Raw genomic sequence first — 72,089 nt, 5'->3', positions numbered from 1 at the left:
CCTCACGAACTTGTGGAGCCACTGCATTAATCTCCGCCGTTATCTCCTCCCAGATCTTCCATCTCCTTGTGTGTGTCAACTTTACCGCTGGGCACTCTATCAAATCACGTGCCCGGGTCACCAGGATGTCAAGCTCCTGCGGTTCATATGCCATGTTTCTTGTGGTTGGTTCCTCTGTTGCCCGACTGCGACCACGGGCACGGCCACTGGCACGGCCACTGCCACTGGCACTGCCACGGCCACGGCCGGGGCCACCGGTTGCTGTACTTGAAGTGCTGGGCTGGCTACTCTGTTGGGAAGCCACCTGCTGTGTTCCCAATGATTCTGCTGATGCTGAGGATGGGCCAGCTGCTGATTGGCCTGATGTTGATGGCCCATCTGGCTGCTCTGGGTTGAGGGGGACATAGGTGGTGTTGGCCTTCATGCGGGACAAGAGATTCTGCACCACCCGTTCTTCCTCTGACTCTGAGCCAGCCATGTTTGCAACAACTGTTTGCCTTTCTAGGACCACTTTAAATACTATTTCTGTAATTGGCGTTAATCAGCTGCAACCTGCGTTCCGTACGGCCGCGTTCCGTACGCCAGCGTCAACCGTGCGGCGCATACGGGTCGCCCCTTGGTGTGGAAAAATATTTCTCAAAAACCTGGCAAACTGAGTAAGTCTGATTTAGTAGCTAAATGCAGATTCCAACACCAATGACAAAATAAAACTGAGGTCACACATGAAATGTATATTTGAATGTACATCTGTACTGTGCACTTGTTTGGTATGTAGTACAACTGACACTACCCATTCCATATGTAAATCCAGTCCACCACTTAGCCACAAGTAATCAGTGCTAGCATCCAAATCACATGTGAAAGCACTCGAAATTCAGGCTGGATGCTAGCTACTTTTCATTCCACCTCTGTAGTATGGGCCAGTAGAAGGTAAGTGTACACATGGCAGCATGGCCTAATTTTGGGAAAAGGTCTGCCACTATTTGCTATGTTTCTGCTGCATACCTTTCATTATAAAATAGCTGTTTAGTACCTTGTGGAGTTAGGTGTAAGTGTCTAGTGATGCAGACTATTTCACCTGTTGCTTATACCCATGTTTGGTGAATGTTATAGATTATATATAATGTGTTTCCATCTTATTTTACACTGTCTGTTTAGGATGGGTGTGCGATGCAATGGGTTAGCCGTGTGTTCGGGCGCATAGACGCTGTTAGTGTAAAAATGAACAATAAAGTTAATACCAAATATCACTCTGATCAACCAATGACAGCACATGATTGTTTGATTTGTGCTATTGCTAAGATGGCGGCCTATGGGAGAGCAGCCCCATTCTCATCAGCGGAGCTGAGAACACTGGTCTCCGTTATGGAGACCAGGCTGGGGCGGGCGGGCCCATTTATCACGAATAGGCAAAAGCGCAATGCCTATGCGGTGGCCCGCCGCCGTATATTCGCACGCACCCAGGTGCGGCGGACCGTCGCTCAGCTGGAGCGGTGGTGGTCCGACCTGAGGCGCAGGGAGCCAGACAAGCTTCAACAAATAAGGGCCAGCATTGCTAGATGTGAGTATTTCGACAGTAAATGGGGATTTGGACATGATTGCTTACCTGACATTATTTAATCCACTAAGGTCACCAGCCTGATCATGAGTTAAACATGGCATACAATATATGAGTGCTACTTCCTGTTTGACACCCTGTAATGGTCATAAAATATGTTATTGGGGAGGATTAATGCTTGTGATGCTTACAATGGGCCAAATGTCACAGCATACCTGCCATGTTACAGGCTGTGTTTTGTAAAGGCCACTAAGGAGCTGTTTGCCTGTACAATTATCTGTACTTATAACCTTTGCATTTATAGCTTGATAAGGCTTAATAGTAATTACCACTAATTGCCACTTTTTTTATTTTTCCCATACACAGCACGTGATCGAGCAAGACAGGCCCGGGAGGAGGCAGAGTTGGCCCAGGAGGAGCTTCCGCAGGAAGGGAGGCCGGAGGAGGGGGCCCAAGAAGTGGAGGATGAGGAGTGATGGGCTGTGGAGGCGCTGCCACCCGAGGAGGAGGTCATCCAAGGCGAGGACGAGGTGGCACCATTGGAGGCCCCTGAGGAGGAGGTGGAGGCCTGTGAGGTCATCCAGGCGGCCAGAATTGGTATGTATACATAAGGATTAATTTATCCGTTTGGCATTTACTATTTGCTATGTAGCACTGGTGATTCAATTGATTTTTACAATACTATAAAGTGACCAAACAAACGGGATAGCAACAGACACACTTTGGGGTTAGATAGGGTGGCCAAACCATCCCTTTCATCCAGGACACATATTAATGACACAGGTTGTGAGGATGTCTTTCATATCGATTTTAAGTGCCACTGAACCTGTGTAGTTAATCTGTATCCTGGAAGAAAGGGATGAATTGCTAATGTAAGTGTTTCATGTCCCTGCTGCAAGCATACAATCTGTAGCCTCATATAGGTGAGTAGAGTTTACTGGTGAATGATCTTTGTAAACTAGATTCAGTATGGCATAAATGGAGTATGGACAGGCGTGGCTTAGACTGGAGTAACAAGTGGTCAGTGCCCCTGGGCCCTCCTCTAGCTAACCACCCCCTGCGGTCTGCATGTATGTTTTGCACCATAATTGTGTGTTGATTTGGTCTTAGTAATGCTTTTGAGCATGGGAGTGAGTTAGTGCTGCAGCTTCCCCTAACTGGCATTCTGACAATGATTTCTGGAGCAGACCATCAGCAGGCAAGCCATGCTTGATTGCACAAATGTACTGAGCATTCCTGAGAGTTGTGTAACTCCCCTGCCAGGCTCCATCATATAACAGACACTGAACTTTGTTTGCCGAATTGTGATTGGTGCAGCGCTTGACATGCTTCTCACAGCTTAGTCATGGGTGGGTTTGGATTGAGAAGGAGCAGTATGACTGTGAGGTGTTCGACAGAGTAAAGGGTAGAGGGCCAAAATCAGGCTTTCCATGTAGTATGTATGCATGTATGTATAGGTGTATGTCTCATATATATATTTATATATGTGTGTGTATGTGGATAGAAAGAGAGGGGATTCAGCGCCAAGATATGCAAGAACAGTGCGCAAAAGTGACTAATAGGTTGTCCCAAATAACAAAAACCCCTAAATTAACGGGGTGTCAGCTCAGTTACTGAGAGGATAACGGTGGTGGGCCGTCTAAGAACAATAGAATATGGAAAAGGTATTCTCAGAGATCGGCGACTATTGTTATAAATTAGGACTAATGATAAAATTATATTAAATACAAGAATTTATTCAATGAGGGAGTTTTGACATAAAAAAATGGATAACACGTATACAAAAGCATGTATCAAGGCTGGGGGTATATAAAAGGTTAAAAAAGTGGAAATGAAAAAAACAGGCAAAAAATAACTAAGGTGGATCTTAAATTTTTAAAAACAAAGCATATATTAAATAAAAACGTCATTTGATGAAACACAAGGTATAAGGATAAAGTGCTTAGCTCATATGCAGAAGGTGAGGTAGGTTAGAAGCTTCCCAACATGTTTCGTCTGTATGACTTCCTCAGGGGGTAGGGACAAACTGGCAAAGGATCCTATTTAACAGGAAGGCAGGCATACCTCACTTCCTGCTAGCTCATTAATTAATTAATAAATTGCGTATTTTATTCTACTGTGTTAATATGATCTGCGGTGTTTTAGACTATATAGTGTGATACTAGGGACCATATAATAAACTTAAGGTAGTTGTTGCATTGTTCATCAGCATAGTGTGTGTATATATATATATATATATATATATATATAAATATATATATATATATATATATATATATATATATATATATATACACACACCTGTCAGGGTGCATGTTTAAAATGTAGGTTTGACTATGTTAAATGTATGCATGAATATCATTAGTCATTTTTCAATTTGAATTTCCTCCACAGATGAGCCTGCCCAAGCAGAGGAGGGTCGCCGTGGGGCCCTCCTTAGACTGCGAGCCCAGATGCGCCAGATGTTGACGGAAATGGACCGCATCATTGATGCCGATAATTAATTTCGTTTTTGTGGACAGTTGTTTTCTAATAAATAGTTATTTAAAGTTCAAAGTTGTCAGTGTTTTTTTCTAACATGCTAAAGTATATGTGTAACTTGTTTAAAATCTTTAAAATAAGCAAAATGTACATAGTGTATATAGATGTATGTTAGGGTCACATGCTGTAAGGGTTAATGTGTGTCATGCAGGGGCGGATTGGGGGACTAAAAGTGGCCCTGGAAAATATCTGGAAGTGGCCTCGTGTGGGCAGCAGCAAATCATTAATGGGCGGAGCCAGCATAACAATAGGCGGAGCCACATCCAGCAGACCTGGGCCTTATATTTACTGCAGTGTATGGGGAGAAGGAGGTGGGGCCGTATTCAGCAGCAGGGCCCTGTGCTGCCGCCACTGATACATTGCCCATTACGGGTGGTTCAAGAACAAAATTATAGGGGGGCACCATAACAGGGAAGGGAGGGGGGTTATTTGTGCATGTTCCCAAAACAGTTGGCGTTGCCTCAAAACAAGGGCATGGCCTCAAAGGGAATGACAAGGAGAGACAGTGGGTAACAGTGAACAGATGATTGAGAGAGGCAGAGGGTGATGTCTTGGAAAGGCAGGGTGACAGGAGAGAGAGGAAAAGGGAGATAGTGCCACGGGCTGAGGTAGATGGTGATACAGTGGGTGATGGGGTGAGAGAGACAAAGGTGGCTACAGGGAGAGACATAGGGAGCTAGGGAAGGTGGACGGAGGGATGGGAGTGAGTGGGTGAGAGGTACGGGAGACGGGGACAGAGAGGGAAGAGGAGTGAGTCAGTGAGGCACAGAGAGCGAGGGGAGAGTGAGAGAAGGGAGAGAGAAGGTGAGTGGAAGAGAGAGAGGGAGGAGAGAAATGGGCAGGGAGAGAGGGGGCGGAGATGGAGTGAGTGAGAGACAAAGATAGGGGGTGAGAATAAGGGCCTTATTCTAGTTCACTCTTAGAGGCAAATTCCTTCTTAGCTGGATATAACCAAGTGCACTGCAGGTGGGGCAGATGTAACTTGTGCAGAGAGAATTAGATTTGGGTGGGGTTTTTCTTCAAAGTGAGATCTGTATTGCAGTGTAAAAATAAAGCAGTCATTATTTTCCCTGCACAGAAACAAAATAACTCACCCAAATCTAATTCTTTCTGCACATTTTACATCTGCTCCCCTGCAGTGCACATGGTTTTGTCCAGCTAAGAAGGAATTTGCCTCTAAGAGTGAACTAGAATGAGGCCCTAAGTGGGAGACATAAAAATAGGGGGGGGGAGGGAAGACAGAGAGAATGTAGATAACGAAGGGGGTGCATGAGAGGGGAGAGTAAGTGAGAGTGGGTGAGAGAGGTGGCAAGAGAAAGAGGGGTTAGGTGAGAGGAGGAGAAAGAGGGGGGAGAGAGGGATTGGGTGTGAGGAGAAAATGAGTGACAGGTATAATAGGGGGAGGGAAAGAGAGAGAGAGAGGGAGAGAGAGGGAGTGCATGAGAGGGGCAAGTAAGGGAGAGGGGGTAAGAGTGTGTAGGCAAAATAAAGAGAGGGGTGGGTGAGAGGAGGCAGAGAGAGGTTGGGTGAGTGAGTGATGGGAGGATAGTAGGAGGAGGGGAGAGTGAGAGATGGGCAGAATGAGAAAGAGAAGAAAAGAGAGGGAGAGTGTGTGAGGGGGAGAGAGAGGGAGAGGAGGGTGACAGAGCGAAAGAGAGTGGGTGGAAGGGAGAGTGGTGGGTGAGAGAGAAAGAGGGGAAGAGGGAGAGTAAAAGGAGATAAAGAGTGTGTGATGGGGAGTGAAAGAAAGATGGGAGGAGAGAGGGAGGGGCCGCAGGGCAGGTGCAAGGTATCTGCCTAATCCCCCCCCCCCCCCCCATATTCCCACATACACACAGGAGATGGGATTGTAGAGGAGGAGACAGGAGTTAGAGGAGGAGAGGGGGTTGTATAGGAGGAGGGGCGTAGAGAATTAGAGGGGGTGTAGGGGAGGAAACAGGGGTTAGAGGAGGAGGCGTGGGGTGGTAGAGAAGGAGAGGGGGTTTAGAAGAGGAGAGGACGGGGTTTAGAGGGGGTGGTAAAGGAGCAGACTAGGGTTGTTTAGGAGCAGAGGAGGTGGTAAAGGAGGAATGGGGATGGGCTGGTAGAGGAGGAATGGGGGTGGTAAAGGGGAGACAGGGGTGGTAGAGGAGAAGAGGGGGTGATAGAGGAGGAGACGGGGGTGGTAGATGGGGTAGATGAAGAGAAGGAGTGGTATAGAAGTAAAGTGGGGGTTTAGAGGAGGAGATGGGAGTGGTAGAGAAGGAGAGGGGTGGTAGAGGAGGAGAGGGAGGAGAAGGGTGGTGATAGAGGAGGAGATGGGGGGTGGTAGAGGAGGGGAAGGGGGGTGTTATAGAGGAAGAGGGGATGGTATAGGAGGAGATGGGGAGGTAGAGGAGAAGAAGAGTGGTATAGGGGGGAGGGGGTGGTAGAGGAGGAGAGAGGGGTGGTAGAAAAGGGAGAGCAGAAGCAGGCAGGTGTTTGAAAGTTACTCACCGGCGCACCGGACCTCTTTTCTGCGGTCCCCTGGTGTAGAGCCTCAATCTCCTATCTGCAGTGCCAGGGTTTTTCTCGTGATCCCCAGCACTGGGCCTCCTCCATCCAATCCATGGTGACAGGCTTCCTCCCCTCCATCCTCAGCAACGGGCCTCCTCCTGATCCGAAGCGTTGGCAGCAGAGGGCTGCATCTCCTTGGTAGAGCAGGAGACTGGGTTGTAGAGGATGAGAGGGGGTGGTAAAAGAGGAGAGGAGGAGAGGGGGTTGTATAAGAGGAGAGAGGCTAGAGAAGGAGAGGGGGTTGTAGGGGAGGAAATAGGGGTTAAAGGAGAAGAAGTGGGGCGGTAGTGGAGGAGAGGGGTGGTATAGGGGGAGAGAGAGGGTGGTAGAGAAGGGAGAGCAGGCAGGTGTTTGATTGTTACATAAATTACTTTGCGCCTTCTAATCCTTCCAAGTGAAAAGAGGAAGAGGGGTCGATTCAGACACATTTATTTATTTATTAACAGTTTCTTATATAGCGCATACATATTCCGCAGCGCTGTACAGAGAGTATTTTTTTGAACATTCACATCAGTCCCTGCCCCAATGGAGCTTACAATCTATATTCTCTACCACATGCACATGTGCACAGACATTCTAGGGTTCATTTTTGTCGGAAGCCAATTAGCCTACCAGTATATTTTTGGATTGTGGGAGGAAACCGGAGTACCCGGAGTAAACCCACGCAAGCACAGGGAGAATATACAAACTCCACACAGATAGGGCCATGGTGGGAATCGAACCCATGACCTCAACGCTGTGAGGCAGTAATGCTAACCATTACACCGTCCGTGCTGCCCAGACACACTATTGCACATTATTTTGGATCCAGATTCGTCCCTATCCACGATGGTCGGAGTCTGCACATGTGCGAGCATGCGCAGACCCTGGGAGCCAATGAGAGGGGGGGAGCTGCAACAGGCATGACTGGGTCTCTCCACACCCCCAGCAGAGGTATTCATGTGCTGAACCAAACCTCTCTACCTCCCCTCACAATGCACGCGGGGTACCCCTGTCACTAATGCTTTCGGCAGCTGGAGTACCTGTAATTAGCATCGACGGCAGTGGCTCTCATAATCAGTGCAGCAACGACAGCGGGTCCCTGTCATTAGCGCCAGCAGCAGCGAGGGTTCCTTAATAAGCAATGGCAGTAAGTACCTGTCACAGGTGCAGACGGCAGCGGGTCCCGTTATTAATGCAGGCGGCAGTGTGTCCTATCTTTACCACTGCAGCAGCAGGTACCAGCCATTAGCGGCAGTGGTGGTACCTGTCATCAGAGGCGTAACTAGCACTTTTTGGGACCCATAGCAAAAAAATGTAGGGCCCCCCCTTACACTTAATAGGCGTTCACATTCATTCGTACATGCACTGCCCCTATCATTCATACATACATGCACTGTCGCTCTCATACATACTTTGCTGCTCTCATTTATACACACATGCACTGCCTCTATCATTCATACTGTACATACATGCACTGCCTCCATCATTCATACATGCACTGTCGCTCTTATACATACATACACTGCTGCTCTCATTCATACATACATACACTGCTGCTCTCATTCATACATACATACACTGCCGCTCTCATTCATACATACATACATACACTGCCGCTCTCATTCATACATACATACACTGTCGCTCTTATACATACATACACTGCTGCTCTCATTCATACATACATACATACACTGTCGCTCTCATTCATACATACACTGCCGCTCTTATTCATACATACATACACTGCCGCTCTCATTCATACATACATACATACACTGCCGCTCTCATTCATACATACATACACTGCCACTCTCATTCGTACATACATACACTGCCGCTCTCATTCATACATACACTCCCGCTCTCATACATACATACATACACTGCTGCTCTCAATCATACATACACTGCCGCTCTCATTCATACATACATACACTGCCACTCTCATACATACATACATACACTGTCGCTCTCATTCATACATACACTACCGCTCTCATTCATACATACACTGCCGCTCTCATTCATACATACATACATACACTGCCGCTCTCATTCAATCATACATACATACACTGCCGCTCTCATTCAATCATACATACATACACTCCCGCTCTCATACATTCATACATACATACATACATACATACACTGCTGCTCTCATTCATAATACACTCCCGCTCTTATACATACATACATACATACTGTACATATACTGCCACTCTCATACATACTGTACATACATACACTGCTGCTCTCATTCATACATACATAAATAAAAACATACATACATGCACTGACAGTCTCATTCATACATACACTGCTGCCATACACCCCCCGCGCCATGGCACACAGACTACTACCTCCTTCCCCTGGGAAGTAACTCCAGGCAGCCACTACTGGGGGCACCAACTCCCACCAACAAGGTAATCTTACCGCTGGGTGGGTTGATGTGGCGCATGGAGACGCTGACTACCGCCGCTGCTGACATCCCCGGCCCATGGAGCCACGCCGCTGCTGCTTTCTCCCTGTCAGGAGCCGCTGTTTGGGTGCGCACAGGAGCTGGCTGGCAACTTTTAGCCTGGGGGGCAAGTACAGAGCACCGGCCCATTAGTAAATGCCGAAATGGAGCTTTTCCATTAAAATAAATAAATTTATATATATATATATATATATATATATTCAGACGAAGGTGCGGCACTCACGATCAATCAAACAATAAGCTGTACGCTGCCACAGAGGTTCGATCAACGTTTCAAAACTTTAATGTTTTGTCATCAGGAACAGATCCTGATGACAAAACATTAAAGTTTTGAAACGTTGATCGAACCTCTGTGGCAGCGTACAGCTTACTGTTTGATTGATCGTGAGTGCCGCACCTTCGTCTGAATATTACAGCAATTTCCTGCAGTGAAGGCACCGATCGCTGAGAGGCATTGTTACTGGGAGTGCCGGACCGTCTTCCCTATATATATATATATATATATATATATATATATATATATATATATATATATATATATATATATATATATATATAAAAAAATATATGTGATTGAAGTAGATATTTTTAAGTGGGGGTATGGCAAAGTGATGGTTCAGCGTGCACGCAGCAGCGAAAGAGGTTTAGCCACTCAAAAGGGAGCATGTCCTTGAGTGTAGTGTACCCCACCATATACCTCCTATGCAAATTATGCAACACAATAGTAGACCGCCTTATACTGTACTTGTCCCTTACACATTATACCATATGGATATAAGCCAAATTTCACAGAGATTGAGTAAAAATTCACATTATGTTACACAGAATAAACCATAATTCACACAGGAGTCAAAATTTTCGTTATGCCACCTGAATTGAGCCAAAATTCATAATATGTCACACGGAATAAGACAAAATTCACATAGACTGAGCCAAAATTCACATTATGCTACATGGAATGGTCCAAAATTCACATTCTGCCGCATAGTAGGAGCCAAAATTCACATTATGCCACATGGAATGGGCCATAATGCAGGGACATTGTCGGCGGGGATGCAGGGACAGTGATGGCAGAGAGAGACAGAGAGGGATAGAGAGACACAGGCCCTAGTGAGGGATAGAGAGACATAGGGCACTAGGGAGGGCAGAAAGATACAGGGCACTAGAGAGGTGTAGGGCGCTAGAGAGGGAAGAAAGATGCAGGTTGCAGTGGAAGCCAGGGAAAGCAGGAATTGGTACTGTATTAGGAGTGTTGTGTATTAGAGGAGAGCTAGGACAGAATAGGTGGGAGCTGGGGACCGCAGGAGTAGGTTGGCACAGGACAAGGACATAAGAAAGCTGGGTACTGCCCCACTCATTAAATTGAGCGAGGGGACTGCTGGGCCCAGGGCATGTGTGCTGTGATGCTGTCACATCCCTAGGGAAGGTAGATGGGGAGGAACGTACAATATAGAGGGGGCGGAGCCATATGTGTACCTGGAACACTGCAGGGTAGATGCTAAATTGTGGTGGGCTAAAGGACCTTCCACACCCAGGGGGAGGAGCAAGTCTGGGGGGCTTGCTCCTTCACTATCCACGCCACCACTGGTTGCCTTTAGTAACCAGGTGGCGAGCAAAGCGGAGCGAGCCACCGTGCCCGAAGCGTGGCAAGCAAAGCGAGCCCGCGAGGGTCCTTTTGGGGCCCTTCTTCCGACCTTGCTCCTCCTCCCCAAGGTCTTTTAGCCCACTACAATTTAGACCTAACTGTTCTTGCAGGAGCGGGGGTGGCTGTCATAGATGCAGCCAGAGCTCAGCCCAGTGAGCCCAGACCAGCACAGAGCTCAGCACAGCCCCAGCACAGCCCCAGACCAGCCCAGCCCAGACAAGCACAGAGCGCAGCACAGCCCCAGACCAGCACATAGCCCAGCACAGCACAGCCCAGCCCCAGAGCTCAGCACAGCCCAGAACCCAGAGCACAGCACAGCACAGCCCCAGACCAGCACAGAGCCCAACACATAGCCCAGCCCCAGAGCTCAGCACAGCCCCTGCCCAGAATCCAGTCAAAACCCCAGCCCGACTCACGCTGCCGCAGTGCACTGCCGCCGCTGCTGCTGCTGCTGCTGCTAGTCCCTCCAGCAGAGAGAACTATGGCTCCGGTTTGTGAGCCAATCAGAGCTCACGACCCGGCAGCCAATTACCGCGGCTGCTGGATCAAACAATTTCTCATTGGCTGGCGGCCAGTGCCGCACTTCAAAAAGACGCTGACTGGGGAAGCCTGCAGCGCTGCCTGCGCTCTCTAGTGAGCGCAAAAGGTAGGAGGGGAAGGAGGGATGTTGATTTCTATATAGACTAGAGGACTCGGAGGAGGTGGCCGGGAGGAGGCTGAGCCGCATTCAGCAGCGGGGCTGTTGCTGAATGATAGATTAGACGGGGAGCCTGGGGACTGATTTCGGCCTCACTATCATCGGCCTCCCGGGAAACTTCCCGGTAATTGTAATGGCCAATCCGCCCCTGGTGTCATGAATGTAGTAGGAATGTGGGTCAGTATAGATGAGCATTTAATTGATTGAAATTTATAAAAACAATCCCTTTTTCATGAGGTTGCCTAATTGCCTAAGTGGGTCATGTGATCACTGTGTGTACTCTGTAAAAAAGTGTGGGATTGAGCGTAAATACTCCGCATCTGGGCGTACGGACAGCTTCACGTACGTTCTGACGCGGTAAGACCGTGCTTGTGCGGGAAGACCGTGCAAGAATCTGTACGTTTACACCGCACACGCACGGTTTGTATGTCGTCCGTACACACGCCCTGTTCATAAAGAGTGAGTCCGTCCGAATGCGGAGGACCCGTGGGCGATTCTACGGACGTTAGCCGTACGCCACCGCACAGCGTGGCGTGCGGACCGCACCGAAAGAATTCGGGAAAGTACGCACCGATCAGAATAAGGGCCTGAATCATTAAATTAAAGCAGCAAAGAGAATAGATCCACATGTGCCCATTCTCTTAATTTTACGAATTAAAGGACAAACCGTTACAAAACAGTAGTTTTAATCAGTGAAAGGATATAAGAATACAGGTAGGCATGAATTACATCACATTTGCACTTAGGGCTGGTAGGTCATCCAACTGAATAACAAACTATGCAGTATTATCAAACATCAAACACTTGTAAATTCCTATTCCATCTGAATATAATTTATACAATGAACTCTATATGGACAGCATATGCCAAATATGCTCTTTTCGCTTTATTCTTTTAATTTAAAGATTAATGTAGATAAAAGAAAATAAACAAAGGGCGAAATGTAATAGGGTGTGATTTTTTAGACATGTGCGATTTTTGGTCAAAAACGGCCGAAATCGCACATTTTCCGAAAATCGCACATTTAATAGGTTGAAAATCGCGGTAAAAAATCGCACTTTTTACCGCGAAATCGCACTTTTAGAAGTGCGATTTTTAGTCACATTTCAATTCGCATCCAGATGTTTTCCCATTATAAAGTATACAACTCGCAAATGTAATAGGGTGCGATTTTTGGTCAATGTTACCAAAAATCGCAAAAAAAATAGACCAGGTTCTGACAGGCGAATTTGACAGAACCATGCACAGATCATTGAGATCTGTGCATGGTTCTGTTAATAAAAATGTGTAAAAGTGTTTTTATAAAAAAAAAAACGGCGTGGGGTCCCCCCTCCTAAGCATAACCAGCCCCGGGCTCATTGAGCCGGACCTGGTTCCAAAAATACGGGGGAACAAAAAGCATAGGGGTCCCCCGTATTTCTGAAACCAGCCCCGGACTCTTGGACCGGTCCTGGTTCCAAAAATACGGGGGACAAAAAATCTGGGGGTCCCCCGTATTTTGAAACCAGCACCGGGCTCCAACAGCCCGCGGTGTCATGCCACAGCCGGGGGACACTTTTTATACAAGGTCCCCCGGCCAAAACATGAGCACCGTGGCTGGTCAGCCTTGGACGGGGTACCTGGAGGAGTGGGGACCCCCCCAATAAAGGGGTCCCCCCCCCCCAGGCTTCACCCGTCCAGGGCTGAAGCCCGGGGCTGTCACCGGCGTCCGTGGCCAGTGGACGCCGGCCTGATAGGGTTAAATCCATCATACATATCATTACATTGCTTTTTACCGGCGAACTACAAGTGCCAGCAGACCTCCCCCGCATGCTGGGACTTGGAGAACCACAAGTCCCAGCATGCAGGGCATTAATGGGCCCGCTGGGACTTGTAGTCCACCTGTAAAAAGAATGTTTATAAAAAACACACACACAGAGAAGTACAAGTTTATTACACACACACACCTCACTTTTACACCAGCGTTACTTACCATTCCTGGATCCAGCGCTGGTCTGGCTGCTTTACAGCCGGCTCCCCCCGCACTGACAGGCAGCGGGGAGAACCGCTTTCTCCGTTGCCTGTCACCGGCTTTCTCCGTAGCTTCTGTAGCTCTGTCCCAGTGCTACAGAGGCTGAGAGCGTGATTGGCTGAGCTACAGTATGCGTCTCCATGGAGACGCATAGCTCAGTCCTGATTGGCTGAGCTATGCGTCTCCATGGAGACGCATACTGTAGCTCAGCCAATCACGCTCTCAGCCTCTGTAGCACTGGGACAGAGCTACAGAAGCTACGGAGAAAGCCGGTGACAGGCAACGGAGAAAGCGGTTCTCCCCGCTGCCTGTCAGTGCGGGGGGAGCCGGCTGTAAAGCAGCCAGACCAGCGCTGGATCCAGGAATGGTAAGTAACGCTGGTGTAAAAGTGAGGTGTGTGTGTGTAATAAACTTGTACTTCTCTGTGTGTGTGTTTTTTATAAACATTCTTTTTACAGGTGGACTACAAGTCCCAGCGGGCCCATTAATGCCCTGCATGCTGGGACTTGTGGTTCTCCAAGTCCCAGCATGCGGGGGAGGTCTGCTGGCACTTGTAGTTCGCCGGTAAAAAGCAATGTAATGATATGTATGATGGATTTAACCCTATCAGGCCGGCGTCCACTGGCCACGGACACCGGTGACAGCCCCGGGCTTCAGCCCTGGACGGGTGAAGCCTGGGGGGGGGGACCCCTTTATTGGGGGGGTCCCCACTCCTCCAGGTACCCCGTCCAAGGCTGACCAGCCACGGTGCTCATGTTTTGGCCGGGGGACCTTGTATAAAAAGTGTCCCCCGGCTGTGGCATGACACCGCGGGCTGTTGGAGCCCGGTGCTGGTTTCAAAATACGGGGGACCCCCAGATTTTTTGTCCCCCGTATTTTTGGAACCAGGACCGGTCCAAGAGTCCGGGGCTGGTTTCAGAAATACGGGGGACCCCTATGCTTTTTGTCCCCCCGTATTTTTGGAACCAGGTCCGGCTCAATGAGCCCGGGGCTGGTTATGCTTAGGAGGGGGGACCCCACGCCATTTTTTTTTTTACTTTTTTTTTTTAGCACAAAATCGCATTTATGAAAATGCGCACATTTTCATGACTGAAAATGCGCACATTTTCATGACTAAAAATCGCGGCAAATCGCGGCAAATCGCATTTTTTGCCGCTAATTCGCATCTCATTACATATGCGAATTCGCGGCAAAAAACGCGATTTTTAAAGGTGCGATTTGGTGCGATTTTTTTTTAGTCTAAAAAAACGCACCCTATTACATTTCGCCCAAAGTGTCTCCTAGTTGTACATACCACTTACCAGTGGTATTTGTGATTACAGCAGTCACAGCATTTACACCTACTAGTGTACTAGTCAGATGCCTGCTGAGAGTCAGTAGTGCAGCAATGAGTCATTTTTTGACCTGGGTGGTTCTTTAACCCTGTGAGTGCCAATTGAATTTGTCAAAATAGGTGTGAAAATTGGGAGGTAAAAACCGACATAGGGGTAGGATGGCCCTGCTCGCAAGCTTACAATCTATAGGATCATATGACTGTCAACATAGAAAACCATCTGCAGCTTGTGTTTATTGAACATTTTAGAGAACAAATTGGAGTTGTACACTAAGGGGTACATTTACTAAGATGAGAGATCTATTGAAGAAAGGATGTTGCCCATAGCAACCATTCAGATTCTACCTCTAATTTATTTAGCACCTTCTAGAATATAACATACATTATCTCATTGGTTGCTATGGGCAACATCCCATCCTCAATAGAACTCCCAACTTAGTAAATTACCCCTATGACTTTACCCAAAATCCTTTTTTAAATACAAATCCTAGACACATATCCCAGTGCTCATATTCCTTCCATTAGGGCAGGGCTGGGCAACACCGGCCCTCCAGATGTTAGTGAACTACACATCCCAGGATGCTTTGCATTAGTTTTGCTATGTGGCCATGCTGAAACTGATGCAAGGCATGCTGGGATGTGTAGTTCATCAACATCTGGAGGGCTGGTGTTGCCCAGCCCTGCATTAGGGTCTGCAGAGTCTGGAATACTATGTACTTACATATTCTTGTGATTGTTGTAAAACATGGAACCTGCGGTCATTCTTGTATTCTATAAAACATTTTCTATTAAATTGGCTCATCACTAAAGTATTACTATCGGTGCTCAGTACACAAAGCCTCTGCTTCCTATACAAACATTACAATCACTAGGTCTTCAGGACGATGCTCTTTCTTGGTTCTCATCCTACCTCCCTAACCACTCTTTCAGTATTCATTTCTCTGATTCCACTTCCTCTTCTCTTGCTCTTTCAGTTGGAGTACCACAAGGCTCGATCTTAGATCCTCTGCTTTTCTCAATGCATACCACATCTCTTGGCAAACTAATCATCTATTTTGGATTTCAGTATCATCTGTATGCGATACTCAAACCAACCTATCCTTCCCAGACCTTTCACCATCTGTATCTCTGAATGCCTTTCTGCTGTTTCATCTTGGATGTCATCTCGCCACCTCAAACTGAATATTGCAAAAACAGAATTAATTATATTTCCACCAACCAATAGTAGGTATTCTCACAACCCCCGGACCACAGGGGGGTACTTACTGGGTCCAGGGGTGCTAGTAGTGCAGGCACCAGTGGCAGGGATCTGGGTGGCGAACTGGCATCTCTGTGGGCAGGACCATCTTAACTGCATTATGGGCCCCCGGGCAAGGCAATCCAGCGGGTCCCCTCCCTACACAACTTTGTGAGTGCCGCTGTACTATATGTATGTGTGTGTATATATATATATATATTTATACAGGGGCGGATCCAGGAGAAAATGACAGGGGGGGGCACCATCAGGGCCGCCTTATCAGCAGTGTGGGCCCCTGGGTAAAGCAATGCACTGGGGTCCTTACCCATTCTCCCCTCCTAGGGCTGGGAGGTGCTATCAGTAGCAGCTTTGATGTCCCATGGGTGGCAGGGGGTGCTCTATCTTCCATTTAACATGTAGGACCTGGAGCAGTAACTTCTGCTAATTACTCCTTTACTGCACAGGTGGTGGGAGGGAGAACACTAACGTGTGGAAGGGGGCACTGAGCTGAATTAAGGGTCCCTTGTAAATGACTTCCAGGCAGGTAGGGGGTGTTTTATAAGCAGGGGAGGGTTGGATAATGCAGTGGGCTTAATATTCGTCATTTTCCGGTGGAAGGGCAGCTTGTTTGACTGCAGATATCTCCATTATCTGGAAATAGATTTCTTAGCCTTCAATAGTATAAAAACCTAGAGTCCCAACTTTCAGAAGGTGCTGGGAACTTGGGGATCAGAGATCAGGAGCCAGAGCAATCCATTGAAAAACATATAAAACTGTACACGAGACGTTTGGAGCTGGAGCAGGGACCGGCTGCTGGAAGGCTGATATCTCTGGTGCTGGGCAAGATCGAGACAAGCCGCTCATGTCGCCAGAAAGAGGAGAGTCTCAGCTTTTGGAATATACTCTCAGAAAAACTCTAAATCAGAGAGAACCCGAGAAATATGACTGGGAAGTGCAATTAACAGGTTGGATGTGGACTTCTGCTTTGAAGTTGGATATCTCCAGTTCCCCAGGGCCGATTTTCAAAATTCTGGTACCCCTGGAAAAAGGGGATCCTCAGCTATCAGAAAAGGGCCCTTATCCACCTGGGGCCCCTGGGCAAGTGCCCATTAAGCCCATATGAAAAGACGGCCCTGTCTGTGGGGGAGACCCTGGGTGGCTGCAGATGGCTCTCTGCAGCGTCAGAGTCTCATAGGATGGCTGAGGCTCCGCCATCTTCTGGGTTGTGTGGGCATGCACCTCCCTAGGGGGGGCATGGTCCACACTAGAGGCTATCTTATAGGGCCAGTGCCTCAATTAGCAGATGTCATCAGACGTCTGCAGGAATCACTCCACTATTTAAGGAATCTCTGGCAGGCATTCCCTGCCAGAGTATAGGTTCACATCCTGCTCCAGTGTTCCTTGTGTATATTGAAATCTCCAGACTATTGTACTGACCTTAGCTGGTTCCTGACCACTCTTCAGCCTCATCCTACCATGTTTTCCTATGTAAATTGGACTCCTCTTTGCTTTATTCTTCGGTACCTGCTTTGTCCGCTTGTTCCTGACCTGGCTAGACAACTAAGATTCTCATATCAGCTCAAAATTTGAACCTGACCAAAGAGGTCACGACAGGTGTGTAGGGTGCTGCAGAAGCCCAAATCGCACTTGGAGGGGTCACTGGCAGAACCTCCGGCATGGTAAGATTCCGTGCCCCTGCGCTAGGTCATGCCAATCCCTGAGTTGATTGACCAAGTTACCACAGTTCGTGACAGTTACCAACCTGATATCTCTATCACTGTTGAGAACACAACAATCAATCATGCACCACAAGCTCGCTGCCTAGGTGTCATCCTTGACTCTGAACTGTCCTTTCAGTCCATTTGAGTACATTCAATCTGTCTCAAAATCATGCTAAATGTATCCAAAAAACAAATGCAAAATACTCCCTTACCTTACAGAAGACATGACTAAAACTGTAATCCATCCTTTCATTATCTTCCGCATTGATTATTGCAATAGTCTCCTTACTGGCCTTCCCCAATACAGACTCTCATTACTACAATCCATCATGAATCCATCTGTTAGTCTAATCTTTCTTTCCAGATGTTCATCATCTGCAGTTACTTTGTCAGTCCCTCCATTGGCTACCTGTATTCTATCGTTCTCAATACAAAATACTTTTACTTACACAGAAGGCCATAAACCAAAGATCTATTTATCGAAATGATGAGTGTCCTGAACAAAAACCATCTTAATTTACATCTGACGTATGACATCAGTAAGAAAGCAGTCAATTACCTGGACTTGCACATCACCATTGAAGAAGATGGGTCTTTAATGACAGATATGTTTAGAAAACAGACAGCCACAAACTCATTACTGCACAGTTCAAGCTCACATTATCCTCCAGTGACCAAATGACTACCTAAGGGAGAGTTTCTAAGAACCAAGAGAAACTGCTCCAGTGATACCACATACAAGAAAAGGGCAAAATAACTTAGCACCTGTCTAGTAGACAGAGGCTACAGTAAGAGGAGCATAAGGAAAGCCTATAATGAAACAAATACACAAAAAAGGGAACAACTGCTGGTACCCAAGACCAATAAAGAGGGGAACAAAGATGGAGAACCCATACGTTTCATCGGGACTTTCTGCCAGGAATGGCAAAAAATTCAGGGCATCTTGAACAAACATATCCATGCCTTAAAGACGGATCAAGATCTGGCCGAAATTTTAGATGATCAGATCCAATTGAGCTGGCGAAGGAGCAAGAATCTCCGGGATACTCTGGTCCATAGCCACTTGGACAAAATTAAGAGACCATCACAACAAAGGTTGGGTTCCTACAAATGTGGATCATGTAAGGCCTGCTCAATGATGATGCAGAAGCAAGAGTACATAGACAAATTTGGCCGTACTTGGAAAATCAAAGATTAATTGTAACACTGCAGGAGTAGTGTACAACTTGGAGTGTCCCTGCATAAAAACCTACATTGGTAAGACCGTGAGACCTCTCAAAAAAAGGCTCTTAGAACATCTTTCCAGCATCAGAATTGCAGAAAGGGATAAAAGGGCAATGAAAATACTTACCCCCATTGCCCGTCACTTCTATAGACACCATCAGAGCAAATCCACGGGTCTAGTGGCCAACGGCATGCTTAAAGTAGACATGGGGATCAGAAGAGGAGATGTAGATACCGAACTCCTGAAACATGAAACACGATTAATTTTCATGATGGATACCATGTCACCCACTGGCCTGAATAAGGAGAACAGCTACTCCGCATTCCTGTAGATTATCCACGTACATGCTCTTTCTCCAAGGCTAGAGTCTTAAAAGTGTCTGATATAGGAAAACTAAGCAGATACTCAGATAGCAAAAATACCTAAGGATGCGACTCCATTAATAGAGCCCATGAAATAGGGAGAATGTCACATTAATTGAATACCTTCACACTTTACACAATCACCCATTGCATTTATATTCACATTTGTTTGCCACTGTCACACACACCTGGTATTATTGTTTTTGTATTTTTTTGCACATGATCACCTTATCCTTTCTTTCTTCTTGCACTGCGTCACCAAGTGTACAGTATGGCACTAACTTATGCGGGCCCAGCAAGAGGCCAGCAGCATCCAGATCCAATCACATACATATACACATTCCTTTATCTCTTAACCAACCCCACGTTCTTGATATCTTTTATTTTTATTTTTACATTCATCCCACACACACTAATGGGCATACTTTTATGGCATCAATATTTTATTTATAGTAGCACTAACCTACATCACCCATTTACTCCAAATACGCACTGTCTCCACAGTTCACATTCTAAATAAATCACGATAACAGTGATAATGATACCAATAAACTATTACATCAATTGGCCCTATCCGTAGTTATGGCAATACAAAAATCATGCCAGGACAAATTGTTTGACAGTGAATATCAACTAGCGAATCACATGTCCACATTGGATGCAAAATAAAGAAATTTTAAATGTGCCCAGGTTTAATACCCCATGATTATCCACGCTATAGAGAATATCCTACCCTATATGTGCCTTCAAAGTGATATGTATTTCAGGAGACGCTGGTGTTGGTATGGGAACAATACCTAAGACTAATCCAATGCGACCGCAGACATGGCATCAGTAACCATGGCAACACTGATGCCGAATGCGGAAAGTATGAGACACGCTAACTCCGGTCTCCATGACAACATTGCTATACACACCGCACAGACACGCAAGTGCCGGCGTATCACCCGATTGGACGACAGACCCCAGGTGACACAGGGGCGCATTTGGTCGAAGCCTCTCGATTGGATCTTCAGTGATTGCACTAGACATTTAAACCCGCATAAGAGCAGAGTCTGGTTGGCCCTGAGGAAGCTGATCTGCGAATCGCGTGCCGGCTAGCGGTGCGCAGGCAGACAGTGATTTATTTATTTTTCATATATTGTATTTTGATTGTGTGTCCTACTAGTGTAATGTTCCTGAAGCCCATGTAGAGGCTCTAACCCGCTCACAACTGTGTGCAATTGCACGCACTTAGAGTGTGACATTCAATCCCACGCTTCTAAGTGAGTGCATGTCCTCCCTGGGCTGTGATCCCCCACTGCATTGATACAGAGGGACACCCAGGATTACATAAGAGTGACTGTGTCATGAACCTGACTTGGTTCACATTTATTTTCTGAGGTTTCCATGCCTGTCTGTTTCTTAGCTGCTGCTGTTGCAGCTGCTCTGCATTCTCAGTGATTAAAGCTCCAGTGAGGCTCCCTGAGTTCAGCACCAGTCACCTGATCCAGGTAACTCAAGGCATACTTCCTGGTTCTGTCTGCTGCTGCAAGCTGCAGACAATCAAGCAATCACCTGGAGGAATATAAGCCAGCTTCCCAGAGTCCTCCTTGCCTTGAACAAATGTTCATTCTGCTTCCTGTGTGGTTGCACCAGAGACAGAGAGTTCCAAGGCTCCTGGCTATCCAGTCTCCAGCGATACCATCTCCAGGTGTCCTGCTGCTACTGCTGCTACTTACCTGGTTCCGTTCATCTCCAGAGACTCCTGCTAATACCATTCCTGCGGTCCAGTATCAGGTGTCTCGCTGAGCACCTCTCTGGTTTTTAAGCCTTGCGGGACTCCCTGGTGAATACCGCTGGCAAGTTAGACTCCACGCCCATGCTTCTGGTCTCCGCCAACCCTCTGGTTCGCTGTGCCTGGGTCCCCAGTGCATGTCACATATCAAGCCTCCTATATTCTGCTACCCAGCGCCCTCCACTGGTCCACCAAGGTCACAGCCGGGAACACAAGAAACCCCGGTGCTGACAGACTGCACCTAATGACCAAGCTATCAATAGGGCATAATCCACAGCAGGAGTGCCATTTTTTCATGATAGCAATACATATTTTGTGATTATTCACTTGCACTGCTGCATAGCGGGTGTCAGGACATAAAGTAGTTATAAGAGTTCATTTGACCCACTCCTATACGGCACCTGGCATAAAGATCTGGCAGCAATCATTGCAGAAGCTTTGTAGAGCTGCAAGATATTGCACAGATCCAGGTAGCCTACACACTATACGATTAATCTAGGAGTAATAAGAGGGAACGGACCCACTTCTATATGGCACCTGATCAGAAGATCTGTTAGCAGCCATTGCGGAGTATTCAAAGACCTGCAATCACTGTACAGATCCAGATAGCCTACACACAGTGCAATCATTGACACATATCCAAGATAATTTATACTATAATAGCTATATCTGCCTGCCACCACAGTTTTTAATGTGTGAACCCCACCTATGTATGTTTAGTGTTGTTTTTAGTATTTTCACAGCCTTTTAGTAATGACATAATAAAGGTTAATTTTTAATAAAACTCTTTCTGAGGTGCACCTAATAAAGGACATATCTTTCTTTCTTCTTCATATATTGCCCTAATTCCCGTGTCCAAAGGTAGCACACCCCTGTTTCAAACAGATATTTATATCTTAAAGTGAATTATTAGAGGGGTCCTAGTCCTAATACAGGTATCTTGTGCGATTGACCCAACCCACTCCCCTACTCACTCATAAACCAAACTACACCAACATACATATAATCTCTTCTCTTATCTCAAAATATCTCCCCACACGCTCATCACAAGATCTAGGTCTCTCATCCACACACATTTTCCCATTCACGATTGCAGAACTTCAGTCTGCACCCACTCTGTGGAATACCCTCCCATACACAGTAAGGGCGGTTTCACATGCTCCGGCTAACGCCGGAAGGCAAAACACTGCACAGACAAAAGCCGTGACATACACAGTGGTTAATAACGGACAAGATTGTGTCCATTCACACAGGACAGTCACGGCCCGGCTGCCCGGTTGCAGCCGGATGTCACTACTGGACAGGACAGCTGCCGGGCTGTGGCCATCTCGACCATTGTAAACTTATGTGTATGGCATGGCTTTTTCTTCGTGCGGGGTTTCACCACCCAGCGTCAGCCGGATTGTGTGAAACAGCCCTAAGACTCTCCTCCAGTCTCCAATTCTTCAAGCATTCCCTGAAAACTGACCACTGGGTAGTGATAGGGGTGTGTGGGCATAAGGGGGACTAAAGAGGAGGGTGGGTGACACTGTGCAGCTTCTGCCAGTGGGTAAGGGTCCAGCGTGGCAGTACAGGAGTACAGGACGGTGGCCCTGAGTCAGTGTCTCTTCCGACTGGGTGGGAGTTAGGGTGCATGAGAGCAGGAGGCTGGGTGGTAAAGCATGATAGGGGAATGTGGGCAACACAGGGTGAGTGGGTCCCCACTGGCGGAAGTTAGGGGGCAGGAGAACAGGAGGCAGGGCAGTGATAGAGGTGTGTGGGCATGAGGGGTAGTAAAGGTTTTTGGCTGTTGCAGAGTAGGGATGGGCATTGGTGAAGATGCCATTGATAGTAGTAACATATTACTTGGATAACCATCGATTGTTGTAGCTATCGATGGTCATCCATTATATCTGACTGAATAGGCCGTGGGTCAATCAGAACTCGGTGGCGGGACTTCCGGGTGTAGGGGGGGCGGAGCTGTGCTCCGTGTCCCGGCACCTTAAAATTTTTTGAAACTTGATCGGTTCTCCTTTGCGATTGATGTAGGGAAACCATCTGGTCCTCCCACATCAATGGCAAAAGTATCGGCCATAAACCATCGATGATTTGAAATCATTGATGGTCGAAGGGCATCCCTAGAACTGGAAGAGGGTGGGGAACAGTATGCAGCTCCTGGCAGTGGGTGAGCGTCTCCTCCCACTGGGAGGGAGTGAGGGTGCATGAGAGCAGGAGGCTGTATAATAGTGGTATGTGGGCAAGACATTGATAAAAGTTGTGGCGCTGGTGCAGAGGACCGTGGGGACACTTATGGCAGTGAGGGAACCTGCTGCAAGGCAGCTAGGGCTGGATTTCCCACCTAGGGGTGGCACCTGCTTGTGGCGGTACAGGATCCCCCATTTTCACGGGGGTATGTGAAATGCGGGAGCGGGGTCGTGGGTGTCTGCTGGAGGGGGAATTGCAAGAAGGGAGTCAGGGGGGTCCGCAAATTGCGGGAGGGGGGGTGCTGGGATCTGCTATTAGCGGGAGGGGGTGCCGTGAATCGCGGGAGGGGGTCGCGGGGGGTGCCGTGAATTGCAGGAGGGGGGTCACAGGGGGCCCCTGAATCGCGGGAGGGGGTCTGCAAATCGCGGGAGGGGGCGTGGGGGGTCGCAAATCATGGGATGGTGGCGCGGGAGGTGCCGTGGGGGTCTGTGAATCGCAGAAGTGTTTTGCTCTACTGCACTCAAAAGTCTTCTTTGCCGATAATCTAACGCTTGGCTGACCTCGCTTGGTGGCGCTGGCAGTGATGAATCGATGCTGAGACTGTGAGCAGTGCATTGTCACTATCTGGGTTTGTAAATGCAGCTCATGTGCGTACTCTGCTTAATACGCAGCAGGCGGCTCTTTCCGGGACAGAACTACAGTATAAGCTCCTCACGGATTCTGAGGAGTCTGCACTCGGCACGATTTTACAGCCAGAGTCCTGGCTGCTGGCTGGTAAGGTTGCTGCTCAGCTCAGTAAGTTTCTGTCACTCTGTGCCTCCTACTCCCTCTTGAGGTTGCCTGTTTTCCACCACAGGGCAGCCTGGCCACTGCTGACACCACACCAAGCTGGCTGTCCCAGACCTGTGTGGGTTATCTGTGGCCCTGGCTGCTCCCTGCCCTAGCAAGTACTAGGCTCTGCTTCTACCCTGAACTGGAGCCTTAATGGGTCGGAAAGGGCCCCAGAGCATTGCTTTGCCTGGGGGCCTGCACTTCTGTTAAGATTCTGCGCTCCCGCCTAACCCCTTCTGTACCTCTGTTCCAAGGAAATCATTGGCAATACATGTTCTCAACAGAAAAGAACTTTACTATCTGATTGATTTATTTTTAAAACTTATAGTGCATCACACTATACTATCAGTGCAGTTTTCAACCAGTTTTAGTCTGCAGCATTAGCATGTGCAATGCACAGATCCATTGAAAGAGCAGTGGTCACACTTGGGTCCCGCTGTGAACCACACTGGTGGTGCTGTATATACAGATTCCCCATCTGGGGTTGGAGCCTGGAAGCAAGCATCTCCATTGTCTCTGGGAGTTGCTCCTGTGGTTTTAGAGCAATGGCACACTAACACTTAGGGTCCCGGAGCAATGGCACACTGACACTTATTGTTATGGTGCAATGAAACACTGACACTTGGGGTCCCGACTCCCGGAGCAATGGCACACTGACACTTAGGTTCCAGAGTAATGGCACACTAATACCCCTTTCAGACAGAAAAATCCCAAAAACCCAGGGATTTCCCGGATACAAAAACCCGGGTACAACTAGGCAGCAAGGGGCTGACCCCCTTTCACACAGGAGCAAAAACCCGGGTATTTCCCGTGTCGACCCCTTTCACACAGAAGCTGGATTTTTCTTGCAAAACTCTGTGTGTCATAAGAATAGGACAGTTTTAAAGGCACACAGAGATGAGATCATCAGAAGTGGGTGGTGACTGCTCACTGCATTGCATTAACCATGGCATGACAAAAGGATATGTTGTAAACAAGTTTTATTGTTTTTATATACTGGAAGGTACATGTTACCTCACATGGCTGTCAGTATATTTGCAATGTTTGAGTACACTGTGGCATCTTTGACTGTCCCAGTCATCTGTTTGCCGATATCCTCTTCCCCTCTCACTGCCAGCAGCTCTCACCTCTTGCTTCTACCAGTGGGCCATGCTATCCTTTTTTCAGCTCCCTAATGACCTCAGAGGCCAGCTCCATTGCCATGCCCTCCCAGCCAATCAGAGAAGCCTATCCTCACAACCAATCAGCCAGCACCCCACCAGGAGAGCCAATCAGTGCCTAACAATGTGTAATAATCCCAAAACCCCGGGTCGTTTCCTTTCAGACAGCCGGCGACCCGGGTTTTTGGAATACAGACCCGGGAAAAACCCAGGTAAATACCTGGGTCGAAGTCCCGGAACTTTAGACCCGTGTTGACCCTTTCAGACAGAAGAAAAACCCGGGTCGACACGGCAAGAGCAGGGAAATTCCCGGGTCTTTTTTTCTGTCTGAAAGGGGTATTAGACTTAGATTCCAGAGTAATGCCACACTGACACTTAGGTTCCAGAGCAATAGTTGTCTTGTTAATGCATATTTGCAGCAATAGTGACTGGATGGGATGCCAATGTTATATACAGCAGTTAGCTTGGAATCAAATACTGAATTATTTTCTGTAATATACAGTATATTTTGGTTCATTAGATGTGCTTGTTCCGTAATGATAAATTATATTATATAAATTATATTATATATTATGTGCATATTTCTATTTTAGGAGCTGTTACTCTATGGTGCTGACAATGATTAAACTTACACACGTGCATATCTGTATGTAACATCCTCACTAATGTAATCATAACCAAAAATAACTTCTCTAACTGAGATTAACAAGTTAATGTTACAATTACCGCAGAAATATAGATTTATTGAACTTTAAACCTATTTTTAGCTTCATGGTTCAATCAATAGATTATTTTCTGTAAAACATTATTTTACTCTGATGCAGTAGACATGGCAAAAGCAAAGACATCTATTAATGAAAACATATTGGAGTCTTAAGGACAAAATTAATTTTTTTTTTTACTAAACATTGTCAGTGTTAGATGCAGTGGAGTAACTATTGAGAGTGCAGTGGATGCAACTGCTATGGGGCCCGGCAGCTTGTGGGGCCCCAAGGCAATCCCCTGCACCCTCCTGCAACTACCGCCCTGTCAGCGGAAGTGGTATCCTCATCACCTGACCCAGGGGCGGATCCAGGATAAAATGACAGGGGGGGGGGCACCATGATAAAAGAGGGTTTGGTTGGGGGAGGGGCAGTGATAGTGGTGCTAGTGTACATGCTAAGAGAGCGGCAGAGAGAGGGTGGGAATGGGATTAAAAATAGGCCCTGGCATTTAAAGTATGCAGGCCCACCATGGCGACAAAAGTGAAGGATGTAGTTGTGCGCGCACATGGATTGAGCCAAAATTCACATAATGCCACACGGATTGAACTAGAATTCACATAATGCCACACAGATTAAGCCAAAATTCACAATACGCTTCATAAACAGGGACATTGTCTGCCAAAGGCGCGCATTAAACATTTACACCATAATGTCCATTACACGTTAAGTTACATAGAAACATAGAATTTGACGGCAGATAAGAATCACTTGGCCCATTTAGTCTGCCCCTTTTTTAAACATGTTACCTCAAACCATATTTGATCCTTATTTTTTTGTAAGGATATCAATATGCTTATATAGAACAACTTCCGGCAACTTCCGGCGCACTCGTCACGGACGGAGCATCAGCGCAAACGGCTATCACACAGCTAGCCTTTGCGCTTAGAGGTCCTCCACACACCATCTCCGAGAGCGGGAAGACATACAGAGAAGGTACCAACTTTGCAATAGGGATAGACAGGGACAGCGATACCGGGAGTATCCATAAGCACACCAAAAAAAACAAGTTTTCCCCAAAAGGGTGTAAACATCTTTTACTAACCATTTTTTATTCCTTACAGGTACCACTTATCATAAATCTTTTCCACCACCATATAAATCACATAACATATAGCCACCATTTCCCTTATTTTTATAATCAAGCCATATAGCATTATTTATTAAGCGCTCTTTATAAAAACCTCCATATTTCCCAATCTATAGCAGCTGCTCCCATACTAAGCGCGGAAACCAAACAATTCCCCTAAGTATCATATTGAGGAACTTTTGAGTGGGCTTTGAATGATTTTGGTCCAGTGAAACTGGAACGTTTGGTTCCAGAGTAATCTGCCCTCAAAGAACATGATCAGCCATGAAATTACATTTCAAAATAAAAATATCGGTTTACATGCAATATCTCTGGAAACGATTGACTGATATGGACCAGCCTGGAATCATATTAAAGGCCCAGTGATTTGGAATTGAATGGGATCAACCACAAGCTTCTGTGATGCCAGGGGGGGAACTGGCAGCCGGCGGAACTGGGTGGGGGTCGGAATTAACGGGTCCCATATTATCCTATGGTGAAAAACGTTACAGCTTTGCCAGGCGATATCTCCGGTTCCCAGGGGGCAAGAGACACGGGGCTGGGCTCATTGGAAAGCCCTGGTACCTGACCCGTACTACTGCTGACGTCGGTGAACAGTGGAACTGGAGATGTTGGACAGCAGGAGAACTGGCACCTGTAAGCGGGAGACCCTGTAGCGGTGAAAGAATAACGCTGTACAGAAGACCAGCCACTGTTTTTACTGAAGGGGCAGGGGGGCCATTCACTTCCACCCTCTCTTCACTTCTGGTTCACCTCTCTCGCCCGCCCTCTCCTCTCTTTTTTGCTCTAATAAGCTCCCGCCTAACACCTCCCTCTCTCTCCACTGTTTTCTCTCACCTGTGTTTCTCTCTCACTCTATTCTCTCCCTGCCTTTCCTCTTCTTCCCCCTCTTTCCCTACCCCCATCCCTCTCCCTCTCTGTCACCCTCTGTCTCACCTCCCCCCTCCCTCTCTTCTCTTTTCACTCAACTGCACGGATGGTGTAATGGTTAGCATTATTGCCTTACAGCACTGAGGTCATGAGTTCAATTCCCACCATGGCCCTAACTGTGCGGAATTTGTATATTATCCCCGTACTTCCGTGGGTTTACTCTGGATACTCTGGTTTCCTCCCACATTCCAATAATATACTGGTAGGTTATTTGGCTCCTAACAACAATTAACCCTAGAATGGATGAGTGTGTGTGTGCAACTGGGGAAGGGACTGATGAGAATGTTTATTTATTTATTTATTAACAGTTTCTTATATAGCGCAGCATATGCCATTGCGCTTTACAAAGGAGACAGTGATACAACAAACAGGGTATTTACAGACAGTCAAAAGGTAGGAGGGCCCTACTCGCAAGCTTACAATCTATGTTCATATATTCTATGTGTAAAGCGCTGCGGAATATGTGTGTGCTATATAAGAAACTGTTAATAAATAACTATATAACTGTGACCCCCCTCCCCCTCCCTCTCTCATTCTCTCTCCCCCACTTTTTCTCGCCTACAGTATATTTCTTTCTCCCTCTGCTCTTTCTTCCTGTCCCCTCTTTCTCTTAACAGTCTCACTCCCCATTCACCTCCTTGTCTCACCTCTCTCTTATTCTCTCTTGCTGCCCCATGTCTCTAATTTTCTGCTCTATGTCTCCCCTCTCCGCCTCTCTCTCTACCTGGCACCCCTCTCCCCCTGAAATTCTTACTCTCTCTTGCTCCCCTCTTTCTCTCTCCCTCTCCCTCCATCCCTGACATTCTCTCTCACTCCTACTCACATCCCTCCCTTACTTTCTGTTGCTCCCCCCCCCCTCTCTCTCTCTCTCTCTCTCTCTCTCTCTCTCTCTTGGTCTTGGTCTTCCTCTCTCTCTCTCTCTCTCTCTCTCTTTCTCTCTCCTCTCTTGACCACCCTTCTCTTGCACTTTTTGTATTTCCCTGACACCCTCTTTATGCCGCTGGCTGTGTACATGACTTCTGTTCTCAGCTATGGATGCCTCAACACATACTCAGTGCATTTCACTTCTAGTTTTTCTCTATTTATCATTCTGATCTGTATAGTGTTTTTTTTATTTATTTTTTCTCTTTTTATTCTTGTTTGACAATTTTAGCCACCAGTACCCCAGCCTTTGAAGCTGCAGCCAGAAAATGGATCACACAAATAAAGGAACTATTATTTCTCCCCTTCTGTACCTCCATCCCAAGGAAATCATTGGCAATACATGTTCTCAACAGAAAAGAACTTTACCATCTGATTGATTTATTTTATAACACTTATAACGCATCATACTATACTATCAGTGTAGTGTTAGACCAGTTTTATACTATTCATGTTGTCTTGTAAATTTATAATTGCAGCAAAACCCCTATTAGGTTATTCACATTGATATTTTTTTATTTTATGCAGTATATGCTTTCACGGTTACCAATTGCTGATAAATGAATGTCTTAATATAATGTTAATATTTTATACCAGTGATTTCTGTCTATGGAGGCATGCAGGATTATTATTGACACAGCAAAATAGATAAGATCACTTGTGCATTGGTTGAAAACTGATGTTCTATTACACAGGCATCTTTCTGGAACTCCTCTGTCCACAACAAGTTCGAATCAGTGGGAGAAGGTCCCATTGGGACATGCTTTCTTTACTAAAGACTACCATAGTTTCATGCTCTACTGTCCACTACTCTTTCTGTAAAGTAACTGTTCCTTATATTTCCCCTGACCCTGCCTCACTCCACTATTTTCTAAAAGGAGTATTGGTTCAGTTCTTGATTGTCCCTGCCAACATGCTGCTGCTGCATTTTTGTCTAATCACAGGGTTCCAACTATCCTTCCCTGGCAACAGGTACAGGGAACTATCAACACTACTTCCTGTAGAGAGTATTTGGTTCCTACAAATGAAGCCCATTATGGTACATTTCATAGCATGATGCTTTATATAGACTTTTGGCTATTTATTCTATAAAATATAATAATTCAGTTTTTCTTTTTAAAGAGCAATTTCAACAATTTTCTTCAATTTGTAGCGTGACATTTAGGGACAAGTTGTAAATATTTTCATCACACTTCACTTTTTTAATTAGGAAATCCTCTATGAGTGAATTTCCTGCTTTTCATCTTTTAAATTGTTTCCAGCCTCGCAAACAGCCAACTCTGCAAAACATTTTTTAGCATTTTCTCATCACTAATGACTAGAGACAGGATTATATGCATTTGCATATTTGCATATGCATTTGCATATTTTGCCCATTCTCACTGGTTATTGCATATTTTACCTAAAATCTAGTGATGGTGCATATTTTAGGCCCCGCTCCCTTTCCACCCGCGAGTCACAGCACTGCTTTGCCCTGCTGCTGCTGGCCAGGTAGTGGTAGAGTGTGCAGGCTGGGGCAATATGTGCGCAGTGGGGGGAACATTGGATGTACGCTATGTCTGACACTGCTCTAGGCTGCCAATCCATGTTGATAAAAGTCAGTCGGGCGGATGCCATTATGAAGCTCCTGAACTTTTGCCTTCCCCTGGCCTGGGACTTTACACCAAGAGACAGACTTCTGCAGCAGAGGAGGCGGGCAGAAGGGTTGTGACATCACGCGGCGTGGAGAAAATGCCGTGTCACAGTGAGTATGCGGCGCAGGGAAGAAGCCTTCCACTGCGCCGCCCTCACACGCTATGCTGACATTTGATCCATCGGCACTGGAGATGAGGGTCCGTGTAGTTGATGCAAGAAGAGCCTAGGATGCTGCAGTCTGCTGGTAGCAGCCAGGAAGAAAAAAAATCCTGTGTACAGCACTAGACATCTGCAGATGCTGTGGGCCTATTTTTGAGGTTTATTTGCAACTAATTTTATGCTGATTTTTTAATAAATAAGTTAAAAATTACTTTTTTTATTATTTAATGTAGCATATTTTAACACTTTTCATGCATATTTTAAGTATTTTTCAGGCATATTTGCATGCATATTTCAAGCTTTTTATGTTGCATATAATCCTGTCTCTACTAATGACTAATCATTAATAACTCAACATTAACTGCTTTTGTCATAGTAAACAAAGTAAACAATATTGTTTAACACACAGAGATCAAATTACTTTTTTGTCATTATGTTTTCCATTATACTATAATGCACAAACTATGCTTCTATACGAGGTATGGTTATTAAATATTGAGACTGTACTTATAAAAATAAACTATACATAAGAGTTAAAAACTTATTGTAAATTAATCTTCATATTATGTAGAAGTACCATCCAACATATGTAACCAATGCAACAGTCCTTGTACTGTGGCCTAATCAGGGCCGAAACTAGGTGTTTCGGCGCCCGGGTCGGCAGTAACTTGGTCGCCCCACCCCAAAAAACCCCACCAAATTACTGCCTTGGGGACAGGCAGCAGTGGTCCGGGGACTGGAGAAGGTTAACTCCGGCTCCTAGCGCTGCCGGGCAGTGGGCGGGAAGCAGATTTTGAAAAGACTTGCGGACGCTGATTGGCTGAATTCAACCAATCAGAGTCCGGCAAGTCTTTTCAAAATCATCAGCGCTTCCCACCGCCAGGCAAATAGCGAGCGGCTGTGTATGTGAAAGCTGCCGCTACACCAGTCCCTGGACCCCTGCTGCCAACATACCTGTGTGCAGCCAGCAGGGGTAGGCAGCGTCCATGGGTCCAGGGACTGGTGTAGCGGCAGCCTTCTCTCACTCCATCTCCTAGCGCTATCTGCCTGGTGGCAGGAAGCGCCGAGGATGACTTTGAAAAGACTTGCCGGACGCTGATTGGCTGAATTCAGCCAATCAGCGTCCGGCAAGTCTTTTCAAAACCTGCTTCCCGCCCACCGCCCGGCAGCGCTAGTAGGAGCCGGAGTTAACCCACCAGTCCCCGGACCCCTGCTGCCCGTCCCCGGGACCCCGGTAGGAGCCAGCGTTAACCCACCAGTCCCTGGACCCCCGCTGCCCATCCCCGGGACCTCACACTAGCGCCCCCACCCTCCAGCGCCCGGTGCGCGTGACCCCCTAGCCCCCCCTAGTTACGGCCCTGGCCTAATGTTTTCATAGGGACAAGGAGCTCCTCAATAACTTAAGCATCCTCATATCAGCCTGCTTCAGCTTCAGTTATAAACTTACATCCTTATATTTCAAGCACTTTACTGCATAACAAAGTGCTCAAACATTAAAGGCCCAGCATACACTGTTCCAAATTTATTCAGATTTCACCTGATTCCGACGGATTGGGCTGATAAATCAGGGGAATCGTCTCAATTCAGATGTTTTACATACCATCGGGTCTGATGCGCGGCCCCGTGTGCCTCGGAACTGGAGTTGCGGGAAGTCACAGCAGTGTATGACCACCTTCAGGGTAATTCCCTGGCTATGCAGCCTAGCAGCAAAGTCAATCGCAGGGCTGCTATCTTTTGGGAAGACCCCAAAATGGTCCAGAAATGCCTTCATTGTCTGGACCTCACCATCATGGCCCTGCAAATGCCAAGTCGCCACCCTCATCGCCATCCCCGCTGGCCCTTAGACTACGTTCATAATGCGACCAAGCATGCGTGCTACCATGTGCAGATTGCTGAAAATCTTTGATTAACGATTTGCGGCAATGAGCGATTGAAGCTGAATATGGCGTAGTGTTCTATTATCATGTCAACATTTTGAGGAAGTTATGAGCATTTTATTAATATAAGACATGCAATATTTAGATGCAGTGGTCATTCCATATCTTAAATTCTTAGAGTGGAGGCAACTTTTTGAGCCAGTTAATAACTTTACCCAGGTGCATGCTAAATTGTTTTAATTAACTGTTATTATTGTGCCTTATGTGATAAGTTTAGCTACATAGAAAAGTGTAGTATTTTGTTGTAAGCATGCAATCACATGTTTTTATATTTTATTTGATACATTTTTTTATCATAAACCTGTGAAATTCTTAAGACTATAGATTTACCTTCTTCATTAACGTGCATGTGTCCATGTTCATTATACTGTATTTAAATATTTCTCCAAAGACAACAATTTCTTTTTTACATTAAATAATAAAGATCTAAATGGAATGTGACAAAGTTCATTCACTTAAGCCACAATCTGGGAAACCAGATATTTAATGTCATACAGTATGTACAGCCAAAGTAAATACCATTGTCATAAAATTCTTGCAAGTGTGTTCATGCACAAGGAAAAGTAACAGATTTGTGGCCCTAATTCAGTTTGGCTCTCAAAATCTCTCTCTAATGGACAGAGCCATGTGCACTGCATGTGGGGCTGATGTAACATGTGCAGAGAGAGTTAGATTTGGGTGGGGTGTGTTCAAACTGAAATCTAAATTGCAGTGTAAATATAAAGCAGCCAGCATGGTATCCGGACTTCTTATCGACAGCCCTTGTATAGACTGCACTTACATCGATTCTATTATGTAGAATATTAATACATAGACATTACGCTATAGCCGACAGCACCGAAATCGGTACTACCTTTGCCTGGAAAAATATTCTGCCGATGGACATGTTACATAGACAGCTATAACCTAGACTCTATACAAATCGACTGTATGGAATCTGGAAATGCAAATAGTCGTCTGCAAATACATAGACAGCCAAAAAGTCGACAGCTTATTCATCGACAAATATCTTGGTCGACAAGTTTCAAATAGACAGCTAAATCCGCGACAGTCATTATGATCGACAAATTATAAATAGACCGCTAATTCATCGACACTTACTATCTTAGACGCTTCAAATACCTCGACACTTAAGTAACACTCAAAATACATAGACATTTATAATGATCGACTCATCCAAAATAGACAGGAAATTCATCGACATTTCCTTTCAAAGACAATTCAAAGACTTCGACATTTATATTGATCGACAAATCCATAATAGACAGCTAATTCATCGATAATTCATATCATAGACACTTATATTGATCGACAAATCCATAATAGACAGCTAATTCATCGATAATTCATATCATAGACACTTCAAATTTACAAGGATAAATGAATGATAGACATACCTCCACTCGATCCAGCGGCGCCCGCAGCTTAGGCGCCTTATAAGCATCATTACGCAGCCTGACAGCACCCAGCTTCACCTCCCCCTGCCCAGCGCTGCCCTGTATGTCCGCCGCCAATTCATCCAGCGGCGCCCGCAGCTTCCATTAGGCGCCTTATAAGCATCATCACGTAGCCTGCCGGCCCCCTGCCCAGCGCCCCCTGCTTCACCTCCCCCTGCCCAGCGCTGCCCTGTATGTCCGCCGCCAATTCATCCTGCAGCCTGTCAGCCCCCTGCTTCACCTCCCCCTGCCCAGCGCTGCCCTGTATGTCCGCCGCCAATTCATCCTGCAGCCTGGCAGCCCCCTGCTTCACCTCCCCCTGCCCAGCGCTGCCCTGTATGTCCGCCGCCAATTCATCCTGCAGCCTGTCAGCCCCCTGCTTCACCTCCCCCTGCCCAGCGCTGCCCTGTATGTCCGCCGCCAATTCATCCTGCAGCCTGTCAGCCCCCTGCTTCACCTCCCCCTGCCCAGCGCTGCCCTGTATGTCCGCCGCCAATTCAGCCAGCGGCGCCCGCAGCTTCCATTAGGCGCCTTATAAGCATCATCACGTAGCCTGCCGGTCCCCTGCCCAGCGCCCCCTGCTTCACCTCCCCCTGCCCAGCGCTGCCCTGTATGTCCGCCGCCAATTCATCCTGCAGCCTGTCAGCCCCCTGCTTCACCTCCCCCTGCCCAGCGCTGCCCTGTATGTCCGCCGCCAATTCATCCTGCAGCCTGTCAGCCCCCTGCTTCACCTCCCCCTGCCCAGCGCTGCCCTGTATGTCCGCCGCCAATTCATCCTGCAGCCTGTCAGCCCCCTGCTTCACCTCCCCCTGCCCAGCGCTGCTTCACCTCCCCCTGCCCAGCGCTGCCCTGTATGTCCGCCGCCAATTCATCCTGCAGCCTGTCAGCCCCCTGCTTCACCTCCCCCTGCCCAGCGCTGCCCTGTATGTCCGCCGCCAATTCATCCTGCAGCCTGTCAGCCCCCTGCTTCACCTCCCCCTGCCCAGCGCTGCCCTGTATGTCCGCCGCCAATTCATCCTGCAGCCTGTCAGCCCCCTGCTTCACCTCCCCCTGCCCAGCGCTGCCCTGTATGTCCGCCGCCAATTCAGCCAGCGGCGCCCGCAGCTTCCATTAGGCGCCTTATAAGCATCATCACGTAGCCTGCCGGTCCCCTGCCCAGCGCCCCCTGCTTCACCTCCCCCTGCCCAGCGCTGCCCTGTATGTCCGCCGCCAATTCATCCTGCAGCCTGTCAGCCCCCTGCTTCACCTCCCCCTGCCCAGCGCTGCCCTGTATGTCCGCCGCCAATTCATCCTGCAGCCTGGCAGCCCCCTGCTTCACCTCCCCCTGCCCAGCGCTGCCCTGTTTGTCCGCCGCCAATTCATCCAGCGGCGCCCGCAGCTTCCATTAGGCGCCTTACAAGCATCATCACGTACCCTGCCGGCCCCCTGCCCAGCGCCCCCTGCTTCACCTCCCCCTGCCCAGCGCTGCCCTGTATGTCCGCCGCCAATTCATCCTGCAGCCTGGCAGCCCCCTGCTTCACCTCCCCCTGCCCAGCGCTGCCCTGTATGTCTGCCGCCAATTCAGCCAGCGTCGCCCGCAGCTTCCATTAGGCGCCTTACAAGCATCATCACGTAGCCTGCCGGTCCCCTGCCCAGCGCCCCCTGCTTCACCTCCCCCTGCCCAGCGCTGCCCTGTATGTCCGCCGCCAATTCATCCTGCAGCCTGTCAGCCCCCTGCTTCACCTCCCCCTGCCCAGCGCTGCCCTGTATGTCCGCCGCCAATTCAGCCAGCGGCGCCCGCAGCTTCCATTAGGCGCCTTATAAGCATCATCACGTAGCCTGCCGGTCCCCTGCCCAGCGCCCCCTGCTTCACCTCCCCCTGCCCAGCGCTGCCCTGTATGTCCGCCGCCAATTCATCCTGCAGCCTGTCAGCCCCCTGCTTCACCTCCCCCTGCCCAGCGCTGCCCTGTATGTCCGCCGCCAATTCAGCCAGCGGCGCCCGCAGCTTCCATTAGGCGCCTTATAAGCATCATCACGTAGCCTGCCGGTCCCCTGCCCAGCGCCCCCTGCTTCACCTCCCCCTGCCCAGCGCTGCCCTGTATGTCCGCCGCCAATTCATCCTGCAGCCTGGCAGCCCCCTGCTTCACCTCCCCCTGCCCAGCGCTGCCCTGTATGTCTGCCGCCAATTCAGCCAGCGTCGCCCGCAGCTTCCATTAGGCGCCTTACAAGCATCATCACGTAGCCTGCCGGTCCCCTGCCCAGCGCCCCCTGCTTCACCTCCCCCTGCCCAGCGCTGCCCTGTATGTCCGCCGCCAATTCATCCTGCAGCCTGTCAGCCCCCTGCTTCACCTCCCCCTGCCCAGCGCTGCCCTGTATGTCCGCCGCCAATTCAGCCAGCGGCGCCCGCAGCTTCCATTAGGCGCCTTATAAGCATCATCACGTAGCCTGCCGGCCCCCTGCCCAGCGCCCCCTGCTTCACCTCCCCCTGCCCAGCGCTGCCCTGTATGTCCGCCGCCAATTCATCCTGCAGCCTGTCAGCCCCCTGCTTCACCTCCCCCTGCCCAGCGCTGCCCTGTATGTCCGCCGCCAATTCATCCTGCAGCCTGGCAGCCCCCTGCTTCACCTCCCCCTGCCCAGCGCTGCCCTGTTTGTCCGCCGCCAATTCATCCAGCGGCGCCCGCAGCTTCCATTAGGCGCCTTACAAGCATCATCACGTACCCTGCCGGCCCCCTGCCCAGCGCCCCCTGCTTCACCTCCCCCTGCCCAGCGCTGCCCTGTATGTCCGCCGCCAATTCATCCTGCAGCCTGGCAGCCCCCTGCTTCACCTCCCCCTGCCCAGCGCTGCCCTGTATGTCCGCCGCCAATTCATCCAGCGGCGCCCGCAGCTTCCATTAGGCGCCTTACAAGCATCATCACGTAGCCTGCCGGCCCCCTGCCCAGCGCCCCCTGCTTCACCTCCCCCTGCCCAGCGCTGCCCTGTATGTCCGCCGCCAATTCATCCTGCAGCCTGGCAGCCCCCTGCTTCACCTCCCCCTGCCCAGCGCTGCCCTGTATGTCCGCCGCCAATTCAGCCAGCGGCGCCCGCAGCTTCCATTAGGCGCCTTATAAGCATCATGACGCAGCCTGGCGGCCCCCAGCATCACCTCCCCCCTATCCTATACTTTTGAATCGACATTTGCAGACCCAGAATCAGCTTTCCTTCCCTCAGTGCACATCAGTCTATGGCTGTATTAATTACAGTTAACAAAGGTGCAGCACACAAGCTCAATGTATCCTCTGTCTGCTGCTTCACACAAATTACCTGTAAACATAGGGTTATTATCCATGCCCCATGGAACAAGTGCAATAAATAAGAGGACAATAGGAATACTAGCAGCTTCAATATAACCACTGTAAATGCCCCCATACATTAGGCAGACTTGTCCTTAGGACAAGTCGGACCCAATTCTTCTGTGAGCCGCCCGGCAGCTCCCGGGAGGCTCACATACAATTTGTCACTTGATGTGCCAAATTTACATGTGATAAATCGCTTGCGATTTACCACATGTAACGGGGAGCTGCGGGCGGTGAGGGGCAGGGGGGCGCCGGTGATGCTGGGGCGCAGGGAGCCGTGTAAGAAGCTCCTGCCGTCAGCGGGAGCAGGGGGGCGGCGCTGAGTACCAGAGAGCCGGGCAGGGAAGACGCTGCCTGGCAGCGGCGGGACTCGGGAGCAGCAGAAGACTTAAAAAAAAAAAAAAACCCATATAAACGCATAGGAAGCCAGTCATTGGCTGAGACCTCTCTCAGCCAATTAGCAATTGGCTAAGAGAGGTCTCAGCCAATCACTGGCTTCCTATGCGTTTGTATGGTTTTTTTTTTTTTTTTTAAGTCTTCTGCTGCTCCCGAGTCCCGCCGCTGCCAGGCAGCGTCTTCCCTGCCCGGCTCTCTGGTACTCTGCGCCGCCCCCCCTGCTCCCGCTGACGGTATGGGACGGGACGCACAGTGGCGGCTATTAGATTTTCAAAACCCTGTCAAATGACCGTCCGTTCTGTGATTGGCTGAGAGAGCTCTCAGGCAATCACTGAACGGACGGTCATTTGACAGGGATTTTAAAAATCTAATAGCCGCCACTGGGCGTCCCGTACCGTCCCGCAGCGGCAGCGCTGCTATTTGTGATCACAGCTGCCCAGCCAGGTCAGTTTGTGTCTGCCCCCCGTGCTCCCCCGCCCCTCGGTGTCTGCATGCATATGCCTGACAGGTGGGCAGGTTACTGTGAGCACTGCTGTCACCTATCAGCTCACAGCGGTCTGACTGACTCTGCCCCAAAAACTTCATAACAGGCACAAGAACTGTTGAAGACTGAACAGCCGTGCTAACATCCCCGGAAGCTGGCCTCTGGCCTTGTGGGATATGTAGTCTTCAGCGCTAATGCACACCCTGCAGTAGTGTGCCGGAAGTGGCGGTCATTATGGGATATGTAGTTTCCGCTGTCCGCATTCGGCGTCGCTGGCTCAGCATTTATCAGGCGTGTCTTCTCCTGCGTGGTTCCCTGCACCGGGCGGCTGCGATTGGATTCCTGATAAAGTTCCGGCTTGCAAAAAAGGTACGTTCGGTAGACATTTATTTAGCCGGTACAGACCGTGAAAAACGGTACTGTACCGGCTAAATCGGTACAGTTGGAGGGTATGAGTATGCATTTTCGCGGTGTCCTGTCTTTGGGGCTGCCTGTATTTCACGGCCCCCCACCCCCGCCCCCGCCCCGGGCATGACACCACCCGGATCGGAGCCTTGAAGCTCCGGTCTGCATATTTTCATGTATTTCCCTCGGTCCTGGGAAAAATTCCTGTCCTTTTTTTCAAAAGCCACGATTTTCTGCTTTGCGTGACGGGCTGTCACTCTGACGTCAGCAGGAATTTGGAGCTGTTACTAGCGAGCCACACCCTTGCTGAATTTACTTCCTGATGCCCTACTCTGTGATTGTTGATATGCGGCACTTTTTTTTAGACTTCGGCCGCATTACCTGGAGAACTGTTCATCTCTGCGGTGTCCGTACTCCGACAACTGTGTAGTTACCCGACACAGGCACTGTTCCTGGCCGTGTGAGAAGACTTCACAGGTACCTTTCTTTGTTCGTCAATGTTGCAGTGTTTTTTTTTTTTAATCTATTTTAATGTTTCATGTATATTCACAATTTCTTTTTGAATTACTTTACCGTGCGCATTTTTTGCAGCTTTGTTGTGTGTGGGTTTTATGCCAAGGTTAACTTTCTATCAACTTTATATGACGTCATGGGCGTGTTCAAGGTTGTAATGAAATTGTTCTTATTTATTATAGTATATTACTTTTGTGACTTTTATTTATATACGCATAATGTGTGGCTTAATGTGTAAGGAGCATTACGGTTTGCAGCATCATGTGTAAGCGGCTTTATGTGTGCAGCATCATGTGTAAGGGACATTATTTGTGCAGCATCATGTGTAATGGGTACTATGGTGCCATCAAGCAAGAACCCCCTAGCAATGACCACGTAGGTAAGCAGAACTTATGTGGCAAATATGTAATGGGCATTAAGGTTTGGTATATAGTATGTAATGGGCATCATGATGTGTGCCACAATGTGTAGTGGGCATTATGGTGTGTGGCCTTATGTGGCATTACGGCGGTGTGGTGTTTGGCCTTATGTGGCATGACGGTGTGTGGCTTTAGGTGTAATGGGTATTACGGAGTTTGCTAAAATGTGTAATGGGCATTACTGTGTATGGTCTAAAGTGTAATACCACACCCATTTTTTTGATGCCACGTTTCCTTCCCATGATGCCATGCCACCTTTTTGCGGCGCGGCTACGCCGTGCAAAGGTCCCCCCGCTGTTATGTCTAGATGTGTGAGCACCCATTACCTTAATTCTAGATTCGCCTATGTTGCCTACATATTATTAAATACTGCTATTGCGCACATTTTTAAATTACATAACAATTTTTTCCTATGTTTTATTTTTTTTTAATGTAATACAGTTGAGAAATATGACCGAATCGCGTCCTTGTAAACAACACTCCCTTGTTCAAGAGGAATGTGAAAAATCCCTTAAAATTTCAAATGAAAATAAGGCTGATCGAGAAAAATATGCATCTTCATCTAAAGTCAGCAGGAAAAGGGCGCAAAAGTTCACAGAAGCTGAGACCGAAACCCTGGTTGACCAAGTGATTGCTTATAGTTCGCGTCTTTTTGGTCCGGACGATTTAAATGCACATCGTAACTTTGAAGATTCGACTTGGGCAGATATAGCCAAAGCGGTGTATTATGCAGGAGGAGTTCTACGTACTCAACAAAGTTGCAAGAAGAGGCTACGCGATTGTAAAATTACTACTATGCATAAGGTGCACTCTAGACGAAAACTACAAACAAATTGGGAGAAAAAGATACAAAAGCAATTCAAAATGGAAGCAGGCGAAGACCGTCCCCACAAATGTTTGAAAGGTAAACTTTATGAATAATGTGATCCTGCTGCATATTGTAATATTTCCAGGGCTATATAGATAATTTAGAGTACAGCGAGTGTGAAGTAACAAATGGAAAATGCGTTAACGCCACGGTTTTACAGCGTTTTCCTCTTTAGCAAAATTGATACCGCAACGGAGGGTATCACCACCTCTGTGTGGCGATACCGTATACAAACTATAGGCTTCTATTGCCACCCGTTGCCAGCCGCAAGCAGGCCGACTCGCCGACCCACCCTTCTTCACCCTCCCTTGGGCTTGCCTTCTTGCAGGTAGTCCGGGACCCTGAAAGGTAAGCCCTTCCTCCCCCTTTTGAAGCAGCCGGACATCTTTCCGGCTGCAGGAGTGGAGGAGGCGTCGGGGACAGCCTGCTTAGCTGTCTCCGGCGTGAGGGAGACACCGGCGGAAGGGTGGCGTGAGGGAGACACCGGCGGAAGGGACATGACTGGGCCCCCCCCAAAACCAGAGTACAGGTATTGCGGGGGGGCCTCCGTCATCGCACCGCAATGCCAGCCGCATATGATATTGCATATGCGCTGACATCGCGACGTTCCAGCTGCGAAGGTGGGACATGTTTATTAATACATCCCGCCCTTACTAGTATGGAATGACATTATCCATATAAATTGCATGTATTTTTTTTTTTTTTTTAATTACATTACACTGATCACATCATTATGCAATAGTTTTATACACAAATAACATTAATATGTATTTGGCAATGTGTTTGTTTAATATAACTAATTCAAATGATGAACAGATGCTAATTTTTCAATTTTTCACCGGTACAAGCCATAAAGGTTGACAATGAAAAAAAGAAAAAGAAAAAAAATAAAAATAAACAGATGAAGAAATTGGAACAGACCAAGTATGGTAATTACATTATAATCACAGTTGTTTTTGACTTTGAATCTGTTCAAAAAAATTTTTTTAATTTCCGAACACTGAAATTTGGGATTCAAGATAATAGTCCACATTACGTTGAATGCATGTAGTGGTACATTCATCGTTGATTGCATTTACAAGGCGTTCAGGACATATTATAATAGCACAAGAACGCAAAGTAACATGGTTTACTATCCCAGGGATGGATCATCACTGCGACTGCAGTGACAGGGATCATACATTAGTGATGTACAGATCTTGAAGCCAGGGGGTGTGGGGCTGCGCATCCATAATTCTTGCATGACCCATGATGACCTCTCCTATCGCAGTGATCTAATGTGATGGTGCAATATGTAGTCATATGGTAAAATAGGCTATCGCCATCACACAATGTCTGTAGGCAACGACAAAGATGAGCCTTCTATAAGCCGTGTATAATATAAGGTCTGTATAAGGGGTGTTAAATATAAGGTGTGCCTTATTTCTCATTGCATTGTATGGCACTGTATACCATATCCAATGTCATACAATTATTAATTTAAATATCATGACTCCAAAATACTCCATTTATAATGTCACTCTTCCAGTGTATACTCTTTGATACTGCTTAAAAATTTCAGGCTGTTGGTCATGTCAACAGTGGTAGAGTTAACTAGAATGATTATTTAAGTATGCACACATGTGCTGCCTTATTCAGCTGATAGCTTGTATTGTCAAAATTCAGTGAACTTAAACTGGCTATGCGACAATAATGGCAATAAGTTCCATGTAGAAATTATTGTAGTGGCCCCTTTGAACTACTCACATATAAAAAAAAATTTTTTAAATATAAAAACAACATGCCTATTGTTCCAAGGTGAGCCAAATGTGACAATGCTAATGTTATGTGTTTGACCAACAGGAACACACTTGTTGAATGACACGCAAAGGCATGTAATTGAAAATGTTGATGATGTACCTGATACTCAATCCATCGATTCTCAAAGTTTGCCTTTACAAAAAACACAATTGAATGCAGGCAATCAAAAATCAACCATGCTACTACCAGGCCTTCAAGTAGACAACATTGAATCTACCAATCAGGGTAAATTTTCCAAAAGTAATGATACGTTTTATATGTCTTGGGTTGGCAGTCGTTTATTGGCTTACACAATTGTTTATGTAATATGGTGTACTAAGCAATAGGAAAATAAAATGGGAGACTAGCGTGTAGGACCCAGCTATAATAAAAATTACAAAATACCTTGCTTTGTTTTTTAAATGGTCATTTCAGTATGGACCTTTCGGAATGCACATATGATTGTGTTGGAATGTCAGCGAAACATCAATGTATTATGAGGTTCTAGCATTTAATTCTATCAAGACGATGAATTCTAATGGTTAAACGTGTTTTTAAACTTCTTATTTCAACAGTTGATGATATGTATACAATGAATGTCAACACGCCAAAAGACTGCGTACAGGAAGCCTTTCAGCTTTTGCAAAATAATTTAAATGAAGAACTCAAAAATATGCATAATGAAATAAATTGTCTATGCCAAAAAATTGATAACATACAAGAAACACAAAGAAAACAAAATGACACAATTTCAAATCTGTCAAGTTTAATGCAGGATATCGCATCATCACAGTATGTGTCAGCGATCCACTGGCAACAAATTCAAAATAGCATAAACAAAATAGTTTTGACACAATATGAGGCTTTCTGTATCACACGCGGTATTTCAACTTGCATGCAAATATTGCTTGACGCGAAAACTTCAACTGGTGTATTAGAACAAAATTCCTCTGTTTCGGACACTTCCTCTGTTTCCATAGCAGCACCAGATTCTTCAAATTGGATGACTTCATTGACCCCATCAGGAGACAGCATTGAAAATACTAATTCAACATCCTCTGCTGTGGCCTCTGATGTGCAATCTCGAATTAATATGGCATACAAAGCAAGGTCCAGATATGAAGAGATAATGGATCTCAGAGTCAGATTGGAACATGCTAACCAACAGATACAAAATTTAGAAAGTCAGAAGGACAATTCTGATATTGAAGTTTAAGTACTTATGGTAATAATAATTTATCTAGTAATCCTGTAAAAATCTAAAATGTACTGTCAGGTGTACGTGTTTTTTAATTTCTATTTTCTGTTCTAACAGAGTTCGCATGTTGTTTGAAATCTTATACTCGTTTTACTGAAGAAGTTGGACAGTTTACAAGCCTGCAGTATATGACCTTTGAGAACATTTCCAGCAAAGTTGGAAACTGTATTCATCTAATGGTGAGATTTGGTTTCCCTAACATTTTTAAAGTCTTTAAATTCATATTAGGTAAACTGATGTTGTTGCCGCATTCACCTCGACAATGGCCAATCAGAAAAACTATGTGCCCTCGAATAGCCTTTAAAATGGACTAATATGTGTTCATGGTCATGAATGTATTTTTTTTTTCCTGTAGTTGTGAACTGATTTAGAAATGTATTAATAGTAATCATTTCCCCACTTAAAATTATGCGAGCACATAGTCAGAAACAGCACTGTGGTTGGCTTCAGACGGTGCAGGTAACAATGGCTTGTTCCACCGTAAAAAACCACAAAACACCACTTTGTCTAGGAGATTCAAGTACCCCACAAATATGGTAGACTATTACCCCTGTATAGCCAGTTACCCACAAAATAATTTCAACATCCGTACTGCTGGTTGCATACATAGCCCACACTGCTTTAGAATACATGCATTGAAAGCGTTTCGAGTCACCATTATGCAAAAAATGATCCCACTGTTGCTGGAAAATCAAATAATGGCGCCCCTATTGATGCTTAGATATATAATATCCCCTGTAGTGCCACAGACACATATGAAGCACTATAAACATCAATTTAAAACCACTATTTCTGCTTACACACATAATATACCACATAATGCACCTTGAAGTGCCTATTGCATAAATCATAAACCAACTGTTAACATTACCCTAAAATGTGGACCCTGCGCTGACGTTTGCACAGGTATTGCATCCTGTAATGTTGCTTGCATATGTCGAGCAATATATTGTGTTAATCATCCCTAGCACCACCATCACTGATTAGACTGTATACAGTTGATGATTGTTGCTCCCTCCTCTAATATTATTGTACTAATATTATTATACAAATAATAAATACCCAATTAACTGTATTAAACCTTTTTTATTCATGTCTTAAGCAAAGCTTATGTTTGATTATTTCAATTGTAGTTCCTCAAAAAATTTAAAACATTACGTGTATAGCTCATTTTCCAGACAAGTATTAAACTCAGTGATCCACTAATTTACAAAATATCAACGTTGCGAATCAAATATATCCAATAAATGCAAAACTTTAGAAATTTAGAATTTTAAAGGCATCAAAACATTAATGCAGTTGCTCATTTTAACTTTTAAAAATAAGTAGTACAGTTATATATGTAAGGATTTTCATAAGATGTTTGAATATCTTATTTTTATAATTGTCTTGTAATCGCGTTTTCAGGTACGGATGGATACTCTTTGAAGACACCCTTAGGCATGTGAAATCAAGGGAACCAAGTTGAAAAAACGTTTCTTCACTGAAAGAGAAGAATTATAATTAGATGTCATATACTGCTTGAACTAATTGTCCAAAAATAAAGTGATAGACACCAAGGTGAATACAACAAATATATACCTGCCACGCAAAATCAACATCAGTGTTTCCCAATGATGGTCCACCAGGCACACTGATATTGCAGGTGTTTGTGATATCCAGTCTTCAACAAAGATGGTTTAATCAGAATAGCTCATGTAAAAATTGAGTCACCGGTACTGAAGGCTGGATATCTACCCGACCTACACTTCCTTGAGGACCATGCTTGGGTAAGCCTGATGTAATTTAAAAACATGTTATTTATGACATGCAATATAATATTTAATTCCTTCACAACTACTTAATAATTATTGCTTTGGACTTATGGTTCTTTTAAATCCTCTCCATTTAATGTTTCAACTTAAATTTTTCTGAAGAATAACACATAACTGTCCAGTTTCTCCAGTTAATATTTTGGTCATTATTGTTCTTTTATTATAGTAAAGAGATATAGGGCCTTATTAGAAATTCACTCTGACAAAATCCTTCTTAGATGGTCAAAAGCATGTGCACTGCAGGTGGGGCAGATGTTACTTGTGCAGAGAGATGTAGTTTTGGGTGGGGTTTTACTTCAATTTAAGATCTATATTGCAGTGTAAAACAAAGCTGTCGGTATATTACCTGCACAGAATCAAAACTACTCACCCAAATCTAATTCTCTCTGCTCATTATGCATCTGCCCCACCTGCAGTGCACATGGTTTTGTCCATCTAAGAAGAATTTTGTCAGAGTGCATTCGAATAAGGACCATAATTCTGATCTCACCAAGTATAAATCTTAGTAAGCCGTATGGCAATAATACAGGTTTAACCAAGATTGTGTATTCAACGGTGTTTTAGATTTTCTTTTTTTAATCACTGTACTTTTATGAGTAGTGACAGCACTGTCCAGTAAAAACTTCATTACTTGACTCTAGTGTCACTAAGAGGATTACGACTTAAAGCTACAGTCATTTTAAATTTCTGAAAGTGGATGTGCCGCTCAGAAGCTGCACAAAAACAGTAAAGCTAATGTGTGCAACCACATGGATCAATGCTGTATTTTAGGGACAACTGTGGCAGATGTGTCAAGCTATAAGAAGAGATAAATACAAGGGTGATAAGGAGAGATAAACATTGAGCCAATCACCTGCTAACTGCCAATTTACAAACACAGCATGTGGCATGATAGTTAGCAGTTGATTGGCTGGACATTTATCTCTCCTTATCACCCCTGCATTTATCTCTAGTTAAAGCTTGATACATCTGTGCCACTATTTTGCAGATGTAAATGTTAGTACGTGTTGGGTCCCGGCACTTATTATACATCCAAATGACCCATACCAATTGTTTTTTACTGCCATCATTGAAGACTTGTACAGAATTTTTACTCTGTAAACAGTATCCTCAGGATCATCATGATACAGGATATCAACAATGTTCCTATGCTAAATGGTTTAAAAAAAAATAAAAATTGCTTGTTTAATGATCATCCAGCGTAACTTCTGTTTCTTTTATATATAAACAAAGCCTGCGTTAGATAGTGTAATAAAGAGTGTGCAATAGGGGGCAATACATGGACATAGATTTGACTGATGCAGGCAGACATGCACCAAACTTTTCGGACAGTAAATGTCATGTACACGTCACAGGAGAAGAGGGAATAACAGCATTTCTAAGTCAATTTTAATTGGGAATAATACCCTCTTCCATGGCCCACTACAATGTCTTCTAACAGCATTGAACTAAAGCATTTAAAACAACCTTGTACAAAATAGTAATAAATAGTAGATGCAAATCATGTATAGGACATAATTGGATGTTAATTTAACAGCAATTAGCTGATGATAACCTTGACTAATCATTATCCAATCGGTTTTCAAGAAGGTAGCTGTACAACTTAGTTATTTAAACAGATTGCATTCAGCTGTGTAACATTACTTAAAGATTATACTTCAAAAAATACTTTTAAGTTAGCATAATAAAATGATCTCCGAAGCAAAAACAGCTGTTTGTCAATGCTATATTACATTGCATCCGATTGTTGAATAAAGGTTTGCAGATTCACTTGGCAGTATAACTTAGTTATGGAGCGGAGTAGGCCTATTCACAGTCATTTAAAAAATCGACCAAGGGTAAATTTCACTGTGAGGGGGATGTGTTAATTAGTCTCAAGGTCTGTGGTGACATTGAGAAGGAAGCTCTGCTCGCTGTCAGCGTTCGACCATAGTATTTAATACCCTATACTGTAAACAGTAAATCATATCTGAAGGATCAGTCACACAACAAATCACAATGAACTGAATATTCTATGCGAAGTGGCATGTAATATTTAGTTTGAGTTTCAGTTTCACATTTTACAACATTTTATTCAACAATACTACCTCCAGCCTGTTATGTAAATGGCCCTGATCGTTTATCAAAAATACATTAAATTAAATACAATTAAATTATGTCTGTGGGACTCAACGTTATTAAGGGCACGAGTGTATTAAAATGTCTAAATTTGATGACAAAAGCTATCCTGTTTGCAAAAGTATCAAATTTGCGTGCAGAGAATGCAAATGGAAAGATCACGGTCTTACAAATATTCTTTTACCTTTGTCGAATCATTAAGCATCTTCACATCACACATTTTAAACCATGTGGGATGGTTGAAACGTCACAGCAGGGGTCATCACAAAAATGTTCAGAGATTCGTCCATTGGTATACTCGCACTCCTAAAAATGTATGGCATACCTACATTTAAAAAAAAAAAATTATGGTGTAACTGTTAATGATTACATATCAAAATAATTGTACATTTATGTATTAAAAAAATATATATTTTCAAAACTGACTGCAAGTACACAATATTGAAAAAAAAAAAATTTATTTTGCTTGTTTCCTTGGTCTCCAACCACTATTTAACTTACCTTCAAAAATAAGTTAATATCTGTCTCCTGTTCTCATCACCATCATAACCAAAATGTGTAACCTTTCCTTCTCTACTGGTGTCATTCCCTCATTGTTGAAACATGTAGTTATTAGCCTGATTCTGAAAAAACAGAATTCTGATCAAAGCTCTGTCTCAAACTAACATCCCTTTTCGCATCTTCCATGCACCTCCAAACTACTTGAAAGACTTGACTAACCTCGCCTCACACAATCTTTCTCAACTCAAACAACTTACTGGACCCTCTTCAGTCATGATTTCCTGCCCAACACTCCACAGAGACAGCACTGAATAAAGTTGTGAATGATCTGGTCACTGCTAAATGTAAAGGCCAATATTCAATATTAATGCTTCTAGATCTCTCTGCTTTTTGACACAGTTGACCATTCACTTATCATAAAAACAGTACAATCCCTAGGTATTAAAGACACAGCCCCCTCTTGGTTCTCATCCTACCTATCGAACCGCTCCTTTAGTGTTCGTTTATCTGATTCTATCTCCTCTTCACTACCTCTTTCAGTTGTAGTACCTCATGGTTCAGTTTTAGGTCCTCTACTTCAATCTATACCTCATGTTTTGGGAAAATAATTAGGTCCTTTGGAATTTCTGTATCATCTGTATGCGGATGATACTCAGCTCTACCTATCCACCCCAGACCTGTCCCCATCTGCATAGAGCCGTGTCTATGAATGCCTCTCTGCTGTTTCATCATAGATGTCATTTTGCCACATCTAACTTTATATCTCAACAACAGAATTAATTAATTATATGACAATTTTAAGTGTTATACAAATACTTGAATTGTTCTTTTTTGTTAAATGAAAAAAAGGGTAAACTTACCAATTTAATGTATGATAGTGAAAACCAAAATCCTTAATCAAATCTTTAGATTTAAAGTGTGAACAATTGGAACCAACGTGAAAACAGGAAAATTGAGCAAATCAAAACATTCTCCAAAAAAAGCTGAAAAATAAACATTTGGACCAAACAGTTTGAATATGAATCCATCCAAAAAGGTGTGATTTAATCCATCTTCATATGAAACGCAATTGCACGCAGGAAATCCTTTACATCCAACACACCTAGTTGTGCGAAACAGCGCTGTAAGGCATCTTCTCTGGTCACAATTTCTCTTTTTGGCGGAGTACGCAAGACATTATATCTGACTTTCTCTAAATTTGCCATTGTAATCTGTTGTTCTTTGTGCAGATATTTGATAAGCTTGTACACCCCAAATTTGTTTTGGCCCAGAAGAATGCTCCAACGCCGATGCCACCCTTCCAATTTATTTTGTGTGCGTGGCATTCCATGGACCATATTCTCGTGGACTGACCACAAGCAGGGTGGGAAAAGGGGTGGAGCACGGCTTTGACTGCGGCTTCGTGGTCTTATACGTCCTAAAACGTAATTCTCTTCGAAATAATCCAAAACTGGCGCTGCATTTGTAGGCATATCAGTTTTCAATAGCTCGAAAGCTGACGGAATATCTTCTGGAGGAAGAAATGAAAGTGCTTGAAGTTGTCGTAATTGCAAAGAAAAATCGTTGTCTTGCCCATATTGCACCGCTAAGCCAGATGATTGGATCTTACGCCACAAATTCTGTCCGAGGTGGAACAAGCAGCATTTATGTGTACTTGCAGGAAATGCTTGCTTTGCAGCTTTGATGGCAGACATCTCAAAGTCTGTCAATATATACAGTGGACTAAATTCTATACCATATTCATGGGCATAGTCCTGCAAGTCATCAAAAAAACGTGAGTAACAAATCTCTGTCTTGCTACTCAGTAGACCGTAAACCAAGGGCACAAATCTTTGGGAACTACCATCAGTTCCCACCATAGCATGAATTGTATATATTTGGCGGAAAATGTTAGGACAAGTTTTGAATGTTCCGTCCATCAGCCAGTAGGGGGCCTCCTGAAGTTTGCGCAGGTTGCACTCTGTGGCAAACAGCATTACTCTTTCATTAGCAAAACTGCTATCTCTGCCAAGGAATTTTATCTGATCTATAAATTTCAAGTTATGTGGAACAGTGATTTCATCTAAACTCCTCGGCTCTGGAGGACCATCCTCTCTCCTGACACGTTTCACTATTTTGCGTAGCGATTCACTATTGGGCATGCATGCCGCGCTAGAAACGGGCATTTCACCCGTTACATTCTGTATAATTACCGACGGGGCATCATTCGTTTCTCTTGCCTGCTGTTTAATTTTAAACTTGGCTAAAGCGACATCAGTTTTCTCAGCTTTTGGCGTGTGAGTGTGCTCGCCATGTCTATTCAAATGATGTTGGCCGTCAATGATGGTGGTTTTGGCATAGCTTCCACACGGTCCAGTAACTTTCTCAGTGCAGTGCCAGTAAACCACATCACCCCGCTGTTTATTTTTAGCCATGAGATATCCGTCGATATTTAAGAGCATACCTTTTTTTGCAGGAATCAAACGACAAGACATACCAACAGACATTGTTCTAGTAATTCCTCAAGAGCGCTGACAATCACAATGCTTGATCACTGCCAGGACAGGGACCGTTACTTTAAAATGCCTATTTATATACTTGTGTGACTATGGAGGAGGAGTTCGTAATACATGTATGGATTAACAAATAGAATTGTAGAATATTGAAATGTGGCATTACACGTGCATTAAATAAGATTTTGTTTGTAATATACGGTACAAGGTGTACGTACGCTATTGGTAGATTTTAAATTGAGGGAGGAGTAGGCTTAAATAATATGTGGCGGGCATCACAGGGGACCAGTGGAGAACGGGCAGCTGGACTTGACTTATACAGTTTAATACAGTATGTGTGCGATTTAGTCATGTGAGTGTTGGAATTCACAAGCTCCCTTTGTGGTTTCTATGCAGCATATTAGGTGCAACATACACAAGGCTCTACATGGCTGTGTATCGGAGACATTGGGCATGGAACGGTCTGAGCTGATGGATAATCGGGTGTTCAAATACAAGGCACCCTAATGGAATCTGTTTGTTATGCAGGAGTAGTCAAGGCAGGCAATGATAGTATGGTGCACTGGCCTGGGGGATGAAAAGGACGGGTTCTGGAAGTGGTTTCCAAACCCCTAGCTAGTGGTGGTGGAAGGGGGAGCATGCGGGCAGGGAGCGTGCGGCACCGAGCTGTAGGCGTAGCGGGATGAAATGAAGGCGCCTAGGACGGAGCTGCTGGCTGTGCTGGCAGAGTGGGGACATGCGAGAGGAGCCATCAGCGCCGGGCTGGGGGATGAGGAGGATGGGTTCTGGAAGTGGTTCCCAAACCCCTAGCTGGTGGTGGTGGAAGGGGGAGCATGCGGGCAGGGAGCGTGCGGCACCGAGCTGTAGGCGTAGCGGGATGAAATTAAGGCGCCTAGGACGGAGCTGCTGGCTGTGCTGGCAGAGTGGGGACATGCGAGAGGAGCCATCAGCGCCGGGCTGGGGGATGAGAAGGATGGGTTCTGGAAGTGGTTTCCAAACCCCTAGCTGGTGGTGGTGGAAGGGAAAGGATGCGGGCAGGGAGCGGGAGGAGCTGGCCTGTAGGTGTGGTGGCTTCCTGTAAGGCGCCCTAATGGAAGCTGCGGGCGCCGCTGGCTGAATTGGCGGCGGACATACAGGGCAGCGCTGGGCAGGGGGAGGTGAAGCAGGGGGCGCTGGGCAGGGGGCCGGCAGGCTACGTGATGATGCTTATAAGGCGCCTAATGGAAGCTGCGGGCGCCGCTGGATGAATTGGCGGCGGACATACAGGGCAGCGCTGGGCAGGGGGAGGTGAAGCAGGGGGCTGCCAGGCTGCAGGATGAATTGGCGGCGGACATACAGGGCAGCGCTGGGCAGGGGGAGGTGAAGCAGGGGGCGCTGGGCAGGGGACCGGCAGGCTACGTGATGATGCTTATAAGGCGCCTAATGGAAGCTGCGGGCGCCGCTGGCTGAATTGGCGGCGGACATACAGGGCAGCGCTGGGCAGGGGGAGGTGAAGCAGGGGGCTGACAGGCTGCAGGATGAATTGGCGGCGGACATACAGGGCAGCGCTGGGCAGGGGGAGGTGAAGCAGGGGGCGCTGGGCAGGGGGCCGGCAGGGTACGTGATGATGCTTGTAAGGCGCCTAATGGAAGCTGCGGGCGCCGCTGGATGAATTGGCGGCGGACATACAGGGCAGCGCTGGGCAGGGGGAGGTGAAGCAGGGGGCGCTGGGCAGGGGACCGGCAGGCTACGTGATGATGCTTGTAAGGCGCCTAATGGAAGCTGCGGGCGCCGCTGGATGAATTGGCGGCGGACAAACAGGGCAGCGCTGGGCAGGGGGAGGTGAAGCAGGGGGCGCTGGGCAGGGGACCGGCAGGCTACGTGATGATGCTTATAAGGCGCCTAATGGAAGCTGCGGGCGCCGCTGGATGAATTGGCGGCGGACATACAGGGCAGCGCTGGGCAGGGGGAGGTGAAGCAGGGGGCGCTGGGCAGGGGACCGGCAGGCTACGTGATGATGCTTGTAAGGCGCCTAATGGAAGCTGCGGGCGCCGCTGGATGAATTGGCGGCGGACAAACAGGGCAGCGCTGGGCAGGGGGAGGTGAAGCAGGGGGCTGACAGGCTGCAGGATGAATTGGCGGCGGACATACAGGGCAGCGCTGGGCAGGGGGAGGTGAAGCAGGGGGCGCTGGGCAGGGGACCGGCAGGCTACGTGATGATGCTTATAAGGCGCCTAATGGAAGCTGCGGGCGCCGCTGGCTGAATTGGCGGCGGACATACAGGGCAGCGCTGGGCAGGGGGAGGTGAAGCAGGGGGCTGACAGGCTGCAGGATGAATTGGCGGCGGACATACAGGGCAGCGCTGGGCAGGGGGAGGTGAAGCAGGGGGCTGACAGGCTGCAGGATGAATTGGCGGCGGACATACAGGGCAGCGCTGGGCAGGGGGAGGTGAAGCAGGGGGCGCTGGGCAGGGGACCGGCAGGCTACGTGATGATGCTTGTAAGGCGCCTAATGGAAGCTGCGGGCGCCGCTGGATGAATTGGCGGCGGACAAACAGGGCAGCGCTGGGCAGGGGGAGGTGAAGCAGGGGGCGCTGGGCAGGGGACCGGCAGGCTACGTGATGATGCTTATAAGGCGCCTAATGGAAGCTGCGGGCGCCGCTGGATGAATTGGCGGCGGACATACAGGGCAGCGCTGGGCAGGGGGAGGTGAAGCAGGGGGCGCTGGGCAGGGGACCGGCAGGCTACGTGATGATGCTTGTAAGGCGCCTAATGGAAGCTGCGGGCGCCGCTGGATGAATTGGCGGCGGACAAACAGGGCAGCGCTGGGCAGGGGGAGGTGAAGCAGGGGGCTGACAGGCTGCAGGATGAATTGGCGGCGGACATACAGGGCAGCGCTGGGCAGGGGGAGGTGAAGCAGGGGGCGCTGGGCAGGGGACCGGCAGGCTACGTGATGATGCTTATAAGGCGCCTAATGGAAGCTGCGGGCGCCGCTGGCTGAATTGGCGGCGGACATACAGGGCAGCGCTGGGCAGGGGGAGGTGAAGCAGGGGGCTGACAGGCTGCAGGATGAATTGGCGGCGGACATACAGGGCAGCGCTGGGCAGGGGGAGGTGAAGCAGGGGGCGCTGGGCAGGGGACCGGCAGGCTACGTGATGATGCTTGTAAGGCGCCTAATGGAAGCTGCGGGCGCCGCTGGATGAATTGGCGGCGGACAAACAGGGCAGCGCTGGGCAGGGGGAGGTGAAGCAGGGGGCGCTGGGCAGGGGACCGGCAGGCTACGTGATGATGCTTATAAGGCGCCTAATGGAAGCTGCGGGCGCCGCTGGATGAATTGGCGGCGGACATACAGGGCAGCGCTGGGCAGGGGGAGGTGAAGCAGGGGGCGCTGGGCAGGGGACCGGCAGGCTACGTGATGATGCTTGTAAGGCGCCTAATGGAAGCTGCGGGCGCCGCTGGATGAATTGGCGGCGGACAAACAGGGCAGCGCTGGGCAGGGGGAGGTGAAGCAGGGGGCTGACAGGCTGCAGGATGAATTGGCGGCGGACATACAGGGCAGCGCTGGGCAGGGGGAGGTGAAGCAGGGGGCTGACAGGCTGCAGGATGAATTGGCGGCGGACATACAGGGCAGCGCTGGGCAGGGGGAGGTGAAGCAGGGGGCGCTGGGCAGGGGGCCGGCAGGCTACGTGATGATGCTTGTAAGGCGCCTAATGGAAGCTGCGGGCGCCGCTGGCTGAATTGGCGGCGGACATACAGGGCAGCGCTGGGCAGGGGGAGGTGAAGCAGGGGGCTTACAGGCTGCAGGATGAATTGGCGGCGGACATACAGGGCAGCGCTGGGCAGGGGGAGGTGAAGCAGGGGGCTGCCAGGCTGCATGATGAATTGGCGGCGGACATACAGGGCAGCGCTGGGCAGGGGGAGGTGAAGCAGGGGGCGCTGGGCAGGGGGCCGGCAGGCTACGTGATGATGCTTATAAGGCGCCTAATGGAAGCTGCGGGCGCCGCTGGATGAATTGGCGGCGGACAAACAGGGCAGCGCTGGGCAGGGGGAGGTGAAGCAGGGGGCTGCCAGGCTGCAGGATGAATTGGCGGCGGACATATAGGGCAGCGCTGGGCAGGGGGAGGTGAAGCAGGGGGCGCTGGGCAGGGGGCCGGCAGGGTACGTGATGATGCTTGTAAGGCGCCTAATGGAAGCTGCGGGCGCCGCTGGATGAATTGGCGGCGGACATACAGGGCAGCGCTGGGCAGGGGGAGGTGAAGCTGGGTGCTGGCAGGCTGCGCAATGGCCGATCATGGTGGGGCTCGAGGGGTAAAGCAGCGGCCAGGGAGCAGGAGTCGCAAAAGACATGTCGATCCAGTGTATGTCTATCATTCATTTATCGTTGTGTGTTTCTCTGTATAATAAATTTGTCGATTTAAGTCCATGTCTATCATCATTATTTGTCGATCATTGAAAGTGTCAGTGACAGCAAATGTCGATGTATTAGCTGTCTATTTATGAGTTGTCGAACAATATACATGTCGAAGAATTTAAAGTGTCTATGATAGTACATGTCGATGTATTAGCTGTCTATATTTTTAAGTGTCTAACTATATCACTGTCTGTGAAGTAGTTGTCGAACATTTATTGATGTCTAATAATGGTGTGTCGATGTAATATATTGTCTACAAAAAGTTTGGCGCTATTTGTAACGTCGACGTAAATTATTCCTAGTTAAACACTGTGTCTAACATTACGATTCGAACATTGACATGTCTAACTCAAACCTTTGTCGTTCGAATTAAAATGTCTGTGTATAAATATTCTACCTTAAAAAAGTCGTTCCTGCATGCATGTCTATGTATCGCTGTCGAACATATTTCTGCCGTCCTTCTATGCTTCGCAGCCGCGTCCCAGATCCGCCAGCATTTACCCTGCACAGAAACAAAATGATTTAATAAACTGTAACTCCCTGTGCACATGTTACATCTGCCCCACCTGCAGTGCACATGGTTTTGTCTATTAAAAAAGGAGTTTGCTTTTGCAAACTAACCTCAATCACTGTCTGTATGTCACTCTATAGTATTTGTCACATGTCAATTGTGATATGAACTGAAAATGCTCACTTCACAGCATACTTGCCTATTTTTGAAAACTAGGGTTACATTTAATAAAGTTCGATTAGGGATTTTTGCAGATTTTTAGGCAACAAAATGGCGTTATCGCATTTTTTCCCCAAAATCGCGTACTTAATATGGTGCGCAAAGTCCTGGAATTCGCACATTTTGTGCGATAGCTCACACTTTCTAACGTGCAGGTTTAAATTCACATTTTTAACGCATCCAGATGTATTCCTATTCAAAAGTATATAAATCACTTATTTAATGGGATGCGCAAATGGAATTCTCATTTCTGAGGTGTCTAAACATCGCCAAAGTTTCAGACCGGGTCCTGATGGGCAAATTGGGCCAGAAGCAACTTTGGACAAGTGCAGAAATGGTTAAATTTCACACAGGTATCCTCATTTTTAATCAAAAACTCTGGTACTTATGTACTAACTGGGCTGCCAATTTTGAAATCGGGTCCATCGCATCGCATCGCATCCGACCATATCGCATGCGATGCGATGGACCCGATTTTTCCATAGGATTCAATGTTAAAATGGACTGAGTCCATTTTAACATGGAATTCAATGGGAAAAAGGGGTCCTTTTCATACCCCTACTATCCAAGTGGGCATGGAGTTGGATATAAACCTGTGGCGAGCGTAGAGAGCCACCGAGCCCGAAGCGTGGCGAGCGTAGCGAGCCCCGCGAGGGGACACAGAATACCGTCCCCTCACGGGGCTCGCTTCACTCGCCACGCTTCGGGCTCGGTGGCTCGCTACGCTCGCCACAGGTTTATATCCAACCCCATCCCCACTTGGATAGTAGGGGTATGAAAAGGACCCCTTTTTCCCATTGAATTCCATGTTAAAATGGACTCGGTCCATTTTAACATGGAATCCTATTGAAAAATCGGGTCATCGCATCGCATGCGATATGGTCGTATGCAATGCGATGCGAGGCGATATCGCATCTCATCTGATTGTATGCCTTAAGTTAAGGCATACAATAAAAAAATCGGCAGCCCAGATAATACATAAGTACCAAAACTCCCCTACATATACCCCCAACATCATTAGGGACACCTGTGAGGGTTTAAGAGATGGAGATTGTGCAGAGTGGTTTGGAGTTGACTGTGATTTTGACCGTTTGGAGGAGCTGCGCAGGAGGAGGGAGGAAACTGCGCGCCACATCTAGGTACCCCGAGTACTGCGTACTTCACGTAGGTAATCATGCTAGGCTGTACCTGGACTCCCGCTCTGATCACCATGTTGTGGGGATGTTTAGGCCGAACCGCAATAACCTGTTGGACTTATATGAGCAGGTGAGAGATGATTTGGACCCTTACGGGGGTGTCAACTATGCAGTGTCAGGGCTGCAGAAATTAATGTGTACCCTCCACTTCTTGGCCACAGGCTACACTCAGGGGCAGATTTATTATGCTCGGTTATGTGATAAACTGTCTGGTTTTTATCACTGACCAATCAGCTCCTATCTGTGAAGTTACAGGCATAGGGCGGGATGTTGTAACATCCGCAGCCCTGTTCGCCCCCCCTTCGCTGGACACCGCATTATTAATAATGGCATATGTTCTAACATATGCGGTTATTAACGGTAGGGACAGCTCTTGCGATGTGTGCATTATACATTGCGGAGTGCTGACCCAATTCAGCTATTTTTAATTATATGACACCATAGACGTCGATCGCTTTTACCTTTATCCGCTCTTTGTTTATCTCTCTCTCTCTCTCTCTCTATATATATATATATATATATATATCTACCCCCAACATACCCTACTCCCCCCATTACACATCCTGCTTCCATTGACTGTACCAAACATACACATCCCATAACACCCCCCCCCACCACCACCACCACCACCACCACATGCCACATGACATCCTTTTTTTTTGTTATGTTTGTGTCCCCTTCTTGTAGCCAATGGCCACTGACTTACCAACACATCGGGCAGCCAGGCGGGATGGGGTTAAATGCAGCACTGGCGGCTGGGTCTGGTCTCCATCATGTAGCCTGCGTGGTGCACCAGCCACTCCCGGTGCAGGCTGCACAATTACACAGCGAGCAGAGTTCAGAAGGCAGACGTCACATCCACACAGATGTAGCGTCGGTGGCTGTGAGACGGCTGTCACCGGGTTGGGGGAGCAGTGGCGCAAGTCGGATCCAGCAGAGATCCGTCCAGCAGAGATCCGTGCTGTCACACTCACACACCACCGTGTAAAACGATCCTAAAGCGTGGCGAGCGCAGCAAGCCCCACGAGGGGACATGGATTACTTGACGTGTATTCCGCGTCCTCTCGCCACACTTCAGGATCATTTTCCGCATCCCATCGCGGGGCACGCTGCGCTCGCCACGCTTCGGGCTCGATGGCTCGCTGCGCTCGCCACGCTTTATAAAATCAACTCCACGCCGATGTGGATAGTGGGGGTATGAACAGGTTGGGAGGACGCGTACCGCGTCCACTCGCCACGCTTCGGTCTGACTTGGATAGTGGGGGTGTGCAAGGATGGAATAGCATGCAAATCGGCAGGAAATGGCCGAATATCGGCAAAAAAACGGGAGAAAATCGGCCGCAAATCGGCCGCAAAATCGCATCGCGGATCGAATCGGCCACATCGTATGCGATATCGTATGCGATTTACATTAAATCGGGCACCGTGATAATGCACAAGTACCGAATATTTTGCCATATTTTATATATTATTAAATAAATTCTTTAAAAAATAGTATTTGTCTTAAAATGCCTGCAATAATGCTGTAGGGGATGTGGTCAGTTTCCCGGCAGTGGGAATCCCGACCGTCGAAATCCCAGCACTTTGTCCCTCTGTGGGTGTCCACGACACCCATAGAGGGAGAATAAATTAGTGTGCCGAGCATAACAAGCAGGGCCGGCGCTACCCACTCAGCAGCTCCTGCAAAGCAGGGAGGCGCCATGCTGAAAAGGCGCTCCCTCCCTCTCTGCTCTGCTAAAGCTGCCTCAGCCCTCATTGTCACTGCCTCCTGCCGCGGGCGGGCGGCAGTATAAAGATTTGCTCCCTGCACCGCGATTGCACACAGCCTGCATGCCGCCCACAGTGCCTGTCTGACAGCAGGGGCGGCAGTATGGAGAGGCTGAGTAGCTCCCTGCACCGCGCACACACTGTCCTCCTCCTGCGACCTGCCCCCTCTTCCTCACGGACACTTACGCTGAGGCATGAAGCGCTGTCTGTGAATGCCTGGGTGACATGTCATGTCCGGCTCCACCCCCTACCCATTGCTCCCTGCACCTGTCAACTGTCAATCAAATTGCGAACAGGCAGCAGCGCCGCCTCCCCTTCTTTCCCTCTTCTCAGTGTGCTGTGCCAGTGCCACTGCCAGTCCTCAACACTCCGCCCCCTCTATCTCCTCCTCTCTTCTTCCATCTGCTCCTTCTCTCCCCTCCTTTCCCCCTCAGTCACGAGAGGGGTGTAATGGCGTCCTCGGCGTCCTGCCTACGCAGATAGAAGAGGAGGGACTGCACAAGAGTTAAGCAGCAAAAGAACAGTGAGTCTTTTATTATACATGTTTATAACAAATTTTTTAACAATTGTAGATTTTTTTTATATTAATTTAGACACTTTTTTAAATAATGGGCTAGGTTATATGCCTAAAGGTGTCCATACACACAATAGCAGCGTGCGATGCGCGCACATACTTTTTGTACTGCTTTCGGATCGCATCGCACACACATTGCATGCATGCCGTGCGATGCGATCTAGCCCATAACGTATGCGATTCTCGCAGCGTGCATGGGCACCATTTCGCAGACACAGCACTGAGATGGTGTATGCATACATGTACATGCACCCGAGATCCTCCATAGGATCGCATGTTGCATATGCTCCCACAATCGGACTGCAGCTTGTTGCAATGGCAATGTGAAAAGGCGCAAAATTTATGGTTTGCAGGAGGGTGCCGGACACCCTAGCACCGGCCCTGGTAGCAAGGCACCGGGCCCGCTGCGTGGAGGGATTCCGGCGTCGGGATTTTGACCACCGGGATTCCGCCCGCCATGATTCCATACCGAATCCTGCTGTAGCTATGACAACATGACAACTATGTTCAATTTCAACCTGTAACATATTATTATAGACATTTGTCCCAAACCAGCATCAGCAACAATTTCTATCTATGACCATGACATTTATCTAGGTTACCCTTGATGGGATATGTAGTTCCACTGCAGCATTATTGTTATGCTAACATTACAAGAGAGCATTACATTTATAAAACATTGCAATGTATGGTGTACATGAAAATGTGTGAGCACTTACCAGCTTGGGGTGGCGTGGGCGGCCTATCTGTGTCCGCCACATGGAGCCTAGGAAGGACCTCTGGTGGGATTATACGCTTCAGTTTTTTTTCGTAGGAGGTGTAAGACACGGGTTTGGGGCTTCCTCCTCCAGTGCGGCTGGCCTCTTTCAGTTGCCTCTTAATGTCGTTAAATCTCTTTTTGACATTCCTCACTGTTCGTTTGTGGCTGCTGACTGCATTCACGGCCCCTGTAATAAAGTCCCACATGGCCATCTTCCGCAATGCTACCTGCACTCACTGCCACTCCTCTCCCAGACATCGCTCCTCTCCTTTCCATGCTCCATCAAAGGTCAAAATGGCACCTGTACCCCTTTATATAGTGTGATGCATAATGTAGGGGACTTAGGTGGGCCAATAGGTTAGGGGGTTATTTGGCATGCGGAGGCAGTATTGTAATTCGCATTCCGGTTGGTCTAAAGCTCGCACATGACCGGCGGGGGAAATCACACATTTATCGTGTCATAAAATTGCATCTCATCGCATCTCTTCACACTGTTTTGCACGTTTTTGGCGCATTTTCGCATACCATTAAATAATCCGTTTTGAAGGAAAAAATGTGAATTTAAAAAGTGCGCTGCGATGCGATTAGGTGCGATTTGAACATGTTACTAAAAATCTCATCCCATTAAATGTCACCCCTAGTTTCAGGAAGAATTTTGCACAGTTCCCCATTGAGGGCGCATGTCTTGCTCCACCCAAAGGGCGTGTCTAGTTCCATATATGGAGAGATTGTGGCACCTAGAAGTGTGCGTGTGTATTGCTATATCTTAGAGGAATCATTTAAAATGACTTACAGTATATACAAATGTAGATGAGCCCCAAAGCATTTAGTGACAGTCGCTATACAGTACTTGCTAAAGTGCTGGGAAATGGTGCTGATGATTCAATGTAAATGTATCTATCTCTCATTCCTTTTTTCCCCAAAAAATGTACCAGTGTAATGTGGGCTAGGTAAAATGAGGGAGATTGCTGCTATTTCAGGGAGTCTCCTGTAGAATGCAGCATGGTAGGCAACTATTCTTCACAGATACTTAACTAAAACATAGATTACTACTTTGTTGGCAGATTTATTTTTACAGTATTAATTATTTTCCAGTTACAGTCTATGAAATAGAGTCAACCATTATTGATACAGGTCCCATTGAGTGAAAAGGGGTAACCAAATAAAGCTAAAGGCAGAGAAAAAAGCTTCACAGTATGTACTAAATTTTCTCTTTCTGCAGCCTGCTTGTACTATTTAGCTGCCTACATGCTGGAGCCATCGTGGCCTGATATGTTGTAAATCTGAATGACATATTGGCCGAATCATTCAGTGTGCACAGTCAATCTTCCTGCTCCTGCAGTCGCATGCAATTTGCAATTTGGTCATGCAGCAATGCCAACCAGAAAATATTGCAGAGTAATACAAGTCAGAATGAAGGATCATTCCATCCTTAACTACATATTGTCCAGGTACAAAGAGAAAAGGTCACATACTGTCAGCCGTCTTCTCCAGTGCTGACATTGCAACCTGTATCTGCTGGTATCTGCTAATCTTTACTGGAGAAGCAGGAAGTGAGATTTGTGACTCTGGATGGCTGTCAATAAATGTTATTAGAGGTGAGTCACACTCACAGGACCTTATTCAGGTACGTTCGCATGGCCACGTGCGTTCACACTGGGCCAGTGTTTTCTCTTGCTCATGCGCATGTGCATTTCTGCGCATGTGCATGCGTTTGGTGTATGTGGCCACGGCGAACAGAACCTTGAGGCCGCTGGACGGACGCTGTAAGCAACCGCCAAAGGGGCGATATAACATTTGCCCACTTTGATGGGTTTATTTTCTGTGACACCTGCTTCCCAGTAGTAGCATACAAAGCAGAGTGTCTTAATTGGACAGATTCCCTAGTTATTATTTATTTATTACCAGTTATTTATATAGCGCACACATATTCCACAGCGCTGTACAGAGTATAGTTGAACATTCAAATCAGTCCCTGCCCCAGTAGAGCTTACAATCTATACTCCCTACAACATGTACATGCACACACAGACATTCTAGGATATTGTTTGTTGGGAGCCAATTAACCTACCAATATATTTTGGGATTGTGGGAGGAAGCTGAAGTACCCGGAGGAAATCCACGCAAGTACGGGGAGAATATACAAACTCCACACAGTTAGAGCCATGGTGGGAATTGAACCCATGACCTCAGAGCTGTGAGGCAGTAATGCTAACTATTACACGTATGACTGTCTGGATGGATGTGTCTGTGCTGTCTGCTGAGGGGTGTGAGGGGGAAACCTGCTGGGGGGAGGGGGGGGGATTAATGCATAGAGGGGGTTGCTAGTGCTACAGAGGGGGCTGCATTATTTTAATAAAAAAAAAAAATTACTGCTGCCAGTGCCCAGGGTGCCCGCATGTGTGCTGCATCAGTCCAGGGGTGCCCACATGTGTACTATATCCATACAGGGGTGCCCACATGTGTGCTGTATTTGTCCAGGGGTGCCCACATTTGTGCTGTATCAGTCCAGGGGTGCCCGCATGTGTACTGTATCCATCCAGGGGTGCCCACTTCTGTGCTGTATTTGTCCAGGGGTGCCCACATGTGTGCTGTATCAGTCCAGTGGTGCCCGCATGTGTACTGTATCCATCCAGGGGTGCCCACATGTGTGGTGTATTTGTCCAGGGGTGCCCACATGTGTGCTGTATTAGTCCAGGGGTGCCCGCATGTGTGCCGTATAATTCTATGGGTGCCCCCATGTGTCCTGTATCAGTCCAGGGGTGCCCGCATGTGTGCCATATAATTCCAGGGGTGCCCCCATGTGTCCCATATCAGACATGGGGCCTTATTCTGATCGGTGCGGATTTCTCCGCATGCGTTCGTCCCGCCGATGGTGATCGTCTGCGCATGTGCAGAGGTCACTCTGCGCATGTGCAGGCGATTTCGCCGCACGTATTCTTGACACGCCGCACAGGGGGCGTAGAGGGGCGTGAGGGGCTACTTAGCCTCATTACCCTATGCATACGCCCCGCGTTTCATGGGCGTTCCCATGCAAACGCGGGGCGTATGCATGGTAATGAGGCCGTGACGCGTGTGTAGGGGGCGGGCATCTGACATCGCCGGATGTCAGCTGCCCGCCCCCATACATGATTTCACACGGACAAGTGTCCGTGTGGTCTTGTGTGGCGGGACCTGGTGGAGCGTGCGGCCCTGCATTCGATGTTCGGCGACCATCGAATGCAGGGGCTGCTCCCAAGACGGAGGAGGCGTATCCCCGTCCAATTTCATGCAGATCGCCACATATCCGCGTACGGACGGAGGTGGCGATCCGTATGGAAGGCGGGGATTCGCCTGCACGGTCGTGGCCGCATATTCTGATCGGGCCGCACCGATCAGAATAAGGCCCATGGAGAGCTGCCCTTTTTTATGAAAATAAAAATAAGGTGTTTTTTTTTTTTTTTACTGCTAGGGCTGAGCCACGTGTGTCATATAATTCATGGGTTGCTGTATAATTTATGGGGTGCTGTTAAGTCTGCTGTATCAATCCAGGAGTGCTGCCATTTTTTTTTATTAAAAGAATAACACTTTTTACTGCAGGAGTGTCACTATGTGTGCCGTATAATTCCATGTGTGCTGTGTCAGTCCAGGGGTTCCGCCATCTGTGCTGTATAATACCATGTGTGCTATCATGTGTGCTCTATCAGGTCAGGGGTGCCACCATCTGTGCCGCATAATTCCTGGGGTAGGCCAAGTCTGTCGTATAATTCATGGGGTGCTGCCAAGTGTGCTGTATTAGTCCAGGGGTGATGCTAAGTGTGCCATATCAGTCCAGGGGTGATGCTAAGTGTGCCATATCAGTCCAGGGGTGAGCCAAGTCTGCCAAATAATTCCTGGGGTGAGCCAAGTCTGCCGTATAATTCATGGGGTGCTGCCAAGTGTGCTGTATTAGTCCAGGGGTGATGCTAAGTGTGCCGTATCAGTCCAGGGTTGATGCTAAGTGTGCCATATCAGTCCAGGAGTGAGCCAAGTCTGCCATATAATTCCTGGGGTGAGTCAAGTCTGCCATTTCATTCATGGGGTGCTGCCAAGTGTGCTGTATTAGTCCAGGGATGATGCTAAGTGTGCCATATCAGTCCAGGGGTGATGCTAAGTGTGCCGTATCAGTCCAGGGGTGCTATTAAGTGTGCCGCATCAGTCTAGTGTTTGTGCCGCCCACTTGTGTCGCTTATCATAGTTATCCAATTATTTCTGTGCAACCTTTTGGCCTAAAAATAATATTGTGAGGTGTGAGGTGTTCAAAATAAACTGGAAATGAGTGGAGATAAATGCTCTTGAGGTTAATAATAGTGTAGGAGTTTATGATAAAAAAAAAAATCAGAACCTAAAACCCAAAAACCAAAACATTGAGGGGGTGTTTTAGCAAAACCCAGTAGAACCCAAAACCTGAAGATAATCAGAACCCAAAACCCAAAACGCGAAAAATGGCTGGTGCACATCCCTAATTGAATCTATGACTTTATTTTATAAATAGACTGATGATCCAAGACATTACGACATTAATATGCTGTTGCATCCCCATGTGCCATCAAAACAGTTCTGACCCACCTTGACATGGACTCAACAAGACCTCTGAAGGTGTTCCCATGGTATCTGGTACAAGGATATTATCAGCAGTTCATTTAACTCCTGAAAGTTGCGAGGTGATGCCACAATGGATCATACATGTTGTTTCAACAAATACTGTACCACAGATATTTCTGGAACATTCTGTGCAGTGTGGCACAAACATCAGGAGCTAATGGGACAGCAGTAGCTGTGGCAGGTGGAGCCTTCCGAGTCAGTAGTCGCTGTAAGGGTAGGATAGCCTATAGTGAAAAAATGGGTTTTGAGGGATGTCATGAGTAACTGGTAGAAGATTGGAAGGTTGGAAGTTTTAATTACATGCATGGAAATATAATGCCATATACACATGGAGCTCATATATGATAATATGTACTGTAGGCTTTTTAGCCAAGTGAAAAAACTTTGCAAATACAACTACTATTACTAGTATTTATATACTAGTACACAGGAAGATCTCTCATATAACAAAGATTTTCATATCTACAATAGCAAGAACATTATTCTTCTCAGTACAAAGATCCATCAGTAGGATTGTAGAGTGGCTATAGGTCCCCTTTAGCTCCAGTCTCCAGATTGCATTCCTAACAATCAGTACGTAAACAGCTCTTAAATGTCCATAGTTTTGATCAACGAGAGAATTAACAAAAATGCCATGGTGACATTCAAAAAATCGATCCAAATGAGAAAAATATTGGGGGCAGTCGTATTCCAAATCACTGACATTAATGTCCTGCACATACATATGTTTCAAGTTATATTTGGCCAAAATTTGCAATGAACTCATGCAATTTTATAGAATAGAATTTCCTTTTAGTTTAATTTTTGTTCCATCAGATTTTCTACTTGGTCCTCCGCCATTACCATATTTTAACAACGCATTTCGCAAGAGCTCCAGACTCTGAAGGGACAGGAACATTTTGCAGTTGTGAAAGCACATTGTGGAGTGAAATAACCATCCAATTGGATCGCTGCCTTGCTCATCCAATTAAGTTCTTCTTTCACATCACAGTGATAAACAACTATCGCATTTTTAAGATCCTTAAGTATTCCATGGCCTATGAAGCTTGGGAAATACTCTGGTATTACGGTTTTGATATGATGCATCTAGTATAACAATAATAACTTTATATTAGGCTTTTATTAAGTAGAACAACAGAGTCATATTGTTTTGCAATGTTAAAAAAAAACATTTATTTATATGTAGAAAAGGCAGTCATTATATTGCATATAATGTCACTTCTCAGATAAATTAAGCTCACACACTAATGTTCAGCAATAGGTACAATATTTGCAGACTCCACTATAGTGCACATGAATACACTTTGATGAAATCAGGCGTCTTAGTAACTTTGCAATTCCCCGGTGCATCATGCTTGACTTACAGTTCTTTTCATTGGGTGTCATTATTTACAAGCCTTTGAAGACCTCAAAGGACAACCTACTTTGTTTTTTTCCATAACACTGTAATACTTTTATATTTGTCTTTGAAATACTTTGTAATGTTTGGTGCGTTCATTGTTTATAACTTTTAGATCTTTTATTTTGTCAATGTCATTGTCAGTCAGGTAGCTTTGAGTGATGTTACGCACCATGAGCTACTATAGATTTTATTAGGTAATCCACACTAGTAGTGTGGGCTGTTAAAATCCACCTAACATCATTATGGCTTCAGTTGACATTTTAAGACTTGTCTCTAAATGTATGAGAGCCATGTGCAAACCCTTTGTTTTGCACCTGTGTGTACATAAACATTAGTAAAACAGATTTGAGTCCCACCAACGATGGCCTTTACCTTTAAAAGTTGCCCTTATAATTTCCTTTTTTTAAACTTGCAAAGATTTCAATCCACCATATGTACTATAACAACACCTGGCCTTAAATTGAATCCATCACTGTGAAAGAAAACTAACCAGTTGCTGAAACTGATCTGATTTATTCTCTTAATCATTATTTTGGGGTGGGGATTTTCTTTTTCGAAAAAGTATACAGATTTGTTTCATTATATGTTTTATGTTTAACTATTTCTGTGTTCAGTATCACAATACAAATAAGGATTTAGTAGTAACCATCCAGCCTTAACATCAGTATGTTTTATTGTAAACTCTTGTGAGGAATTCTATGTACAGGTTTATTTGCTCTTGTTATGCTTTTTTTACTATTAGAGCTAAAGTCCACTTAACAAGCATTGAGAGCACTTTAAAATGTTGCTTTTTATGGTGCATACACACTGGGGGATTCCCAGTATGTACAATGTAGGCGGGTGCGGGGGCCCGGCATCAGCAAGTGCAAACACACTTGCCGATGCCGGCAGCCAATGAACGATGGCGAGGAGGAGTGAGGCCATGCTGCATTCTGCAGCACCGCACTTGTTACCTATATGCTCCGTCATCTGTGTATGCACAGACTGGGCATTGGCCATCGGTGGGTGCGTACACATTGGCCAATGGACATTCTCATGCTAATGAGGCCGTGATGCGGGTGTGGGGGGCAGGTAGCTGACATCACCAGATGTCATCTGCCTGTCCATTTCCTACCCAGCGTGCACACATAGTGAAAGTCACGTTTATATGCGTCCACACACCACATCTTTTGATGGTTGGCGACCATTGAAAGATGTGGGTATTCCCCCCTGGCCTGTGAAGGGATGTTACTGTGAATTGCACCTGCAAATGGGTGGCGCCAGCCAAACATTCGCAAGGCGGGTTTGGTGGACTCGCAAGGCTGCAAATTTGTAGCCTTGCGAATCAACCAGAATAACCCCCTATGGACCTTTTTCTAGTCCACCCACCTCTCGTACAGCCCAATTTTGACTGCGCTGTTTATGAACGGTGCATACCCTAAGTGTGTATGAATGTTAAAGATAAACATACATTTTTCCTAAAACAACATGGTCAGTTGCAAAGAAAACTCTATATCATAATTAACTTTGCAATCAAAACTTGGATGAATATTAAAAGAGGCGGACTAGTTGGGTCAAGTGGTTCTTATCTGCCGTCAAATTCTATGTTTCTATGTTTAATATTCAACTCTAAATAAGACTACTAGTTTCTCTCTTTCTCTGATGATATACAGTATGCTGTTAAAACAATTGGAAAAAATGCTATGTATTCGGAATGGTTTCATATTTGTTTTTAGCTTTACACAACACAATTTAGGCTAGCACACGTGAAACAACTTTCAAAGACACATTCAGTTAAAGAAAAGCTGATTTTTATTCAGCTAGTCCAAGAAGTCTACTTGCACCTCCATAGGCTGTAATGTGATTAAGTGAATTTGCCACTTTATCTTACAATATCATGTTTGTGTTGGGTACATTTGGCCTACATTTACTGTATATGTTGATAAACAGCCATTTGGTTTAATGGTGTCTGAACTTCTACTTGCAGCAGCGGTGAAGCATCTTCGTCAGTCTTCGGCCAGCGGAGAAGTGTACCATTGCTACCACGAAGCTCCGATGTATAATTTTATAGTAGGCACTTGTTAAATGTTGCTTCAAAGCTGATTGGTTGCCATGTGCCACTTCTCCACTGGCACACTTCACAATTCTCCTCAGTACTTCATACATGTATTTTCCCCACCATTCTTAATCCTAACATCCCCCACTTCCTGCAGCATAACCCTACTCTACCCCACAGCATAACTCTAACCTACTTGGCCTAACACTATACAACATTTTGAGGATGTTGATGTTATGCCTACAGTATCTACAGTTTGAACCATGTCAACATGACAAGATGTATGTTGATAATATATACAAAACCCATACAGACACATCTGTATCATTTTAAGATATGTTAAAGCTATTAAACCAATCAAATATGAAATATACAGATGTGAGTGGAACAGGATCTGCGCAACAAGAGGCAGCTGGGATGTGCACTCTATGGGGATGTTTCTTCTTCACCCAAATTACACGTATACACAACAAACAGGCAGAGTACCCTTCACCAGCGCTTCAAAACACAAATAAATCAAAGTACTTCCCCTTTTTTTTGGTGTTTCAAAAGGGGGGGAGTGGGGTAGGGTTCCTCCTTAGTAGTGGAGTTTTGTTATATCCATATGTGGAAGAAAAAATATGGTCATAGCATAATACAGTTTTAATGACACATATAATAAAATACAATCTTTTTTTCCTTAAAAATAGTAATTCACATAAAAATCCATTCATATAGATATGGCACACAAAATATACAGTGTCTCCGATGATCAAAACAAATGGCTGGCAAACTATTACCGGAGGTGGTGGAACTGAATGGTTAAAGACAGTTCTGAAAGAGATTGTTCCACAGAGTGGCAGCCCGGGCAGCGCGTATCTGGAAGCAAGCTCCTGGTATTGTAGTCAGCCGTTTGTTATCCCATCAGGGTCACGCCAACGGATTTGAATACCCGTTATTCCGCCTCGGGGCCCCAGGTGTAAGCGCAGAAAACAGGCGAACCCGAGGCGGAATAACGGGTATTCAAATCCGTTGGCGTGACCCTGATGGGATAACAAACGGCTGACTACAATACCAGGAGCTTGCTTCCAGATACGCGCTGCCCGGGCTGCCACTCTGTGGAACAATCTCTTTCAGAACTGTCTTTAACCATTCAGTTCCACCACCTCCGGTAATAGTTTGCCAGCCATTTGTTTTGATCATCGGAGACACTGTATATTTTGTGTGCCATATCTATATGAATGGATTTTTATGTGAATTACTATTTTTAAGGAAAAAAAGATTGTATTTTATTATATGTGTCATTAAAACTGTATTATGCTATGACCATATTTTTTCTTCCACATATGGATATAACAAAACTCCACTACTAAGGAGGAACCCTACCCCACTCCCCCCCTTTTGAAACACCAAAAAAAAGGGGAAGTACTTTGATTTATTTGTGTTTTGAAGCGCTGGTGAAGGGTACTCTGCCTGTTTGTTGTGTATTAAACCAATCAGCAAACGTAGCTGGACCATTTGAGTAATGGCAATTAAATGATGCATAGTGTCATAACTTTAGATGATGTAAGCCTGTCGCGATAGTGAAAAGTGAGGTGGCACGCCACTCTGGAGGACATCTGGATGGGAAGAGGAGCTACCAGACATCATGGATAAGTGGTGCTAGGCAGAGGTGCTGCAACTCTTTCTACTCAGTTCTACTCATACTAATGTACTGGTGAAGGCAATGTAGGGTAATATGGGCAGATACACTATACCAGAACCACCGAGTAAGAGCCCTAAAGAAGTACAGGATCAGACTTTAAGAAATAGTACCTTGACCTATGGGTCATAGGGTCGAATCAATGAAGGTCGCCATACATTAGGTTAACCACTGAAGGGGCTTAGGTTGACACCTGAAGTAGATCAACATTTGTAAGGTCGTCAGTTCCGGAAAGTCGACACAAACATCAGGTCGACAAGGACAAGTTCAACAGTAAACTCTTGTAGACTATATAGAAAACAAAGAGATAATATGCTTCCATAATATGCTCTACTTAGAGGTGCACAAAGAAGGGTTGTGTCGACTGTTCCTGCGTTCACCTTCTCTACCCCAGATGAAACAGGAAAACATGACCTAAATCACAACAATTAGTACTATTTCATGACACAAATACCATATACAGTAATAGTGCGTGTGTTTCATATTACACCTGCTTGCAGGCAGGATAGCTGAGAAGGAAAGACTTGTGTTGCCCTCGGCAACTTTAGCACTCATGTTATCAGCAAATACAGTCATACATGGAGCCTTCCAAAGAAAATAAGGATGGCTGAGAACTTCCTTTTTAAACTATTGTTGTGCTCTGCAAACATTACAGTGAGCACAATTCATAGTTTGTCTTGAAGTTAATCCCAAATAAAGCTTCAATGAAGATAAAAGATTGTAATCCTCATTTTGTGTATTGTTTTTGCAGTTAGCAGATAATCTGCAGTAATCAGCGCTGCTGTAAAAATAAAATCATGTTTATTTCAGATCATGAGCTTGATTTTATAAAAAATGTTAGAGGAAATGTGCAGCAACCAAAAATCATGTACAATTTCTGTGAAACTACAAGGGACACTGTCTACCTGTCACTCACTTAGCAAGTAATTCCTCATGGTTAGCACCATCATATCACTACTCTCTAACATCTGAAGAGCAAAAACTAGGTCAAATGCAAAAAAAGTGGGTGTGTCCTTTCCACATGTAAAAGGGGGTGTGGCCACGTCCCCTTTCCAATACTTACAATGGGCAGTTGGAGACCCAAAAAAAGGCACAGGCCATAAAAAAATGGTACTGTTCCTGCCAAAAAGCTACAGTTGGAGGGTATGTATACAATGTGGCTCAGGCGCATGTTTAAAAAGAAGGCATTGACCAGCTTGCATACTACAGCTGCTCTGTGATCACGTTTCAATGAGTACCATTGTGTGCAGAGAGCTAAAAGACCATCTTGTACTCCTCCATACACTTGATTTTATGCCAATGATTGATATCAGATCACTAACTCAAGGCTAGTTACAAAATATTGGCTTTGAAACAGCTGCAGTTCCACCTCTAAAAAACACCTATATAGACTGCAACTCCATTATATGCCTTCAATGAACACTTATTGCTTACATAAGAATGCCCATTTGAGCTCAGTTACACCCTTCAGCCAGTGCAGAAACAACTACATTTCTTACCATTGAGTTTATTGTCATATATACTGGCAGATGCTCCATTAGTTAAGTGATATAACACAGGTGCTTGCAAGGGAGGGGTACAGTAGCCTTGAGTAAAGAAAATCACATTTGGGTCCTGATTCAGATCTATTCTCTAGGCGGGATGCGGTCATTTGGTCTACAGCATTATGGTAGACAGTCATTAGGTCGACAGCATTAGGTCAACATGGGTCTAGGTCGACATAGGAAAAGGTCGACATGGTTCTAGGTTGACAGGTCATTAGTTTGACAGGTCGTTAGTTCGACAGGTCATTAGTTCGACAGTGTCTAGGTCGACAGTGAAAAGGTTGACGGGATTTTTCACTGTTTTTTTAAATGACATGTGCCTACAGGTGGTATTTCATGCCCTACGGGAGAATAAAATAGTGTGCCCGATGCATCTCGAGCGCAGCGACACTTCAAACTGTGTCCATGTCGACTGTGTTGACATCTAGGTAAAAAAACAGTTAAAAACCCCATGTCGATCTTTTCACTGTCAACCAAGACATTGTCGAACTAATGACCTGTCGAACTAACGACCTGTCAAACTAATGACCTTTCAACCTAGAACCATGTCGAACTTTTCCCATGTCGGCCTAGACCTATGTCGACCTTTTCCCATGTCGACCTAATGGTGTCGACCTAATGACTGTCGACCATCATGCTGTAGACCAAATGATCCCAACCCTTCTAGGCTGCATGTAGTCGCAGCATAGCAAGCAGGTAAACTCCGCCCCTCGCTGAACACGCGCCCCCACTGCGCGAGTCCCCTCATTAGCAGGCAAGTGGTTGTGTAAGCTAGCACATCCACTCACATGGGCAAAAAATCATTCGATGGTCGCTCAGTTTTATCCTGGCCGGACATGACTGAATTTGAGGCGGGCGCTGACATCATGTGACATT

At 46.5% G+C, this 72,089-nt stretch overlaps 1 protein-coding gene and 1 long non-coding RNA gene across 4 annotated transcripts; one reads left to right on the top strand and one right to left on the bottom strand.

The window, feature by feature from the left end:
• The first annotated feature begins 43,043 nt into the window (after positions 1 to 43,043).
• On the top strand, positions 43,044 to 45,664 carry LOC146074378 (uncharacterized). Its single transcript, XR_014473421.1, has 3 exons — positions 43,044 to 43,554; positions 43,645 to 43,766; positions 44,995 to 45,664. It is a non-coding gene; the product is annotated as an uncharacterized LOC146074378 (long non-coding RNA).
• Positions 44,531 to 50,996, bottom strand: LOC146074377 (uncharacterized). Of its 3 annotated transcripts, XR_014473420.1 has the most exons (4): positions 48,881 to 48,957; positions 48,021 to 48,142; positions 47,704 to 47,844; positions 44,531 to 45,070 (listed from the first exon to the last, which is right to left on the bottom strand). XR_014473420.1 is itself a non-coding variant. In XM_083182365.1 (3 exons), the coding sequence occupies exon 1, from the start codon at positions 50,504 to 50,506 to the stop codon at positions 49,064 to 49,066; it is 1,443 nt and encodes a 480-aa protein (XP_083038491.1). In that variant the 5' UTR covers positions 50,507 to 50,996; the 3' UTR covers positions 44,531 to 45,070; positions 47,704 to 47,844; positions 48,881 to 49,063. The 3 variants fall into 3 exon arrangements, 1 of the variants encoding a protein (XP_083038491.1); XR_014473419.1 differs by lacking the exon at positions 48,881 to 48,957 and having other exon boundaries at positions 48,021 to 48,836; XM_083182365.1 differs by lacking the exon at positions 48,021 to 48,142 and having other exon boundaries at positions 48,881 to 50,996.
• Between the last annotated feature and the right edge of the window lie 21,093 nt (positions 50,997 to 72,089).

Source organism: Crinia signifera, chromosome 4 (genome assembly GCF_055691185.1).
Source record: "Crinia signifera chromosome 4, ASM5569118v1, whole genome shotgun sequence".
Classification (NCBI taxonomy): domain Eukaryota; kingdom Metazoa; phylum Chordata; class Amphibia; order Anura; family Myobatrachidae; genus Crinia; species Crinia signifera.
The sequence above is the reverse complement of the archived record's forward strand: the minus strand, read 5'-3'. Positions and strand labels throughout refer to the sequence as shown.

Excerpts from the sequence above, each read along its gene's own strand:
- LOC146074377 (XM_083182365.1), bottom strand. The coding sequence starts at position 50,506 with ATGTCTGTTGGTATGTCTTGTCGTTTGATTCCTGCAAAAAAAGGTATG.